This window comes from Scardinius erythrophthalmus, assembly GCF_964197995.2.
Source record: "Scardinius erythrophthalmus genome assembly, chromosome: 7".
NCBI lineage: Eukaryota > Metazoa > Chordata > Actinopteri > Cypriniformes > Leuciscidae > Scardinius > Scardinius erythrophthalmus.
In genome coordinates this window covers 16,331,498-16,403,586 of record NC_138227.1, presented here as the reverse complement: position 1 = coordinate 16,403,586, position 72,089 = coordinate 16,331,498, and the positions used below count along the sequence as shown (strand labels likewise).

The 72,089-nt window shown below is 37.2% G+C and overlaps 1 protein-coding gene across 3 annotated transcripts; it reads left to right on the top strand.

The window, feature by feature from the left end:
- The first annotated feature begins 35,106 nt into the window (after positions 1–35,106).
- tpst1 (tyrosylprotein sulfotransferase 1) lies at positions 35,107–71,434 on the top strand. 3 transcript variants are annotated; one of them, XM_081371022.1, is made up of 6 exons: positions 35,107–35,484; positions 45,581–46,607; positions 55,666–55,864; positions 67,384–67,434; positions 69,238–69,303; positions 70,694–71,434. In XM_081371022.1, exons 2-5 carry the CDS (start codon positions 45,775–45,777, stop codon positions 69,271–69,273), a joined length of 1,119 nt encoding a protein of 372 aa, XP_081227148.1. In that variant the 5' UTR covers positions 35,107–35,484; positions 45,581–45,774; the 3' UTR covers positions 69,274–69,303; positions 70,694–71,434. The 3 variants fall into 3 exon arrangements, with proteins under 3 accessions (XP_081227148.1, XP_081227150.1, XP_081227149.1); XM_081371024.1 differs by lacking the exon at positions 67,384–67,434; XM_081371023.1 differs by lacking the exons at positions 69,238–69,303; positions 70,694–71,434 and adding an exon at positions 67,525–67,643 and having other exon boundaries at positions 35,123–35,484.
- The last annotated feature ends 655 nt before the right edge of the window (positions 71,435–72,089 follow it).

Genomic DNA, 72,089 nt, shown 5'->3' with positions numbered 1-72,089 from the left:
CATTGTAATAAAGGTATAATAACACAATGTATTATACTACTGTAATAAAGGTATAATAACACAATGTATTATAATACTGTAATAAAGGTATAATAACACAATGTATTATAATACTGTAATAAAAGTATAATAACACAATGTATTATAATACTGTAATAAAGGTATAATAACACAATATATTATTACACTGTAATAAAGGTATAATAGCACAATGTATTATTACACTGTAATAAAGGTATAATAACACAATGTATTATTACACTGTAATAAATGTATAATAACACAATGTATTATACTACTGTAATAAAGGTATAATAACACAATGTATTATAATACTGTAATAAAGGTATAATAACACAATGTATTATAATACTGTAATAAAAGTATAATTACACAATGTAGTATTACACTGTAATAAAGGTATAATAACACAATGTATTATAATACTGTAATAAAAGTATAATTACACAATGTATTATTACACTGTAATAAAGGTATAATAACACAATGTATTATAATACTGTAATAAAAGTATAATTACACAATGTATTATTACACTGTAATAAAGGTATAATAACACAATGTATTATTACACTGTAATAAAGGTATAATAGCACAATGTATTATTACACTGTAATAAAGGTATAATAACACAATGTATTATTATACTGTAATAAAGGTATAGTAACACAATGTATTATTACACTGTAATAAATGTATAATAACACAATGTATTATACTACTGTAATAAAGGTATAATAACACAATGTATTATTATACTGTAATAAATGTGTAATAACACAATGTATTATTACATTGTAATAAAGGTATAATAACACAATGTATTATTATACTGTAATAAAGGTATAATAACAGAATGTAATATAATACTGTAATAAAGGTATAATAACACAATGTATTATACTACTGTAATAAAGGTATAATAACACAATGTATTATTATACTGTAATAAAGGTAAAAACAGAATGTATTATAATACTGTAATAAAGGTATAATAACACAATGTATTATACTACTGTAATAAAGGTATAATAACACAATGTATTATACTACTGTAATAAAGGTATAATAACGCAATGTATTATTATACTGTAATAAATGTGTAATAACACAATGTATTATTACATTGTAATAAAGGTATAATAACACAATGTATTATTACACTGTAATAAATGTATAATAACACAATGTATTATACTACTGTAATAAAGGTATAATAACACAATGTAGTATTACACTGTAATAAAGGTATAATAAAACAATGTATTATTACACTGTAATAAATATATAATAACACAATGTATTATTACACTGTAATAAAGGTATAGTAACGCAATGTATTATTACACTGTAATAAAGGTATAATAACACAATGTATTATTACACTGTAATAAAGGTATAATAACACAATGTATTATTACATTATAATAAAGCTATAATAACAAAATGTTTTATTATACTGTAATTAATGTGTAATAACACAATGTATTATTACATTGTAATAAAGGTATAATAACACAATGTATTATGACACTGTAATAAAGGTATAATAACACAATGTATTATTACACTGTAATAAAGGTATAATAACACAATGTATTATTACACTGTAATAAAGGTATAATAACACAATGTATTATTACATTATAATAAAGCTATAATAACAAAATGTTTTATTATACTGTAATAAATGTGTAATAACACAATGTATTATTACATTGTAATAAAGGTATAATAGCACAATGTATTATTACACTGTAATAAATGTATAATAACACAATGTATTATTATACTGTAATAAATGTATAATAACACAATGTATTATTATACTGCAATAAAGGTATAGTAACACAATGTATTATTACATTGTAATAAAGGTATAATAACACAATGTATTATTATACTGTAATAAAAGTATAATTACACAATGTATTATTACATTGTAATAAAGGTATGATAACACAATGTATTATTACACTGTAATAAAGGTATAATAGCACAATGTATTATTATACTGTAATAAATGTATAATAACACAATGTATTATTATACTGCAATAAAGGTATAGTAACACAATGTATTATTACATTGTAATAAAGGTATAATAACACAATGTATTATTATACTGTAATAAAAGTATAATTACACAATGTATTATTACACTGTAATAAAGGTATAATAACACAATGTATTATTACACTGTAATAAAGGTATAATAGCACAATGTATTATTTTACTGTAATAAAGGTATAGTAACACAATGTATTATTACATTGTAATAAAGGTATAATAAAACAATGTATTATAATACTGTAATAAAGGTATAATAACACAATGTATTATTACACTGTAATAAATGTATAATAACACAATGTATTATTATACTGTAATAAAGGTATAGTAACACAATGTATTATTACATTGTAATAAAGGTATAATAACACAATGTATTATAATACTGTAATAAAGGTATAATAACACAATGTATTATTATACTGTAATAAATGTATAATAACACAATGTATTATTATACTGTAATAAAGGTACAATAACACAATGTAACACAAGTTATACTTACACACAACTGTCACTACACATAATACAAAGTCACCTGAATAGTACTTGCTCACTCCTCCTTCATCCTGGAGCCTCACAACTCATCTCTGCAACTGGTACCTGGAAGCGATTTAAGAGTGAGATAGAGACACCACAATGAAGAACCATAGAACCATAGAACAATCACTGACATGGGGCTCTGGACAAAGCATCTGCAACAACATTATCTCTGCCCTTTATATGATGTATATCCAAATTGTATGACTGGAGAAAACGTATGGAGGTACTCCTGTATAACCTCCATTAATTATGTGAGCTGAAGCGCAGACAAGTGAGACAATACACTGTTTAAATCTGAAAGTACCTCAGAGTTTTTAAACCGACCAGTTAATGCAGAGTCATGATCTGGCAAACCAGCATCACAACCAGCTTCACTACCAGACAAAACTGTGTTACAAACACACACTGGATGAGCATCATCTGCCGGTGCACTCAATTCCTGAGATACCCGGGCATGATATGCTTTCAACAGATTGACCTGACAAAGTTGGTGTTTTTTCTGACGTTCTGGAGTGGCAACCAGGTAGTTTAGCTCTGACAACTTCTTCACTACCGTACAAGGGCCCAAAACTTTGCTAATTTTCCTATTTGGCTTACCAGTTAATTGACAAGTGTGGCACGTTTTGATGTAGCTTGCCACACTTTTCTTAACCCGCGGCCAAATAAAATGTCTAAGGACACAATCATACGTTTTACCAACCCCCATGTGTCCCGACTCATCATGAGCAATACGCAAAACTAAATCACGAAATTTGGAGGGCACGACAATCTGATACACAGGATCTCCATCAAAACCCTCATAATGTGGCACCCACTTCCGAACTAGTACCTCATTTTTTAGGAAGTAACCATGTGCCCGATCTTTAACCTCATCCACCCGCAGAACAGACTGAAACAACTCCTTCAGCGTTACATCGGCTCTTTGCTCACACGCCAATTCACTAAGGGAGACAGACCAGGGAATATTAGACAAAGTCATTACAAACAACTCAGATGCCTCACCGTCTACGTTTTCCACCTCTACCGAATTTGCATCTTCAGTGGCCCGGATGCTTTCATTCTCATCAGGGCCATTACTCCCCAGCGGTACTGGGACCACCACTGGATGTACTGAGCTACTTCCCCAAACACGTGCTCCTGCTATATCATTTCCCAGAATCACGGTAACACCTTCTATGGGCAAAGCAGGACGCACTCCCATTTTAACTTCTCCCTCAAATAACTGTGAATAGAGCACAAGTTTATGTACAGGAACATGAAAAATAGACATACCCATGCCCACAACAGGTACAAAAGATCCAGTATCCGTTTCGTCAGAAAACGGCAAAGCAGACCCTAAAATAAACTAATCAAATGCTCCCGTATCCCGTAAGATAGTCACTGGCACCCTCTCATTATTTCCCACCAAAGACACTTGTCCTTTTGAAATAAACGGCAAGTATGAGTTTAAGTCCGGCTTTGACACCACAGTCGGTAATTCAACACTCAACTGGTCTGAAAGCACCTTGGAAACCCGCGCCGCTAAAGCCACCGGTTTTATATCAGACACATCTTGCCTATTCCGCGACCTAAACGCCATGCATTCTCTCTTCCAGTGACCATATTTATGACAGAAATGACACTCAGAGTCAATGACTCCCTGTTCAACTCTCCGCTCCCGAGGAAAACTTCCACCTGACCCCCTAGAGAAAAACATCCCTCCAGTAGGCACAACATTCCCCCCAGCCACGCTACTTTTGTGGGTCAAAAAATAATCATCCGCAAGGGCAGCAGCCTCCCCCGCTGTCCTCACCTTTTGTTCACTTATGTACATGGCAATTCGCTTTGGGACTGAATTTTTAATAATAATAATAATAATAATAATAATATGTTTATTTTATATAGCGCCTTTCAAGAACCCAAGGTCGCTTCACAATGCAATACAAATAGCAGACAAACAGCAAGCAAACAGATACAAAGGCCATCTGCTTATTACAGACAAACAGATGGAAACAAGCATGAAACTAATTGACAAGAATCAAAGAAAAACACATTGTACTATTTACCCAAAGTATACAATTACGACAGAGTATGTAGCAAATAGAACTAAGAAAGTGGAGAACAAAAGAAAACGGTGTTGAGGATACTTATTTATTGGGCAAGCTTGAAAAAATGAGTTTTGAGTAGTTTTTTGAAGGTCCGGATGTTGTCGGTCGCACGAAGATTCAGGGGCAGCTTATTCCAAAGCTTAGGGCCAACAACACTAAAAGCCCTACCGCCCACCATAGAGAGTCTGACCCGGGGTACCACAAGTAGGTTTTCAGTGCTGGACCTAAGGGCCCGAGTTGGAACGTATGGCTGAACCAAATCAACAAGGTATTTGGGTGCCGGGCCATGTAAGGCTTTATACACTAGGATTAACAGTTTGAATTGGATGCGGTTTATTATGGAAAGCCAGTGCAGTTGGTGAAGGATAGGAGTGATGTGGGTAGATTTTTTATTATATGTGAGGGCTCGTGCAGCAGAGTTTTGTACCATTTGAAGGCGGTGTATTGCTTTGGTGGGTAGTCCGCTGTATAATGAGTTACAGAAGTCCAGTCTGGAAGTGATGAAAGCATGAATAACAATTTCCGCATCTATAAAGGTAAGAGAGGGGCGAATACGAACAATATTCCGCAGGTGAAAGAAGCAAGATTTGACAGTCTGACTAATGTGTGAGTGAAAGCTGAGCGTGGGGTCGAACAAAATTCCCAGATTCCGAACAGTTTTTGAAGGCCTAATCTCAATACCATCTATATCAATAAAAATGTCATGTCCGGGTGAACTCTGTGATCTAGGGTTAATCAACAGGATTTCCGTTTTACCAGCATTAAGCTGTAAAAAGTTAGAGGACATCCATGTTTTAAGTTCGTGGAGGCAGGAGGTAACTGAAGAGGGTGGAAAAGATGAGTTGGGATTGAACGTGAAGTAGATTTGAATATCATCAGCGTAGCTATGAAAGTTGAGACCATGCCGTCTGATGATCTGGCCTAACGGTAGCAAGTAGATCAGAAATAGAAGCGGACCAAGAACAGAGCCTTGGGGCACACCGTGAGAAACAGACACAGAGCGTGAGCGATTCTTACCTATCTTAACAAATTGCTGTCTATCACATAGATACGAGGTCAACCACTGAAGTGCCGCACCCGTGATGCCTATTTCAGACAATCGTGAGATAAGTGTAGGGTGGCACACAGTGTCAAATGCTGCACTGAGGTCAAGGAGAACCAGAATACTACATGCACCAGAATCAGAAGCCAGAAGGAGATCATTTAGTACTTTTAATAGAGCTGTTTCTGTGCTGTGGTATGTACGAAAACCAGATTGAAGGGGTTCAAAGAGATTATGTCTCTCTAAGTGTGATTGCAGTTGTGCCACAACTACCTTCTCAAGTAGCTTGCCAACGAATGCAAGGTTTGATATTGGTCTATAATTGCTATGAGTGGCGTTGTCGAGGCCGGGCTTCTTGAGGATGGGAGTAATGGCCGCTACTTTCAGATTAAGCGGAACAGTGGCAGTGGCAAGAGACCTGTTAATAAGGTGGGTAATAGGTTGAATGAGTAAAGACAAATGAGTTTTTAGAAGGTATGTAGGAATAGGATCAAGTGTACAGGAGGTAGAATTTGATTTGTTAATCATCTTTTCAACCACAGATGTAGTAGTGAGTGAAAAAGTGTCTAGCGGACAACCAATCAAATATGGAGTTGAAGGAGTAGTGGCAGTAGAAGAAAACGACTGATAAATGTTGTCAATTTTTTGTAGGAAAAAAGACTGAAAACTTTCACAAAGATCGGCAGAACCAGTAAGAGCTACGGTGGACGGTTTGACCAGTTTATTTATTTCTGTGAATAGAGCTTTAGGTTTGCATTTAGCTTTGTTAATAACAGTAGAGAGATAGTTAGAGCGTGCGATGTTTAGTGCTTCTTTGTATTTCACTACAGAGTCAGAATAGGCTATGGCGTGGACAAGAAGGGAGGATTTGTTGTGGAGTCTTTCAAGGCGCCTACATTGAGTTTTCAGAACTCTGAGCTCAGGGGTAAACCAAGGAGAGGAATGAGTAGACGGAACAGTTCTAGTTATTAGAGGAGCAAGCTTATCCAATACATCACCAATCGATTTATCATACGTAGAAACTATCTCATCAGGACACAGCAGATTGAGTGAGGAAGGAAGAGCAGAAACAGCAATGGCAGCAGAGAAATTTTCAACAGTTATATTTTTCAGATTTCGGTAGGATATAATTGTGTTAGTTATAGGTTTAACAATGGGAAGTGAAAAATCAAAGAGAATTAGTTTATGATCAGAGATGCCAAGATTATGACCCTGAACATGCACATTGTCAATACCAACAGTACAGAGCAGATCAAGAGTATGAGAGTGAGAATGTGTTGGGAAATCGATATGCTGAGATATTTCAAAATAATCCAGAACTGACAAAAAGTCTTTTGCAGCAGTACAATCAGAATCAACATGAATATTAAAGTCACCAAGCATCATTATTCTATCATGCCGGGCAAAAGCGAGAGTGAGAAGTTCAGTCAGATCAGAGCAGAAGTTTGGGTTGTTTCTAGGGGGTCTATAAATCAATAGAATCAGAAGCGGAGCGGGGCCAGCAAGTTGAAGTGAAAGGCATTCAAAACTTGGAACATCAAGAATGTCATACTTAGTCACTTTGTAATTGTTCTTAAAGATCACTGCCAGACCACCACCTCTACCACTAAGTCGAGGTTTTGTCAGATAACTATATCCAGCAGGGGTTAATAGGTTCAGCTCAATGAAATCGTCAGGTGTTTGCCAGGTTTCAGTCAGAAAGAGTAAATCCAGGTCTCTCTCAGATGTAACTTCATTCAGTAGTGTGCCCTTGCCAGTCAGGGAACGGGTGTTCAAGAGTGCGCAGTTGTGTCGATGGGGAGCATGCGACGAGTAGGTCACATCTTTGGTTAGCGGTATGAGAGTTCTGGCGCGGTGGATAGTCACATCGTTACTATGGTAACGCTCCGATCTCGGCGACAGGATCACAGGTATTGAGAGACAGGAGTCGTAGTTATAAGACCATCTACGTTTAGCAGACCAATGGATATAACGTGTGCGGCGTGCAATTCCGAGAGTAGTACACAAATTAAACGTGGATGATTCCAGACGGAGTGGACGATTTAGGTTATGCAGTTGTAATGAAGTGTAATTTAAATCCATACCGTGAATGAGAAGCAGAGCAAGGCCAGCAAAGCCCAGGGCCAGCAGTCTCAATGCCGGGGAGTAATTAATGGGAAAGTACATCTCTTTGCAGTTTAAGGCAGCACTCACAGAAAGCCGAATGGCCACACACTTAACTACAACACCACGTTAGCCAAACCCAGCTGATTTTAAGTGTAATCTACAAAACTAAACTAAACAGCTCGCTAAACAAGTTAAAACTTGCCTACCCGCTGCATCAGATGTAATGGGACTCACATATATGCAGCGGTAGAGGGCTCGCGGGGAGAGTAATGCGAGGCCGCCACGTTAGCCAGACCAAAGAGGGCAGAACCACAATAAAACACTATGCAATGAATAAGGGGAGACTTACCCACCGAGAGTGCAGAGTGGTAAAGCCGAAACAGTGGGCAGAGGGCTCGCAGGGATTTCACAAAGTGAGACGCTGAACAGAAGTTAGCAGAGATTGTCCAAATTGTCCAGGTAACATTAATGTCAGGGACTTCAGGAAATGTAACATCCATGCAACAGATGCCTAACTCAAACATCCAACACTGCCCAAAAAAGCACATCCAGAAACCAACAGCAGGTTTATTCCGATTATATATCCAGATTTCGTGTCCAGGGAAAAGAAAACATCCAGATTCTCCGTTCAGCAGTTCAGCAGTGCTGCCCAGAAGCAAACAGCGCGATGTTGAGGATGAAACGTAGCAAACAGAAAAAGTCCAGATTCTCCGTTCCAGCAGTGTGGCCCAGAGGCAAGCAACACAGTATTAGTGGGGAAACGTAGCAAACAGAGATTTACAAAACAAAACAAAACAACGATTTGCGATGAGAAGCGGCAGCCATTTCGCGCACAGCGTACTCTCACCGGAAGTCAAAAGCGTGATCTTCCTCCAGATTTGACGTTTTTTTTAAACTGTTCCAGGACCATCAAATTACACAAGTCATCAAAATCCTTCACTTCTGAAGCCGAGCACCACCGACTAAAGTGAATCCCCAAATCACGTGCAAATTCAAGATATGATTTATCTCCCTTTTTCCAACTCCTCAAACGCTGACGGTATGCTTCAGGGACTAACTCGTATGCTTTCAGTACAGCCGATTTAACCATGTCATAATCACCGCTGTCTTCCGAGGACAACGAGGAAAAAACCTCTTGAGCACGCCCCGTTAACACACACTGTAGCAAAACTATACGGTCTGAATCAACCCAGCCCCTCGCGTCTGCAATACGCTCAAACAAAGTGAAGAATACATCAACGTCCTTCTCACTAAATTTAGGCACCAAGCGCAAACTATTCAAAATATCACGTGAATTATCACTGCCCCGAGACAACTCTTCATTCCCTGAAAAGTCATATAATTTACCCTCTTTAACTAACTTCAGTCTTTCACTTTCTAAATCTAATTTTGCCATTTCTGTTTGCTGCCTCATTTTTTCTACTGCCAACACTTTATCAACTTCTGCTTGCTGCCGCATATGCTCCAACTCCTTCTCTAACTTCATACGCAATATCAACATTTCTTTTTGCTGTTCAAAATTTAAAGCTACACCCGGAGACATATCCTGAGAAAACCCATCTAAAGCGACACTAGTAGGACTATGTAATTTTTGTACAGGTGTCAAAACACCCATATCATACAAATGTGCCCTTATAATAGATCTAACATTTTCCTTTAACCTCCTGTCGCCCACGCTGATTTTATAATGATCAGCTATCTTTAACAACTGATCCCTAGTACACTGATCCAAAAATTCCTCCGAAGGAATAGCAATGAAATCATCTACTCCTGCCATGATTAACACCACCTGACCAATGCACAACAGCAACAACAATACAAAAAAAATAAAGTATTGACCTAACTAATGCGCAACATAAGACCACAATGTAATCTCATAAATTGAGCGTCCCCTCTAAACTGCCTAACCCGATCTACCTAACTCAACCCTAGTCTTCAGGAGTTACTTGCGGCGGGTATTTATGCACCAAAACCCAGTAGTTTGGTTAAGCTACCAGCAAGCTGGCAACTTCGCCACAACCATGGACGTGCTCCCGAGGCAACCGCTCTAACCACTTTCACCCCGCACTACATTTCAAATGCACACGAATCCTAAAGAGGAAAACGCGCTATGCCTGCAGGGGAATTAGCTCAATATATATTTGCGCAAAAAAAAGAAGTCAACACTTACCTTCCTTGTCCCGTGACTAGACAGAAATCAACTTGCACCTGGTTAAATCCTTTACGTAGGTTTCCACCAAAAACGACCTAAGGGAATCCCAGACTTGACGTCACCATCCGGAAAAACCCAATTCACAACGCTCTCACTCACAATTTCGACGGATCAACCATAAATCAACCTCTAGTAGCAGTATAATTTTCAAGTTTTTTGACGAGCCCCCAATTTGTTATGGCCCAGCTCAAAGGCCACAACAAATAGAGGAAACCATGCTCGAAAAGTAACCAGGAAAGAGTATTTATTCACAAAAATAAATTAATTCAATGAAAATACAGCAACTCATATCTTTTTAACACTTAACAAACGTAACTGACAAAACATAATGCCAGGTTAACTGAACACCAAACAAACAAAACACAGCAAAGGACAATGCCATCGTGCTGGGGACCAGGAGGAAGCAAACAGCCAAGCCCGACAACAATCAGAAAGGGGCGGGATTTATTCCATCTAGAGACAGTGGCCAGCTGCCTCTAATCTGTCTGATGGCCTCAACTCCACTCCACCCAGAAGTTCACCCTGTAACAAAACATAGACAGAGACACACACACAAATACCCTGTCCGAGGCCCTGGGGCCGTCACAACTGTAATAAAGGTATAATAACACAATGTATTATTACACTGTAATAAAGGTATAGTAACACAATGTATTATTACATTGTAATAAAGGTATAGTAACACAATGTATTATTACATTGTAATAAAGGTATAATAACACAATGTAGTATTACATTGTAATAAAGGTATAATAACACAATGTATTATAATACTGTAATAAATGTATAATAACACAATGTATTATACTACTGTAATAAAGGTATAATAACACAATGTATTATTACATTGTAATAAAGGTATAATAACACAATGTATTATTACACCGTATTAAATGTGTAATAACACAATGTATTATTATACTGTAATAAATGTGTAATAACACAATGTATTATTATACTGTAATAAAAGTATAATTGCACAATGTATTATACTACTGTAATAAAGGTATAATAACACAATGTATTATTACACCGTAATAAATGTGTAATAACACAATGTATTATTATACTGTAATAAATGTGTAATAACACAATATATTATTATACTGTAATAAATGTGTAATAACACAATGTATTACACTGTAATAAAGGTATAATAACACAATGTATTATTACATTGTAATAAAGGTATAATAACACAATGTATTATACTACTGTAATAAAGGTATAATAACACAATGTATTATTATACTGTAATAAAGTTATAATTACACAATGTATTATTACACTGTAATAAAGGTATAATAGCACAATGTATTATTATACTGTAATGAAGGTATAATTACACAATGTATTATTATACTGTAATAAATGTGTAATAACACAATGTATTATTATACTGTAATAAACGTATAATAACACAATGTATTATTACATTGTATTATCATTATGATGTCTGATAATTCCATGTAGCCTGCTTGTCTCTGTGTAGTCTTGCTAATTATGCAGTCTCATATGCCATGTATTTGCCAGGAGATGAAAAATAATTAAAGTGGAAAAACAATATTTGGTGCTGAAGGAGACGGAGCTGTGCTCGGGCAGGGTGTGTTGTGGACCTGACGAGAGGCGGAGCTGCGCTCCGGTGCGCTCCTGCCCAATTTAACCTCTGGACATGAGGTAATGAAAGCTGTATAATTTCGTGATGCTTTGATGCTATGTGTGTCGAATGTGTTTTGAAGGAGGCGTGGCTTAGGCTAACTCTTTCTCCGCCAGCATTTTTCTTTTTTGCCAGCCACTGCGAGCGTTTTTGATAATTTTCACAAAAATGTTATGGCCCCCAGAATATTTTGTTTTATGAATATCGTCATATCGTCTTCGCGTCGGGGTCCTGATCAGCCTGTCGGGGTTGTATTCGCTATAACAACCGTCTCACTCTACATTATCCCTCTTATTACATGTCTACCTACGAAATAAATCAATAATTTGACACAAAATATTGATTTAAAAAGGAGTTTTTTGATTTAAAAACGATTGTATTGCTTCCGCTAAAGAAAATAGTCCGTTCCGTCTCTACGGTTAGAATACTGCATCCATAGCAACGTTCTGCTTTGCATGGCAACGGTGTGCAACGGTGTGCAGAGGTCTGTTATCAAGAAATAACAGACCGCATTCTACATTGGAATTCAACCAAGCCATGTAATAAATCAAAAGAAAGAACAGACCCTCTTCTTTTAAACATAAAAACCCTGTTTTATTCTAGCTTCATGCATTCTTTTATTGTCAACACTTGAATGTGGGTAAGTTTAATAAAAAAGCAAGATTTTGAGCAAAAAGCTGAGGAAATCACATTTCTGTCAAAGGTTACACCCATATCGGGTTCAGAAAGATGATCAAAACATGGAGTAAATCGAGTCCATCGATCAACACGCCAATGCTTGCTCAGTCCTGTAGCTCATCCTGGGTCGATATTTAATTCAGTAACATTAGACAGTTTTGATTTATATGCAGTTTAATGTTGATGATTGCGTTATTTTACATATGCATATGATTAAATGAGATCGTTTGTGTCTGCATCTTCTTCGCATGTGCTTTGATCAGGAGTATCAGTACTCTCTCAGAAGATGTTTCATAGCACCCCCTAGCTTATAAAGTTCAAACCACACGCCAACAAACGAGTTGGGTGTTGGATTTAGAATTTTATGAAAAAAACTGTCACATTCACACTGCCCCAACAGACACAGACAGATGCTAATTGAACATGTTCAGTCCATAGACAGTAAAAGAAAGGTTTAGGCAGGTGGAAACCAACCAAGACTAACGCCAACAGACACTGAACAAACTGATCAGACAAAACCCAACAAACGTGTTTGTTGGCTTTTGTCTGAGGTGTGAATTGGCCTAGGTTGTGGAAACATGGAAAATTCTGTTTGGTGAGGAAGCTTTTTCTAACAAATAACGGAAAATTCTGTGTTTGGCGGGGAAAGGTTTAAAAGTGCGCTCTGAAGGAAGGGTGGGATCTAATGCTTTTAAAGCTAGCTTGCTATTGCTAGCCTGTCTGTTTTTGCCTTTAATGTTTGCAAAAATGTTACAAAAATTGTAACAAATAAGTTCATCCGTGGTATGGAGATTTTATTATAGGCCTACCTGTTTTTATTTACCAGAAAAAATGCCATAGCTTTACTCCAACAGTTCTTTGTAAAGCATCATCTATTGTGATGGGTCATATTTATCCGCAGTCACACAGAGCCGAAGCACAACCAAAATAACATTATTTCTGCAAAATGCATGCAGGTTTGTTTTTTAACCACTAGAGGACTGAAAGTTACATATAGTGTACATTTAAATTACCATTGACTAATAACAAAAAATTCTGAACCAGTTTTGTAGAACAAATGAAAAGTGTTACTCTATTTTTACTGTATTTTTGATCAAATAAATACAGCCTTGGTGAGCAAAAGAGACTTCTTTTAAAAACATTTAAAAATCTTAATAACCCCAACAGTAGTGAATCTACTTGAATAGGTAAAGAATCCTATACATCATAAGCCAAAATCCTCATCTAGGTTGCTATATTTTAGCCATTATGTCTCCTCTTCTGGATCTGGATCACTTTCTGTCATCTGTCCTCTCATCTCGTCTGAAAAAAAGAAAGAAAGAAATCGAAGGCAAATCTCTCCTCAGTCTCACGGCTCCAGTGTTTCAGTTTCCATGGTAACACATTAACCCCTAACCTTGGCATGTTAGGTGGCTATGAATGTGAACGCTAAGTGACTGTTCCTCCCACGCCATGGCCGCTTTTTTCCATTCACGACTCCGTTCAAACGCACTTTTACCCTTTGTGTTTGCTTTCTCGTCTCCGTCAACAGATTGCCGGGAGCCAAATGACTAATCGACTGACCCTAAATGTAAAATCTTGTAGGCTATGTGATGTTTTCATCACACAAGTTCAGCTGACCTTTGGTATCCCAGATATTCCAATGCAATTCCAACAGGTCGTTCTTCAGGTACTCAGATTTTACATTCGACATAGAGTATACACCTAACATAATCCAAACATGCAAAAGAGAAACACAATTAGAATTAAGGCATTGAAAAAATGCTATCCTCCTAACTATGCATTAACATTTTCCCAACTGTGATCTTCAGAGCAGACCTGCTCTCTTGTGTATGTACCAATACTGTTTCCCCCAATTAAAACACCTTAGCTGACAGACTGAAGAATTTCATCTTACTTTATTATTGTGAGGAATCACATGCTGCTTAGATGGCTGTGAAGGCCCAGCTGGTCCAGGTTACTTCTGCCTCATGTCCTCTTCCTGCTGCAAGCTGCTTTCTCATGCAGTCATGTTGTAATATGTAAGCAGAGCTTTATTTAAAAGAATTAAGGATTGAGTTTCCCTGTAAACAAGCAGGAATTTAATGTATTTGAGGAGTTGTGTCCAAACCAAAGGCATTCCCTCCCTAGCCCACTTTAAATCACTTTCATGAGGAATTAATGAAAAATCCAATGTATTTCTCTAACCTATAGTCTCTCAATCTCAATCTCTATCTTGTTCTCTCGATCTCTATTCACTGCTCTGTGGAGGCTTTACGCAAGGGATAGATGCTCCGTGTCAGGGTCCTGATGACCCTTTTAGGGTTTGTTTTGCCATAATGCCTGACTTAAAATTACCATGAAGTGATTTTTTTTAATTGAATATTAATTGCTATTATTATAAATGATTTATAAGTGCACATCATTATTGTTATTTTTATTCATGTGCCCTCATAATCTTTAATTAAAATAACGTCCCCAGCCTTTTTCAGCCACATCTCTTCTCAATTGATGTGCTTATTGGTGTTACAGGACCTGTCACTCACATGAGATCACAGCAATAGAGTGCAACGGTGTTTTTTATCAGCGGCACTGGTTCAGGAACTATTTTTTCCATGCGTTTTTCCCATAGAGATTTTAAAAAAAGTCTTCATTAAAGAGTTAAAAGCCAACCAGCACTCTCAGAAAAAAAGGTACGAAAGCTGTCACTGGGGCTGTACCTTTTTAAAAGGTACATTTGTGTACCTAAAGGGTGCATATTGGTACCTTAATGGTACATATTAGTACCTAAAAGGAACAAAAGTGTACAGCCCCAGTGACAGCTTTCGTACCTTTTTTTCTGAGAGTGAGCTATGAGGTCAATCACAACACTACAAACTTTGATTGTTCACACTTGGCAGGTTTGGTCTGATTAAATCGAACCCTGGTGCAATTGCTCTGTTAGTGCGGTTCATTTGAATAAGTGTGAACGCTACCATCCGAACCCCATAGTGCGCACCAAACAAGCGGACGGGTCTTGAATGGGTCTCGGTCCTCTTCCAAACGAACTATGGTGTGGTTCGATTAAAATATGAACGCAACACAGACCAAAGACATGTAAACTAACCAAAAACAGGAGATGATGTCACATGGTGCAACCCTAAAAAGGACAGAATGCTCAAGCATACCTGTTTTTTCTCATCAAAGTCGCGATGTTGCCCATTACAGTTCGGTACAGGCATCAGAATAAAAGATTAAACGCTGACCAATCAGTTTGTGAATGTATCCCCATGCCTTTAGGTTCGGTATCTTTAGGTTCTGTGTTAGCTAAGCGGACCAAGACTAAATGTTTTTATTTTGGTCCGGACCAAACGAACAACCGAACCGAACTGCAAGTGTGAACACACCCTTACTAATGATTACTGTTTTGACACACATTTTTGCATATGAAAAGAAAGGGAATGAGTAACACCAGAATGTTGAACAACAGTAAAATTGAGTAGTAAAACAGTAAAGTACTCCAGAAAGCCATGTAGTTCACAAAATAAGTTATCCCTATAAAAATCAGAGGAAAGTGAAAGGTGAATAACACTGATATAGAAGCACCTAACTCTGGTTGTAAGCCTAAACTTGACATGAACTGTAAACTTATCCCTCAAATCATTTTTCCACCTCAAGAAGGTCAAAAAGTAAGAAAACCTCTCTCATGCTTGTCTGCATTTCACCCCTCGCTCTACAACAGACCTTTAGCTTCATGATGCAGCGACTGAAGTATCTATATGGCAAGAGCTCTCAGGGCTGCTGACAAAGGCTAGCGAGGCATAAGAGCACCCCTTGTCCTTCGCATGAATTATAAGGATTTCTGCACAAATTTGCTGCCTCTCAAGCCTTCAAATCATTGTTGAGGGACGGCTTTGTTTTGACGGATGTAGCCGCAGCAGTTGTTTTGCACTGGTTAGATCTAACCAGTGCTGAGCAGGTTTTCAGCGGGAGAGGGATTTTTTTTGTCAGGCTGAAAATAAGTTGCTGTGTGGATGATCAGTAGGAGGCCTCTACCAGGCCAAGTCATGTGCAGTTCGCTCCTCAGATAGCTTTTGATACTGAGGCTTTAGACAATGAACAGTGCTTTAATGTAAGATGTCAGACAGAGAATATGGGTTTAGTACAGTCATTTGCACACTGATTAGAGAGAAAAACAAGTGGCAGAATTTAGATATAGTCGCCATTGTGATACATCAAGCTTTATTTAGACTCAAGAATAAATGTTATTCTTCAGATATTTAAAAGAACGTTCCTCAGAATTAGTAGGATAAGAAAGATCACTAATCTACAAATTGTGAAACTTCAAGTCTCAAAATTGCTATAGTTTAAAACGGAAGACTCGCCTCTTAGCAAAAATCTATTTAAATTTAAATGTAAATGAGTTTCATATTAACAGTTTTGGGGATTTTTAGTAGATAAGACCTAACTAAATACCCTTTGCTAATCTCCACCCCCATGGTTACTGTTGCCAATTCAAAACAGGACATTTCCGTTAACAGTAAGGTTTTCAGTATAATGCACTTAGATGAATGAACTGTGATATTGCAAAGCATTTTTATCTGCTACTTTTCTTTAAAGAAATCATTGAATTACACATTAACATGATTAAAAACTAGAGATACTGTGAATCAAAATCAGGCAAAAACTCAAAGAACTATTCATTTCTATAACATAACACCACGTCCCTATCCACATACTTTCCACCCAAAATATTATTCAAGATTTCTAATCTCAAATACTATTTAGGGTGTATACTACGCAAATTGGGTATTTACGAGTTGGCTATTGCGCATTAAGTTGAATGTGCATGAACGGCATCATAAAGTCATTGATTTTCCTCAAGCCCTTAGTTTTCGAGTTGGGGGCATGTGATGTCCATGAGAAAACATTGCGGATACAATGGATGCAGCATTTGAAGTTGATAATAGACCCTCAGTTCATTCTTCATTCATCTTTTTGTAGAAGTAGTGAAAAATCTTGCTGTAAATCTTGCATTGTCGTCTTGCTCCGACCAAACTGACTTTAACGCACCAGACCAGTTGTGATTACATCTTCCTTGAAAAATCCAACTTCAGGAGGACTTGAACACACCATTAGCCAAGGGTCAGTTACTTCAAACACACTCAATAGAACGTTATATTATAAACGCTTGAGTAACTCTCATCCTGTTGCTAAAATATATTTTTGATTAAAATGACTGCTTTTACTTAAGCTTTCAATTAAATCGCAGTGCTATGGGGCTCAGCTGTGTCTTTAAAAAGGTTGTTAAAGCCAGTGTGTGTGCATGCTATCTTCTTCTTCCCACTGGGTATGTTGTGCTCCCTATTCTGCAGCTGTCAGTTAGGAGCAGTGTTCTGCCACTGTTACAGTGATGTTGTATAGTCTCACTGCTGTGCTCTGCTTCTCAAAACACTCTTGACCTCATACAGAAGGACCAGAAACTGCTCAGGGGCCACCAGAGAAAAAAAACAGTTACCAGTTTCAACACTCACATTGAAACAATTCTTCTTTGCATATTTTGCTGAGTCAAAACTGAACACAGATGCTCATTGACACATTCGGGTCAGATGTACATATTTATTCGCTTGTTTATGAGTTCAACGGGTCCTGGTGGTGTCTATAGTAGTGTCTCCAGCGCTACTTAAACCTTAAAAGGGATCATTCACCCAAAAATGTAAATTCTGTCATTATTTACTCATGACGTCATTCAAACTCTGTGTGACTTTATTTTTTCTGTCAAACATAAAAGAAGACACTTTGAGAAATGTCTCAGAAATGTCTCTTTTTATTAACAAAGTTGGGTATGAGCCCTAATAATAGCACTATATAATCTATTATTAAAAATTGCTATTAAAAAACGGCCAAAATCTGACAGTAAAACACTGTTTTCCATTAAAAGAGTAATGCACTGTAGAAAACATTGCATTCTGGGCAGTACCGATTTTTAACAGTACTCTATTTGAGTAATATGTTTTTTTACTGTTTGCAATGCATTATGGGCTGTGTTAAATTACAGTACAATGTAGTATTTTTAAATTTGGTGTTGGAGTGCGATTACAAGTTTGGTCAAAGTGCGTTACTGTTTTGTCAGTTAGGTTAATTTTCAATTTTCGAGCATCCAAAATAATTTTCAGTTGGGTACTTGTGATGACAATTTTTCACAAATGTCATTTGTAAAGCACTTTACATGCACTTTACTTATACACGCATTTGCAGTCGCCAGGTTTTATCAGCTTGTTTTAGATCATGGTAGTGGTTGTTGCTATAACTACCCAATGGTCAAGACTGCCCTGCCTTTTGTAAATAGCTTTTTAACACATTGATAAAAAAGTGTGCTAAAACGAACAAAAGCAATAGAACTTTTAAAAAATGTTTCAGTAGTCTAAAAGAATGAAAATCTAAAATCTTAAACCAATTAGACCAACCACAGTTTTTTCACATTGTAGCTGAATATCTGTAGGTGTTAGTTAGTTATTCAGTTTCATTACCATCTATACAAAAGGTAACATCTTAGGAATAATGTTGAGATGTATTGTAAAAATTCTGCAGTGAATCTGAACAGTAGAAACGTGTGAAAAAAAACTTTGCTAGTGTAATGGAAAAATAAGTTGACTTGACATGCAGGAAGTGTTTTGTTAGTCAACAAAATTATTAATCTTGTTATCTGGGTCATTTCTAGAGTTATTTTGTTAAAATATTTAGTTTGCTGCTGTTTTACAGTGGTACCCTGAAATACATCAGGGGACAATGCAGCCAGGTGATGTTCATCATGGTTGGTTTCCATTCACCTAGGACTCTCTTAGAAGGCACACATGCCTTCTCACTACATTTTTTTAAAAAGTGGGAAAAAACCCTAAACAAATGTTTTTTTGTTTCACTAAAATGTTACATGTTCTTAGTAGTGCAATTTATTTTTTAAAACATTGCTGAGTTTGGTCTCAGGTTGTCATGTTGTAAGGGGATATACTTTGTTATTTATTTATTTTTATTGCCATTATTTTTATTTTTAAGTTTTTATTTGTTAGCCAAAATCTGTCTTCTTTTCTGTTTTTTTTTTTTTTTTACCTGGGTCATCTATGTTTGGTTTAGAATCCTTGTTGAATGTTGACTGCTCTTTTAAATTAAACTTTGTTTTGATTGATATCCTTTCTAAAGTGTTTGCTTGTTTTATATATCATTCAATATAATGTATTTTAAGTCGATGTGTGTAGCACACAGAACAATAATGTTCTTCTGTTAATTGGATTAAAGATTCATTACTTATTTAATTTATATTTTTTTAGATTTATTTTAAATGTCATAAAAAAAGACTTTAAATAAAATAAATAAAGAATCTTCAATCTAATTATTTCAACCATTATTTTATGCTTTTGTACAAAAAGAGTGAATTTAAAGTAACCATAATGATGTTGTAAATTAAAATAAGAAATGTAGGCCTACTGCATTTAATTTTTACAGAAAAAAGCTGTTAAATAATTCACAGTTTGAATACTGTAGAATTACAGTAGATTACTGGAGACTCTGCTGCCAGTATTTTACTGTAAATTTGGAAAAATACAGAATTATACTACATTTCATGTTTACAGTAAAAAAAAAACGTAAAATATTTTCACAGTATGAATACTGTAAAATTACAGTATACTGTACTCTGGGTTTGGTTCAAATTCCAAGCTCGGAGCCCTCCCCTCGGACAGCATGCCAAATATGCATATTATACTATATCTGATTAAGTGCGACCATGGTCACCAAAATGGTTTTGTTATCACCATTCTTTAAGATATATTTTCTTTTCTGCAGATGAGACATCATACAGGTTTAGAAAGACATGAGGGTGTGTAATGGAATTAAAATTTTTTGGTGAAATTTCCCTTAAACCATGCTGAAAATCCAGCTTTCACTAGACATCATGATTTAGATCGGGATACAGAGGTCAATGCAAAGATTTAATGAGATAAGTGTTACATCTAAATTAGGCTTATGAATGAAAATTGGCTAGTAAATCGACTTTAAAACTGGTAGCTTTGTTTTGGAACATGGTAGCTGGTTTCTGGTCTAAGCAGGTCTAACAGCTACAATATTCCAAAGCATCTTTAGCTGGATATTCTTGCAGGGAACATAAACCTGATTCTGATAGGTGAAGACTAAAATAGAAATATTGTATTTTTAAGGTCAACCTTGCGTCAACCTTGCTTGAACGCAATGAATAAATTCTTGAGAAATCCCAAAATGGCTGTGCTAAATTAGAAGCAGATATGATCACCTCAGGGAATAACCTCGAACATTTGGTCATTTCCAGCCGACATCTGGCTTCAGTTTGATCTGGCACAGAAGTTCAAATATTTAGATATATTGCTGCAGCCTCACTTTCCACTTTGGTTTCTGTTGTCATTTGTTTTCATTGAGCATTTCCTTTTTCTGGTGCCATCTCAGGCTTAATGTCAATGTTAAGATGGAAATATGGATTTTAGATAATTAAGCACCTTTCACCACAGCAATTATGCCCAAACTCACATGTTGATATTTCCAGACAGTATTGATCTAGTTTCCAGCTGGGAGTGTCCATTTACGTAATATTATCAATGTGAGAAGGTGCCATTTGTGCTTTCTGTTTATCTAAGTGCTTAATTATCTTTCCTATAGGCTGTAAACAATGCTGTTTCCATTACATTTAACTACTTGCAACCCTTGTTTAAACAGAAATGAGCCTTGAGGGATGATATCAATGGGTAAACTGTGAGATTCTCAGAATGAAATAAAAGCATTTAAACAGAGCAGCTGTCTAAATACATAGTGGTTTTACTGATATGACAATATGAAAATTAACCTCTCATGTTCTTTCATAGTTTTTTAGTAGCACTAAGACCAAAAGCAATAAAGGGACACATTCAAAGAACAGTAATACTGTGGAGACGCCTGTATATTTCAGCGTCTTTCAACCTTTGAGTCTCAGTCATATGTGCTGCTGCAGTAAAAATAATGAGGTGCATTTATCCTTTATTGTCAACCTGTCATCATAAATGACTGCTGTACTGTAAGTCTCTGAATCCTCAGACATCCTCCTTTGTGTCTCTTTTTTATCTCTGCATGTCTGTTTGGCCCTCAAAATCCCCCTGTAGTCAATTTTATCCCTTATAGGCTAACTCATCTTTGATCACCAAAACTACATTTAAAAAGAAAAATTCCTGTGAATTTTTCCCAAAGTAAAAAAAAACCCAGAGTTGGACGTATAAAGGAGTATTTCTTTGTCAAATACAGAATTTTATTGGTCGTGAGGGAAAGATAACCTTGTTCAGCTTCCCAAAGAACCCAGAGTTAAGGGAACAGTGGATGCAGTTTGTTATTCCCGGGCAGCAACAGAGTTCTGCAAGTGTGTTTGTTTGTTCCCAGAATTTCGGTGATGAATGTTTTATAAACAAGGCCCAGTTCGACACTGGATTTTCAGATCGTTTGAAACTGAAAGATTGAAACTTAAAAGATCCCTGTCATGAGTCGGAACCACAACGAAAAGTAAAACTGCATCAAATGTCTGTTTTGTTGGCAATTGGCGTTCAAGTGCTTATAATGCAAACCTAATCATAACACAAATCATAGCTGGGTGGGTGTATTTTTCAAGAGCTGATACTATATGGTCAAGACTAGATTAGCATGGTGTCATAGACTACATTTCCCATAATCTTCCCTGCCTAACCAAGCACACCTGGAACTCATCTAGCCCTCATCACCAGCACTTTATATCATTATAGAGCACACACACTCCCTCAGTCATTGGCTGCATCCGAAATCGCATACTTCCCTGCTATATATAGTATGTCTGAATTCACAGTACTCAGAGTAGGCAAAAAGTACCTGGATCAACTATACTTCCGGCGAGATTTTCAGAAAAAAAGGTACGAAAGCTGTCACTGTGGCGGTACCTTTTCAAAAGGTACACCTTTGTACCTAAAGAGTGCATATTAGTCCCTCAAAGGTACATATTGGTACCAAAAGTGTACAAATTAGTACCTAAATGGTACATATTGGAACTCTTTTGAAGGGTACTGTCCCATTTATGAATGGCAGTGAAGCGACGTAACGGACGCTGGTCACGTGATAATGACAGCATGGTGAATGCAGTACGTTCGGATTACATTCATACTACATTCATATAGCCTACTTTTTAGCAATCGTGAATTAATTACTTATTCAAAATAAGTACCTACTCAAGAGAGTTTGTCTGACCTCATCTTATGCTACAGACTACACCTTGTAACTTTCCTGATTAATTTTCCTGAGTTCCTTGCTAACCACTGCTGTTACATCATCCAAGTCATCTTCCAGTCATCCCTTGTGTGTGTGTGTGTGTGTGTGTGTGTGTGTGTTTGTGCGCTCCAAGTGTGTGTGTTTGTGCGCTCCAACAGTTCTCTGAGCCAAAGACTCTCAGTTACCATTCAAAGTCTATTTCATCTGCTAACTATCTCCAGTATCAACACTTACCTGTTTATGCGTTGTGTTCCTGCCATATCTGCAAATAAACCTACCTGTTTGAGTTTTACTTCAGTTTGGTCATTGCATCCAAACCAGAGCATGGCACATGGCAGTTCCAGATTTAGTAAGTTGTACATTAACGCTCAGGCTCTGTTAAAAATATGGGAAAACGTCCATGCGCTGGCATTGATTTTATGTCCTCATTGAGTTGGTGTTCAAAAATGCAGACTCAGGCAGACACAGATGAGTGTTCATGCATTACTGAGGCGTGTATGGACAGAAGCGGTGTGGGTTGCAGTCATCCTCATTAAAACCATGACAACTTTCATCAAAGATCCCTTAGGCAGCATGAAGCAGAAAGGAGAACATTTCTTTCACTGAGGTCAGATTCCAGGCCTGCAGTTATTTCCTCTTGAGAATCTTGTGGATGGTCCTGTAGATCCCCTGTGGATAAAAGTTTTTGGGCCAGTTCCATTTTAAACTAATGGACTGAAGAAAATAGGCCCTTGATTTGTATTGAGAATTTTCAGTTAATGAACAAAAGAGGTTGTACTGAATTTGAATAAGACGAAACTCGAAAAAACTTGTAGATTCCAAATTACAGTTGACTTGTTCAGTAGTTAAACAGTGGGGTGTTAATTCATGTTTCGTTCATTATATATTAACTTAAAGTCCCCCCATTTTATCCCTTAAAACTCATCTTTGATCACCAAAATTACAATATTTAAGCATTATTTAAGATTTCATATCTTAAAATAGCTTGGATGTAACTTTACACCCTTGCCTCATTTAGTATACGCGGTTCTATGAATATTAGCCCCGCCCCCACGATGTGATTGGTTACTTACAAGGTAGTTTGTGACATCAGAAACACCAGCGATTTCCAACCTCGTTTTTGAGACTGTCTTTGGTTCACTGCAGTTAATACTCAGCAGCAATGGTGTTGCCTTATGAATTTACACATGGTTTGTCTTTAAGTATATTAAAAACACCACATAAACATATTAACTATATTAAAACTGTAATTTTTCACCACAGGGGGACTAAAATGTGTTAGTATATATGGAAATTTCCATTAAGCTTGATTAAATGCTCTATATTGTTGTTCATTGTTAGTTCATTACCTAATGCATTAACCAAACTAATGTTAACTCATTCATACTTGTGCCATATCTCAGCAGCCGGACGACCCCACTGGCTTTGTGCAGATGGTGTTGAGACAGTGTAACCAGAGCCCACTGGAGAAGAGCAATGATGGGCTTTTGTACTAAGTGACAAATCCCCTTTCCCTGGGTGGCAGAGCCTGGGACTGCAGCACCCCGCACAGCAGGGGATTGTGGATACGGCAGACACTGAGACTGCAGATACTATAGCACATACCAGACGAGAGAGTGCTATTGTCCTCGATACAGACCAGAAGAATGCCTGACCTTGCACATTTACGAAGTCTCCAGAACCGTCTCAGCCCTTGATTGGTCTCATATTTCGCCACACAGGCATCGGCCGAAGCAATGAATCCTTCGGTCGTTCATAAATTGAGGAAGAAAGACATTTAAGTGTCAAATCTTATTAAAGAACAGATATGTTGCTTTTCATTAACCAAATGCAGAGTGTGTTTGCAGAATGTGATTTCAGATAAATTCCCATTTGCACTCCATTTTATTTGCTTAGGCAAAGAGTTGTGGGAGTACAAATCTTGAGTGTGTATGTGCTGTTTGCTACTTCGCACTCCTCTTCTGTGTCCGGATAATAGACACCATAACCATATTTGATAACAATCTTTGAGCCATAATGTAGTTGCACAAGGCTTGTAAAAAGCGTTTGGCTTTTGTTTGATTCTACAAAAGCAATGACTGTTTAATTCAAGCTGCGTGTGATGTGAGGATGTTTGCGTGGGATTTGTAAAGGAATTTTCCAACTTCAATAATTCCAGTTAAGCTCATTTGACAGCATTTGTGGCACAATTTAGGTCACAGTCAGGATATAATAATAAAAGTGAGCCGATTTTAAGAAAAAGCATGTCTTCTGTTAAAACGTTATTTGAGCTGTAAAGCTGTTCAAATTATCTTATTTTATTATATTTTTATTTTTGAACTTTACACAAAAAAAAGGTTGGAAAGCAAATTTTTCAGACATGATAACAGTATCACGGATTGGTCCCATTTACTTCCATTTGGTCTTAACTACAACCATTTCCTCACTGCATCAGAGCATTTTTTGTTGTCGATTGAGCTTAACTTGTACTGAACCCAGACCTCTTAAAATGTCAGATTAGCAGGCTTTGTCCTGACTATGACCCAATTGGTAAAGGAAGGATATAAACAAATTCACAAGTAGGTTGCTTATGAGATTAGTTTTTTTTTTTTTTTTTTTACAATAGTTTTTGGACAATAAAACAGCGTCAAATAACACACCACCATACCGGATTTCATCATTGCAGCAACTTACAAGGGATGTTTAAACAAGTGCTGGATGGTGGGTGGATGACGAGGTTGCTGTTTGAGATGCATTGTTTGTGTGTTGCACAGCTAGAAGAAAGGAGATGAAGAATATCTCTGAGGCTCTGACAGCCGCTCTCTTGCCAGCTGCGGTATTAGCTTTGAATTACTGTAGCTCTGCTCACTTTAATGAATCAGACTTGGCGTTTATTTGCTCTATAACAAGTAAGGCTTTATTTGACTATGCAGAGAGTCTATTCTGCCAGACCTAAGGTCACCAAATCTTTTTATGAACTGCGAGCCGCAGAGAATATCCGTTGTTGGTTTCTCTGTCAGCCTCACTGCTTTACTATTTCTACACTGGCATCCTTCACAGGTTTGAGCTGCTTTTTGAATGGAAATAATGTATAGTTTAATTAAATGTGCCGACTATTGTGTTTTCAAGAAAATAAAATCAAACCATTTTTGATGTTCAAACCAAGGGGTTAGGATTTGGCTGGTTAACGTTGCCTTTTAGTCCCTGTTGGTAGATATCATAAGTAAACCATTTGGCTGCAACAATCATCTTTCTCCACTGACGACTATTGAAAATCTTCTGTTAATATACAATTATTTGGTAACAACATTAAGCTATACAACAGTCCTCAAATTTGATTGGCCAAATTCTGAGGATTTGTGAAAGGCAGTTAAGTGACACAACTGACGCTGGTAGGTTGTGAAGTACTGATTTATTCAAAATAAGTACCTACTCAACAGAGTATGTGATTTTGGACGCAGCCATTGACTTATGAGTGAGTCAATGAATCATTCCATTAACCCTCTGGGGTCTGAGGGGTTTTTGGGGTCCTTGAGATGTTCTGACATGCCCTGACATTTGTGCTTTTTTCAGTTGCTTATAAACATATTTATGGCAAAGGTGTAAATTCACTCTATTTAGCACAAACAGGGCTACCATAATATGTGAACAACTTGCATGTACATGTTTGTATTTTTGATAGAATAATGTTTATGCATGTTTTTTTCAAAATCGCGAGCAAAAGTGCTGTTACGTTGTCAAAAGTCAACGTATATTATAGGATATGGTGTTATTTTGTTTATTTTTAACAGAATAACTTCCAAGCGAACAAATTGTTTTGACTTTTGATAACGTAACAGCACTTTTGCTCGTGTGATATTGCTTGAATATATAATATTTTTATTATATTATAGTTGATGTTGTACCAGTGCCAGATTTCTTTTCAGAAGCTCTTAAAAGTGTGAAACAGACACACTTTTTTTTTCTCCCAATCTACAGGCTTTCATGCCAAAATTCAGGTTAGTTGTTTTGGGGATTGTGCATTTTTCTATGGCGCAGGGGCGCTCAGGTAACTGGTGCGTCTTGCCCTAGATATGTTAGCGGTTAGCGCTAAGATAATTGGCTCAAAAAGTTATGTGGTACTACTGTCCATTTCAAAGAAATTACATGAAGAATTGCTGTTTACCAAATGAGGTATGATGACATGAAGATAGAAAATAAAAAAAAAAACAAGAGGAACCATGTAGAAATATCAAGGGAATGTCTGTTTGCTGGGTAATAGCTATAGCAACTAATGAACATACACTCACTGTATACCTTGTAACTGAAAACAATTAGCCTGTGACTCAGAAGCATAGTTTCGCAGAGAGGGGTTTCAGAGAACAGTTAGGAAGTTGTGGTATGATGCAAATATTCCTCCTTTTTGGAAACATGAAACCTTCCTCTTAAATCTTTGGTCTGTTGCCTTAAAAGTGCTCTCTACTCTACTCTCTAACCCTGCAGAAGAATAAAGCTGGTAAGTCCCGCCCATCCGTCAAACCCTAACTGGACCTCTAGGTTGAAAAGTCGTCAATGAAAGTGAATGGGAGAAAATAATTATTTTCTGGTCCCGTTTGAATTGTGCCATGAATGTGAACATATGTTGTCTGTGAATTTTTTATATAATTTTTCATGTTACGAGTTTGACAGTATATGGTATGATTCTTCGGCTAGCAGTTTTGGAAAGGCATTACAAGAAAGACTACATGTCGCCTATGTGACGTCACCCCATAAAGTTGACTTACCCGTGGTTTTCACCAACCTCAACGATTTTGTCCTCTCCCTGAAAGAAGGCGGTAAAGTGCACCAAAGACACAGCCATGTTTAGCGGGATCCGTGAGCTAGTGCCCGTGTGCGAATGGTGGTGACGTTTCAAACGCATCGAAAGCAGCGAAGAGTTGTAGTCCACAAAGTGCTCTCACACAAAGTCTAACCGTATCAAACTTCTACCCGCTAAATTGTAGCATTCTTCACACGAAAAATTATATTCAAAATTCACAGACAACATATGTTCACATTCATGGCACAATTCAAACGGGACCAGAAAATAATTATTTTCTCCCATTCACTTGCATTGACGATTTTTCAACCTAGAGGTCCAGTGGGGTTAGCGGAAGGGGCGGGACTTACCAGCTCTATAAGGAGGTCAGAGGTCCCGTATCTGGATGTCTCTTGAAAGGAAGCCCTCTCGGTTTCAGAAGGACCCAGTGGAATGCACAATGCAGTAGTAAGGCCACGGGTCTCCTGACCCTCAGATATGTTCCACCGCCCACTGGTTAAGATATATGGTCATGCAGTGAGGTAGTGTTACCACACAAGCTGAATAATGCAACATTCTTCGACGTCTTCCGATCCTGCATGCTGTGATCTCATTATCTGTGTTGCTGAAGACTCAATGTGAAAAGGAACAATGTAGTTACCACCTAAAATGTCATTTTTCATGGTCATAAATTTTGTCAGACAACTTATTTCAGCCCAATTAACTCCTGCTAAACATTAACATATCAGCAGACGCCGTACAGTGTGTGCTTAGTGGCAGTGACCTCGGCGGGGCTATTTGTTCACTTTTCTGCCTGACTGAATGTTAAACAAATGAAGGACCAATTTCTTCTCCTTTGCGCACATAGTTGGCTGTATGGGCCGGATACAGCCGTTTCCTGCAGCCGTGTCCGGCATGCGCTCTCCCACTAACCCCCCACTTAGAGCCCAGTCTCTGCTGCTACTCCCAGTAAAGGCTAAATCCCTTAAAGGCAAAACTAAATGCTTTAGAGCGATAAATTAGGAAGGACAATCTGCCAGTTCATAGGACTTTTTTACACACTAAAAAAAGCAATTCCATTTGATCAATATTACATTCATTATTACTTTGAATCTACATTAAAGACATGTTAGACTAACAATATTTCCCTGAATGTTGTTCCAACTAGCTTAACAGTTATACGAATAAACAACTTTTTTTTTTTGTCAGATTTGTGAGCTACAGCATACATTGCAGAACATAGATTATAGGTTAGGCTTTTGTATTTTGATGATCTATGCTGTTATTTGGCTGTTTTGGTCGCCAATCACATTATTTATTTGTTGTGTAGTGATGTTAAGAGCTCATCTTTTTGCTCAGTGTGTTTATACTGGTCAACGTAATAGGCGTTTGTGGTTAAGCTTCATTTGTGTCTGTGTTGAACTATTGCTTAAATCTTTGCGGTTGCTTGTTAGTGGGACAAGTCAATAATGAGAGTCCAGTCTGTTGAGGATCGTCTCACACAATGTAAATTGTAATTTGGCACCACAAGCACAGATATCTAAACATCAACTCTCTAACTAACGTCTGTCTGCTAACACTACTGTTCAAAAGTTTGTGTTTGGTAAGATTTTTTAAATGTTTTTAAAGTCTTTATGCTCACCAAGACTGCATTTTATGTTGCATTAATACAGTAAAACAGATATATTGGGAAATATAATTGCAATTTAAATGAACTATTTTCTATTTGAATATATTTTCAAATGTAATTTATTCCTGAGATGGCAAAGCTGAATTTTCACTGCAGTCTTCAGTGTCACATGCATGAGCCTTCAGAAATCATTTGCTCAAGAAGCATTTGTTGAAAAGAGTTGTGATATTAACCATGATATACAGTGCTGGTCAGAATTATTTGTCCCCCTTGGTAAATATGATCAAAGATGGCTGTAAAAAATAAATCTGCATTGTTTATCCTTTTGATATTTTATTTTTTTTTAAATGCAAAAATCTAACCTTTTATTGAAGTAAAATAACTGAAATTGAGGGGAAAATCACGTTATGAAATAAATGTTTTTCTCAAAATCGCCCCACATCATCACATAGCCTTCACCATACCTAGAGATTGGCATGGAGTACTTTCCATAAGATCTTCTCTCAATGCAAATCAAACCAGCTATTAGGCTAACTGAAATAAAACCATGCCAATCTCTAGGTATGGTGAAGGCTATGTGATGATGTGGGGCTATTTTAATCCAAAGGCCAAGGGAACTTTATCAGGATGCATAGTATCCTGGATCCATGAAGTAACTGGCCTTTAAAAATAAAAATCTGCCTGCCTCTATGGGAATTTAACATAGGGGTGTCCAAACTTATGCACCCTGTATTTTAAGGAAGAACATTTATTTATTTACGATACATTATTCATTCACAAAGAAAATTGGTGTCCTTAAAGGTTGGATTTTTCCAAATTTTTTAAATTAAGGCATTAAGTTCAATTTCCAAAAGAAGATTTTTTATTCCTCTTTTTAGTCAACTTTAGCATGGGTGTCTAAACTTATGCATAGCACTGTATTTGCCCCCTGACAAGAGATCAGAGACCATTCCTCCATACAGAATCTGCTACAGGAATGCAAAAATGTCAAGTTGCCTTGTTTCTTTAACCAACTTTTATCAGTGCAATCCCACCTATTGACCCTGACTAAATCATTCCAGCTGTGAATGCATGTAAGTAAGCCCTGATGACACAACATCCATGTAAGCGGTATCTTTTACTTAAGAAACACCTCTCCTTCTAACAGCTCTCACTCAGGGCATGCAGTATGCAACATAGGCCTGTTTGTATGTAACTGTCTATGGCAATGTAGCTTTACCTCTAAATCCCACTAGATGTACAGTACCATCTGCCTCAGGATCATAACCCTAAACAGTGGCCAATGAAAATCAGCTTAGCTAAAAATCAGACCAGGCTCCCTGCCAAGCCCGGTTCACCTCAATTAAACTGCGGTGACAAGTCTGCTAATTCAGTGCATATAACATTCACAACTGAGCTATACACAAACTAAAGACTAGCTTACGGTCAGGCCAGCTGGACACCACTGCTAAATTGTGTTAGAGCACTAGATGCAGCCGTTTTTTTAATACGGTATAAGTGCTTTAAAAACAGTTATGGAACCACATCTAGCAAGGCAGCACATTATTCTTTCTTTGGCTTCTACACTATATTACCAAAAGAGTGTGGACAGCCCTTTCAGTTACATGCTGTATGAGTGTTGCAAATTAAGCCTGGTCTAAGAGTTTAGTATCTTTACAATACTGTTCTAAAGTTTGGGGTCAATAAGTTAAAAAAAAAGAAAGAAATTAATATATTTTTTTTCAGTCACAAAGGATTTTTATGTCAAATAAATGCTGTTCTTTTTAACTTTCTACTCGTCAAAAAATCCTGAAAAAATGTATCATAGTTTTCACAAAAATATTAAACATTGATAATAATAAGAAATATTTCTTGAGCAGCAAATCAGCATATTAGAATGATTTCTGAAGGATCATGTGACACTGAAGGATGCAGAAACTTCAGTTTTACCGGAAATAAATTAAAATGTTAAAATAGAAAATAGAAACCACTTCTTGAAATTCACTCACTAATTACAGTATTACAGACTTCTTTCAAAAACATTAAAAAACCTTACCGACCCCAAACTTTTGAACAGTAGTGTTTTTTTTCCATTTATGCTTACTGTGCTTATACATTAAAACAATCAATGTTGATGTATATTGTAATATACATTACATTTTACATTTGCAGTCATTTGTGGGAGGGATAATGAAACATTAGGTTTAACGCTTAACTTTATCTTTGGTTGAAATTAACAGATTCAAAAAAACATGTGAGATCAAAAAAAAAAAAAAAATGTGCAGAATCTGGAGGAAAAACTTGACAGCCTTCCCAAAACGCCAACCTGAACCCTATTAGGCCCTTCTGGGATGAATTGAAATGCAGACTGCGAGCCAGACCCTGTCGCTCAACATCAGAGCTTGACCTCACTGATATTTTTGTGTCTGAATGGGAGCAAATCCCAGCATCCTTGTTCCAGCGTCTACTGGAACGCCTTCCCAGAAAAGTGGAAGCAGTTATAGCAGAATTTGGAGCAACTATTAATGCTCACGGATTTTGCAAATAAATGTTCAAAGACAAATTGGCGTACATTTGGCCATGTATTTGTACGAACTTCTACGGCTGTTAGCGGTGCTCTCTCACAAACTGAGACAGTTTAATCAAATAATTGGTGTAAAACAGAGAACAGTTTTTTTTTTTATTCTTGTGCGTACCCTTGAGTATGAACAGCCGCATTATCTGGGCCAAGCACTTCATCACCCTCCCCTTTGTCCCCCAATCTTCTGTTTTTGGCAGAGCTTGAAGGCTTTCACCTAATCAAGCCAGACACTGTGTGACTGATTAAGAATTTGATTGCAGGAGAGGAGGACAAGGACAGAAAGCTCACGCATGCACATTCATCCACATCCAATCTTTTGTTTCAGAAATTACAGGGCACATCACAAATAATCAAAAAATTTTACACAATGTACTTCTGTGTAAAATCTGTGGTTTCTTGTAACCATGTGTTTCCAATAAAGTATTGCTACTAACCTAAAGCTAACGGTCTGCAGACAAATGGTCCTTTTCTTTCAATGCGTCTTGGTAAACGAGAGCCTACCAGTTTTGTTATTGCATCAAACCTCTTTTGGAGACCTCAATGGGTAACGTAATGGTTTTAATTAAGAATGAGGTTGTGTGCTTGTGCTTTTAAACTTGATCACTGGTATGACTGTCTGAATGGGACTGTGGATCAGACCTGGCAGAAAAGCTGTGCGGCGATGTGATTTATCTTCTTAAGCCTCAGTCAGTGTTTTTGTTTCTCTGACAACAGCTAGCACAGTAATTTTGATTTTATGGTGAAGTCGGAAACTTTCAATGGAGCTCAAAAACTTATTTTTAAGTAAGGATTGTTTTGAGGTTCTGGAAATTAAAGGGACAGTTCACATAAAAATAAAAATTCTGTCATCATTTATTGATCTTTATGTTGTTCCAAACCTGCATGACTTCAGTTTTTCTGTGGAACATAAAAGAAGATATATTGTAGAATAGAAGGTTACAACTGTTTTACCCATACAATGGTAGTCAATGGGGCCCAAAATGACATCGCCCACATTGACTTTTATTTTATGGACAAAAAAAACTTAATTTGTGTTTCACCAAAGAAAGAAAGTCATGCAGGTTTGAAACGACATGAGGGTGAGTAACTAATGACAGAATTTTCCTTTTTAAGTGAACTTTAAACCAGTGGTTCTCAACCAGGGGGGCCACAAGATGATTTAAAGGTTTTTACATTAATAAATTATTTTTAAAGGGATAGTACACCCCAAAAATAAAAATTCAGTCATCAGTTACTCACCCTCATTCCGTTCCAAACCTGTTTGACAATCTTTCTTCTGTAGAACACAAAAGAAGATATTTTGAAGAATTTAACTTAACAGTGTTTTTTTTTTTATGCCATTGATTTTCATTGTATGGTCGAAAAATATCATGGAATTGAAACTATGTTACCACAAATGAGAACCACTGCTTTAAACTGTACTGGCCACATTGGTTGCATGTCAATAACCACAAAAAGTAGTTTAAAATGTACATACAATTAACTTAATTAATTAAAACGTATCCCTCAATTTAAATTAGTCAATTCGTTTCTGTGGTAAATGACAGCAAGCCATATATTTATTTTTTATTTATTCAATCCTCGTAATGTTTTTTTTTTTTTTTTCAGAGTGGGTTTATTCAGGAAATGCTTTTAAATTCAAGGCAGCTTTCAGTTTTCAGTTTATGTGTAAATTACAGAGTACATCACATTTGAACATCCAGGGGTTCAGTGTCTTTCTCTAGTGCAAAGATTCATTCCACCAAAGCTGTATGTGTTTAGAAGCAGCGAGTGTTTATGCAAGCAACCACATGAAGCAAAATGCACAGATGAGTTCACACTCGGGGGTGGCCCTTTTTTTTCTGCCCCGGAGCCTGTCCCACTGCAGATTTGAACAGGCCCATACGGTGACACACTATGTTGCACCACACAGGCTGTGATTTCCTGCCATTCTCTCAGGACCCATCTGTTCCCACACTTTGGTGTGCTTTCTCAGCACCATCCATTCCACTCTCCGGGGACATATTGTTAAAGATGCCATTTCTGACCCACCTGCTTGTTAGTCATTATATAGCGGCCATATTTTTGTCATCTTTCACAGATGATATTTGAATAGCCGGAGCTACAGACCAGGAAAAATGGCCCCCAGAGGGAATGTGACTTTTGTTTGATTGTCATCTCACTGAAAAGGATGTTGAGAATGATTTTTCACAAAACCCCGAACTGTTGAGAGCTTCCTACTGAAGTGAACATAAGGAAAAATCATAATTAAGCTTGTAAATTGCAAGTTGTGGGATCTAATGATCATCTGTGCTTTTTGGATACCGGTTTACGAGTCCTTTGAAGTGACCAAGATCTGACTGGGTCTATAGTTTATAACCAATACAAGATATAATTTACGCTCACAGGTACACATCTCCCTTTGAAGAGCCTCTGTTCAAAGAGATCTGACCGTGATGTATCGATTTTAAAGGGACAAGAGGAAAAAGACTATGATCCATCTAGAAGTGCTGTCCATAATAATATAATATAATATAATATTTCAAATTAAAGAGTTGTCTGTTGTAGCATAAACATATCCTATGTATTTTTCTGTATACAAGACTAGTGGCACAAATGGCTGTGCTGAATATGATAAAAAACAAAACGTCCCTCTTTTGAAGAATGTCAGCTTCACATCTAGTGCATTTGACCACCGCATTAGTAAGAAACATGAAACATGGGCTGAGAAACTATGGTGATGGGAGCTTTTATGGGCTCAAAATATCTTGGCTCTGGAGAAGCTGAGTGCTCTGTTTTCATGTTATGGTCTATTAGTGCAGTAATGGCTGTCAAATTCAACTTATTCTGCATGAAGCTTATTTTGCCAGTAATGCTTGCATGCATTTCAACCAGGTTTCAACTCTTGAAGTCGAGTTTCCAAATTTCTACAAGGAACAGTTGAATAAAATGTCACTTGGAAAAGGGCTCAGAAATAGGAAATTTGATTCCATGCAAATATGGCGGTGCTCAGGGAGTAGCACTATTTAGCTAATAATGAACACTAACTTTTAAGCAACTTTTAAACTTTTATTTCAGTTTGAAATTTGTTTATTCGGAAAAAAATGCGTCATGAATATAGGCTAATTCTAAAATAAAAGAGATGCATGTTTTTTTTTTTGTAAATTATGTTTTAGTTTCTAAAACTACAAATTATTTAAAGTGTTAAAAATATTTTACTCTGTTAATGTCAGCGATATTTACTGGAATACCGACTTTCCGGGGGGAATGAAGTAGGCTAAGCCGCAGTCCTTAGGTCATCAGCACAAGATCCCTTTTCATATGCGCTTTCCCTTTAAGAACCCCGTAGCACCACGGTGCTCCCTTGCAAAACACAACCGAAGAGGGCGGGGTTAAAGCAAACTGAGAGCATTAACCTATAGCAGACGTCGAAACACTTACGTCAACTCGACGTTGGGCCAATCAGAGTGTTGCTATTATTATTTTTTTCTTCATACAGTGAACCAGTAATCGTGTTGCCTGTGAGATAAAAGCTCCTCACGAAGGACAGCGATATGCGGAGAGGAGATTTACTCTCAGTAATTTCATAAATAAAATAATACATTCCAAATAATTGTATAATTTTTCAGGTTGTGCGTGTTTGAGATGGTGAACTAATAAATACGTCTGTGTGAAGTTAAAGCGATAAACTGGACATCTGGCAACCCAGTGAAGGTGACGAGCTCTCGATGTGATACAGTTGTGGTGAGTGCAGCGTCGAGACGAGACGTCCAGAGTGTCGCATTTTAAAGCGGTGAATGGAGCAGCTTAAGCGAATGGCTCGTCTATGCGTTGGTCCCCGACTACAAAGAGTTATTGTGTAACCCATTAATCGTCTATTGCGACGGATCTACCAAACCAGGTACGCCTCTTTAAATATAACCCCAAAGTGTTGCAGCGTTACAATGTATTTACAACAACACCCGTACTAACCGCATATCAATCTACTTTCCTTCGGCGAGAACAAAAACACATCTTTTTCTTATTGTAGACCGCCTTAAGTTTTTGAGTCTTCAAAAAACTGGTCTTGCCTCTCGTATGTTTTGAACTGGGGGAAAATGATGCGGACTTGGCACGTGCCAGCGTATGTATTGAACTGTGTAGGACGACAGTCGAGCTGTCATTCATCTTCTTAGTCTGTATCAAACCCTGATGATGATGATGATGATGATGATGATGTGCATGTCAACGGAAATAAAAACAAAATATATATAATGCGCCTATAGTTAGACACGAGATTTATAGTGGTTTGTTTTATAAGCTTATTATCTTGAACAGGAAGAACATGTTATTAAGTGTGACACAATTAAATGATTCCTTGCAGACGTTTATTTGTTTATTGGCAGTATGTTCACTTTGGGTTTTATTGAATAGAGCTGTCTGTAGTCTCATGGCCTGGCAGTCACTTCAGCCAAATTCATAATTTATGGCCAGACAGCCCCCTTGAGATTAAAAAGATTATTTTGGACAATAGAAATACCTTTCATTGAAATGAGGTTGTGCAATCAATGACCACTGACTGAGTGATTTCTTGTCAGACCTGAGAGAGAACCTGATGTAGGCTACTGACTGTTAGATGTGATGCATGACACAGGAATTCAGATCTCTCTCTCTCTATCTCTCTCTCTCTCATATATATATATATATATATATATATATATATATATATATATATATATATATATATATATATATATATATATATATATATATATATATATATGTGTGTGTGTGTGTATGTGTGTGTGTGTGTGTGTGTGTGTGTGTGTGTGTGTGTGTGTGTGTCTATGTATGTATAGGCTATATATATATCGGTGAGATCCCTGAAGTCTCAGAGGTTCTCAAAAGTTTTTTAAATGTATTTTTGTTTGTTTAATATATTTATTTCATTTTTATAGGCTGAAAAAGCATAACATTTAAGTACTTTTTTTTTTTTGCTTATTAAGAATTCAGCATTGGATTAGGATTGTACTAGTGTTCCCTGTCTGCTTAAACAACTGATATCTGTTTGATGGACAGTCTTTTTCTGATAACACTTCTGCTGTAACACTAACTTCTCTTGTGGTTTCCTTTAACAAGCACAACTGTATTGATCTGTCCTTGCTTTTTGCGCAATCATGATTATGTACAGAGACCTGAAATATGGACTTTCAACATGCATGGAAGCAGAAAGGTGACTTCTGTAGTGTTGTGTCCCTTTTTTAGAGGCTAAAACCTACATTCACGACCACATTGACGGATCATATTTTTTATCCTGATTCATTTTGTGTTTCTTTTGTAGTTCTGACCCAGCTACTAGAAGGCAGTGGGGATTGAGATGTTTTTACTCCGAGATTGTCAGCCAATTCTGAACAACGGAGAAATTACTCCGGTTTTGTGCTTGTGAGTTGATTGAATTGCCACTTCAGATCAGTTTTAGCACTGCAACACCACACTTTGGGCACTCTAGTTGGTACATCTGAATATTAGATTAGGCCCCTTGGTTCTCAAGTCGACATTGTCATAGATCATTTTAAATGTGCTGCAAAATGTGTTCGGTATCGCACGATTTATTCAAGCTCATTCAAGAACCTAAAAGCTTCTCTCGAAATGTAGAATATTGCTGTCAACATGTGGATGAAGTAATGTGATCTTAAAAGGCTTTCTACAGAATGCCTTGGGGTCGGAGGTCGTAAGAAATAAGACCATCAGAGATTAGCAAGTGGCATAATGCCACTCTGTGTCCCATCCTTGACTAAAGAATCAGGTTTAACCAATGGCCAACATGTTTCAGTGAAACAGCTTTGGATTTCCTATATTTTAGGGATGTGCAGATATTACAATTCTGATACCAATAAGTGGATAATTGGATGCTACAGCTGTTATTACAAAATTATTACTATTTTGTTTATACAAAAATAATTATTAGTGTTTTTAAAGATTAGCTTTAAGTGAGGGTTAAATGAAGAGCCTAACTACTATTAGTGGTAACAAAAATAATAATACCAATACCAACTGATATAACAAAAACTAATATTAACTGGTTATCGAGATGGTACAGATAAATTGTGCATTTCTACTATACCTAAAACTGTAATTTCAAAGTGCTTTTTGTGGAAACTGAAATGGTTGCATATTTGCATTGAATAGGTGAAACAGTAGGTAGAAAGGGGTTGCATGTGCTTGATTGTTAAGGAATGGTTGACACGTGACCGGAGCACTCCTTTTGTGTCTTTTGTAATCGCTCAGAAATGCCATCAACACACGGCTGTCAAATTCGAGAATGATAGCGTGGTTCTGCTCATGCAGCACTTTTTTCATCAATGTTCCCATTCTCTCCTCGCTCTTCGAACAGAAAGCCTTCATATCTAAAATGAAAAGTATCCTGCTCACTTTGTCTGATGCTCATTCACTGGTGCTGAATTTCATTTCCAGAGGTTTCTTTTCTGAAGGGTTTTGTTCAAGTGGTCCAGACTCAACCTCCTTAGGAAGGATCAGTGTTGTATGAAAGGGAAGATTACTGAGTTTGATCTTTTCTCATGTCTGAATTGTTAGACTTTCTTTAGTCTAAGAAACCCCTTTTCTCAGGCTTTCTAAACATCCAATCTTGGTTTTTAAAAGAAAAAACTAAATAATTATTTTCATGTTATGGCCGATAAGCAATAAACATCAAAATTATATACTATTTTGTGTAGAAAAAATAAAATACAAAAAAATTATAATTAATAATAATAAACATAAAAAAACAATTGCATTTAAGTTAATCTCTACTATGGTTTATGGCTGATACATTTACTGTTGATAAGATTTTTATTTTTTATTTTATAGAAAGTCTCATACTCAATAAGGTGCCATTTATTTGAAAAAAAAACCCTGTAAAAATATAAAATATTATTAAGTGTAATATTAAAAAAAAACTATGTTGATATATTTTAAAATGTAATTTATTCCTTTGGTGGCAAAGCTGAATTTTTAGCATCATTTCTTCAGTCTTCAGTGTCACATGATCCTTCAGAAATCATTCTCATATGCTGATTTGCTGCTCAAGAAACATAAAACTCAAACCATTATCAATGTTGAAAACAGTTATTCTACCACATATTCTTTTGTGGAAACAGCAATATATTTTTCAGTATTCTTTTTATGAGTAGAAAATGTATTAGAAAGTAGAGCATTTATTTGAAATAGATACCTTTTGTAACATTATAAGTGTCCTTACAGTCATTTTCGACCTATTTAATGCATCCTTGATAAATAAAAGTATTAAAGGTTTTTACCTTGTTCACCCCAAAATGAACCCATAATTTACTCACCCCAAGCCAGTATACTTTCTTTTTTCAGCCAAAGAGTTATTTAAAAATATCCTGGCTCTTCCCAGCTTTAAAATGGGAGTGAATGGTACATTTAGATTTTGAAGCCAAAAAAAGTGCATCCATCCATCCATCCATCATAAAAGTAATCCATATGGCTCCAGGGGGTTAATAAAGGTCTTCTGAAGTGAAGCAATGTGTTTTTGTCAGAAAGATATCTATATTTCTAACTTAATGAACCATTATCACTTTCTTCCGGGAATGGTCGTACGTGAGTCTAGTTCCGGTGGAAGAGTAACCTCTGACCCTGACGCATGACCTATTAGCGAACAGAGGTTAGAGCAAAACAAAACTACGGTCACAAATTAGAAGTACAAAACGAGAATTTTTAAAGAGAAATGTTGGAGGATTTCGATATAAGAGAAGAGGAGTTTGAATTTGTTGCCCAGCCCTATTAGTTTGAACCGCAGGAGACCACCCTACTCTGGCCTAAACTTACGCTGCTTCTACATCCTACGCTTCGGGCCAGAGGTCACTTGACTCACGTACGGCTGTTTCCGGAAGACAGTGATTATAGTTTATAAAGTTATAAATATGGATATTTTTCTTAAGAAACCCATCGCTTCGCTTCAGAAGGCCTTTATTAACCCCCTGGAGCCGTATGGATTACTTTTATGAAAGTAAAAGTAATCCACTCCCATTGTAAAGCTTGGAAGAACCATGTTATTTTTTTAATATAACTTCGATTGTGTTTGGCTGAAAGAAGAAAGTCATATACACCTAGGATGGCTTGAGGGTGAGTAAATGATGGGGTAATTTTCAATTTTGGGTGAACTAACCCTTTAATTTCATTCAAAAAAACTCATCATTAAGGAAAGGTGTAACCAAGACAAGAAGGACACTTCATTCCAGAAGCTAAAATGCAACCCCCCCACCATTGTTTTGTTAAAGAAGAATGAGACACCCTTCATGTCTTGTTAAAGAAATGTTTCTCAGACTCTTTGTCTTATTAAGTGGTGCTGTGGTCTGGTTTCAGCGCAGGCCTGTGGAGGATTCCCAAACAGATCAATGTCAAATCCAGTTGAGGATATCCATAACAGACGTGTGGAAGCTCTATTAATTTAATACCAACACCTTCTTGATTTCTTTTTCACAAATGTGAAACTCGAGACCAAACAGTGCTTCACCACAATAGTAAATCAGCTAAGAGGTTGCTCCTTGGTGGTGTGGACTGTGGAGTGATTTACATCCATATGATGCTGCCTTTAAAATGTCTGTAAATGACTAGGCATCCATGCCTTCCATTTGTTCAATGATTTCTTTATGATCAGTAATGTATCCGTCTTATACTCTTTACTAGTCTGAACTCTGCAACATCCCAGTCAGCTTGTGTCTTAGCCAAAAATTGAGATCCGTTTCTTCTCTGTGGAATGAACTTGAGTGGGTTTCTAACATATGAACATTTTATAAGTGAGCTTGAACCTAAAACAAACAGGGAAGAGGATGAAACCGTGACTCATCCTGTGACACATTTCAGGGAAGATGTTCCTGAACAACATCGCCTCTTCCTGTGGAGAGTCTCATCCATTACAGTGAGGATTCTGGGTGTGGAATTCCTGTTTACCATCTGTCAGCACTAACAGCCTGTGGCCAAGAAATCCATCACGAGCAAGGCCCTCTCCATCAAAGTAAATCTGCACAGACCTTGAAAGAGAGCTTTAAGGTCCTAGCACTTATCAGAGGCGGCTGGTGTTCATAAGATGTCGCGGTTCTGACGTTTATCTAATCGTATGATTAACGGCGTAAGATAGACGTCAAGAACAACATCGACATGGAATTCAGTGTTTGTTTTTCAGAGCAGTTTTATTTCTGTCAGGAATACAGAAAGAAAGTGACTAACCGTATATAGATGACGAATTAGGATCAGAATTTGAAATATATGAAATAATGGTTAATTTAGTATGTTTGATGACTACCAAAGAGAAACACAATATTAGTGAAGAGATTGAGGTCAAACATGAGACATGTTATGTGGAAAAAATAAATAAAGGTAAATATCTTACCATGCCATAAACTTGTGAGCAGTATGTTATTGTGCGTTGTTTCAAAGAGGTATATTTAGAACACATAAAATGCTAACCTAATGTAATTAAAATGTTATTTACCTCATTGTTATTTCCACCTCGCTGTTAAACATAATGCGTTATTTGTGAGGCGGTGTAAATGATACTGTTGTGGGAATGTTGTTGAGTTACTTTCAGTTAAAATTACATTATGCGTGTACGCATTCACACAGAACACATTTTTTCATTCCACTGCCCTGCGTCTCAGATTTTTAAGCCCAAAAACGTGTTTTGTGTGAATGGCCTCTTAGTGAACAAATTCAATCTTTTTATCAATCAATTTATTTTCTTAATTCAGCTTGCTTATGCTGCATCGTACTTGAGTTGGTATGAACTCCTCCCAGCTGTCAACTGCCAGTGAACAATAATCACTCACTCTCTATTTCTCTCTGTCCCTCTTTTTTATTGTAGAACCACAAGAACAATCATTAAAATGTTAAACCAATTTATTATATTAAACCAATATATTATTAAACCAATTTTATTGCCACCCAATTAACATGCCATCATTTCCTGACATAATTGATCTCTTGTATAGTGTGTTTAAGCACAGTAGACTGAATTGTCCAATCAGCATCCAGGATCGGAACTATCCACTTTATAAGGGAAACCGCAGCCTTGGTGATCAATATTTGTTCCCTGCAGCTTCAATAGATTCCCTAATGGCATCTGAATCTGTCTGTGTGCACAAGTACCTGTGTGGGGCTATAAGGGAATCTCATCATATGATGTAAGATAATGCAATATTGGTTATTTAAGAATTTCTTGGCTATAATGAATAATGGTGATCACAGATAATCTCCTTTGTGTGGACAGAGATGAAGAGCTGTGTCAATTAAGGGTCACTTTACCATCACTAGCATCCTGGAATAGATTCCCAGAGGTTCCAGGCTCAGGTGTCTCACTAAACTCAATTGGCTGGGTTCCCGGGTGGGTCATTGTGGGTAACCTCCTTCGGATGTCTTAAGAGGGTCTCACAGGACCGCTTTGAGCGAAGTGGCTTAATGCCTTCACACACCTTTTGTTCCCTTGATGAGACCTGTAAGTAATGTAATGAACATTACGACTGATCTAGTTTCAAATGGTTGTCTTTGAAATATGGAAATTAGTAGCCTAGAAATCTAGACGCACCCTAGCGGCAGCAAATTTTATTTTGCAGCCAGTGTCGTCTAGCAACTCTCCGTTGGCTTGCGAGCTGGAAAAACCAAACTCTAGTCAGACCAATCACTTTGTGTATAGAGTCGGTGGGCGGGCTTAACATAATGACGGCAGAGTTGCGACGGTTTCGCGTGAATTCCCTGCTACTCGAAAACAAAGAAGATGGCTGCTGCTGCTGGCTAAGAGAGGTCTTTCGAATCGGCTTTGGCCGCGACTCTGGAAGACTTGGAGTTAAGCTTTTCTTTGAGAAAAGACACTGGCACTGAAGTCATTCTTAATAAAGATGTGTTCGGAGTTTTGCCGACCGGATACGGCAAAAATTTAATCTATCAACTAGCTCCGCTGGTGGGAAAATGCTCTGGTTGCTTGTAGCGCTAACCTATTGCGTGCAGAGGGAATTTGAAAGACAACCGTTTATCCCGCCCCTCGGATTGAGCCCTGCCAATGGTGTGTTCCCAGACCCAGCATCTTGATGTGGGTCTGGCTTGTCAGGCTAGGAAATCAGCCTATTGGAGCACATTTTTGTACTGTGTTTGACAGTCATAATAGTATTTAGGTTTGCAGTAAAAGAGGTAGAATAAACTAAAAACAACAACAATTACAGCTCATTGATTTATTTTGTTTTAAAATAGGCCAAGGCAAATGTTGTACTTGCACTTGGAAGTTATCAAAACAGTGCCAAGACATTATTGGAGCTTGTTAAGGCCTGCATAATCTTGGCCAAATAAAATCACAGTATGATTATTTTGACAAATAACATGATTTCCGTTTAGACGACAGTATACTGCGAACATTTAAGGTTATTGTAGCAGCTAAGGTATCAAGAGTCGGGATGTGCCGATAACCAATAAATTGATTAATCAATTATCATGTATCCCTATCATTATCCACAAGGATTCTCCCTTGCCATTAACCCTTCGCCAGCATGTTTATGCAGTGCAGTGCTGACACGGGCCAACTTGTGCTACACTTTGGTCAGAGAATAGCAAAACCTTGCAACAAACCCAACGTGCCTGAGCCAGAAGAGTGTGGTCAAGTTTTATGTGCACTGTTTGTTGTGCTGAGTGGGACACCCACTCCTTAAGGTTGTGTAGCGCACTGTGCAAATTAAAGACTGCAAGGTCATACATCTTGTTGCTGGTGGAGATGTGTTGGAGAGTGGGTGGAAACATGAGTCAATCTTAAGATATCCGACCAGATCTGTCTCTTATTTCAGACCACTATATCTTGCTATTGTCGCTTTCCAAAATCCAATTGTGCTTATCGTCCAATACTTTGAAGTCTGATATATTTTTGTACTCACTAGCATTTTTTGTTCAGTTCATTTGCTTTGTTAAAGCTTCTTTCTTTTCAGTTTATTTTGAGGCCATTTTTTGGTTGAACAGGGCAACTAGTGGTATTCATTTAGTTTTTTCAAGTATGATTACAAATGCAGTATTTGTCTTTGATCCATAATTAATAGGTCCTTTTACTCACCTGTTCATAATCACATCGTTATCTATAGGGCACAGCTGGTTTGGTTCCTGCTGCCGTACCTGTAGCCAATGAGCTCGCTGCTCAACCTTCAAATACTTAGCATTTGCCTTAGCAGTGCAGTGCGCTTTCAGAAATCCTCTGAAATTCAACATCAAAGATCAGTGCATGGGATTTTTCTCTATATCTCTGTGTTTTGCGTAGTCTGTTTAATCAATTCCTTATGAACTAACCACTTCATGAGGTTTAAATTAGGGCTCTGAAACGATTAATCGCGATTAATCGCATCCAAAATAAAAGTTTGTGTTCACATAATATATGTGTGTGTACTGTGCAAAATTATTTTGTATATATAAATACACACACATCCATGTATATATTTAAGAAAAATTTGTTATTTATATATAAAATATTTATATATATATAAAAAAAAAAATATATATATATATATATATATATATATATACGCGATAGACGCGAATCTGACGCTCAATTCGTGTTTGGTGTGAACGCAGCATAATGAACAGGCTGTGATGTCAAGATTGCAATGCTGGAATGTGTGTGTGTGTGTGTGTGTCAGAGAGAGAGGCACGGGCGCGATCGAACAGTGGAAGTATAAAAACATACTCCGTCATTTTGTTCATACAGGATATCATTAAAACTGCAAAGTGCTTAGCCTACTTATATTTGTGTAAAACACAACATTGTGCTTTTGTCAAACTGTAACCTACAACCAAAATCACACACACACACACACACACACACACACACACACACACACACACACACACACACACACACACACACACACACACACACACACACACACACACACACACACACACACACACACACACACACACACACACACACACACACGCTGTTTAAAAGCAAAAAATATCTCATCTTTTGGACATTCATCATATTGCATTGGTTTTCTTTTCTTGTCCTAAAACAAGCACTTAATCTGTTTATTTTTAAGTTACACATTCTACATTGATTAAAAAAGAAAATCAAATGTGTTTCTAATAGCAGTAGTATTTTATGCAGAAATAAATTATTTATAATTCAGATGAGAATAAAGTTAAAGTTAATTAATTAAAATTTTAAGGAAACAAATATATCGATCTGAAATATAGCAAATTAATTGTTAAATTCATTCAGGTACAGTTACCAAACATATCTCAAGGTCTTTTGAATAAAGGGTGGCAGTCTTTCATTATCAACTGTTGTTGTGGACTATATACTGGAGAAGTATTTGTTCTCAATTTGAGTGAGATGTTTTTATGTGGCTAATTGAGCAAAGTGCTTCCATATATTTTATTATTATTAGTATTAGTTCAAGAATAAAATAAAAATATCGGATTGATATCGGTTTCGGCAAATAGCCAAAGCTGCGGCATCGGTATCGGAAGTGAAAAAGTGGTATCGGGACATCCCTAATCGCGTCTAGTTCGACGCTTGAACATTTTGAATCCATTCGCGCATCCAAAGCGAATAGGACGCACGTATAAAAGCGGGCGTTTGAAGCGAAATAGACGCGCGTTCAGAGCTAAGGCAGGGCTACAGATTAGGTGTCCCTAAAGAACCCGCATATGTCTATGCGCGTATCTAACAGTAGTTCCGCATTACATTAATTAATGTGCACGCGATTTTTATTTATTTTTATACTGTGTATTCTCTGTAAATCCATGCACCGAACCGTGACGCGCGTACCGTTTCGGTTCAATACATGTCCCGTTCCACCCCTAATAGGTATCGGATCGGGACATCCCTAATGACATCCCTACATGGCACATGTTTAAACTAGAGTTTCCTAAGACTGTTACCTTTACCATGGTCATGCATAATAGTCATTGACAAACAAATGCTGCTATTATATGAGGAGGTTAATCTGTTCTATTGTGTGTTTCAGGCCTGATGGATTCAGGTACTCAACGAGAGCTGCGTACAGCAGATCCCAGCCTCCACTTGCTCCGTCACGGCCAGTCCTGAGTATCGGGCGTTCACATCAACACACTTTGCCAGACCTCATCATCCCTTTATCTGCTTCTTCCCCATCCCACTTCTCCACTGGATCCTCTTCCGGCCCTCCCACTCGTCCCCGAGATGATCGGCAAGCTGAAGCAGAACTTACTAGTGGCCTGCCTGGTCATCAGCTCCATCACAGTCTTCTACTTGGGTAGGCATGCCATGGAGTGCCACCACCGGATAGAGGAGCGCAGCCAGCCACTGGTGAGCAGCCTGCGTACCACTCTGCGTACGGGCCAGAATCTCAGCAACCCCTTCATCTACAATAAAGACATGCCTCTTATATTTATCGGCGGCGTCCCTCGCAGCGGCACCACTCTTATGAGGGCCATGTTGGACGCTCACCCCGATGTACGCTGTGGGGAAGAGACTCGCGTTATCCCACGCATCCTGGCCATGAAGCAGATGTGGAGCCGCTCTGGGCGGGAGAAAATGCGTCTAGATGAAGCTGGAGTGACGGATGAGGTCTTGGATTCAGCCATGCAAGCTTTCCTACTGGAGATTATCGTAAAACACGGAGAACCTGCCAACTTCCTATGTAATAAAGATCCCTTTGCTCTTAAATCACTCACTTATCTGGCTAAGATCTTCCCTCATGCTAAGTTCATCCTCATGGTCCGCGACGGCAGGGCCTCCGTCCACTCTATGATCTCCCGTAAGGTCACCATTGCTGGCTTTGACTTGAGCAGCTACCGGGACTGCCTAACAAAGTGGAACCGGGCCATTGAGACAATGTACACACAGTGCCTGGAGGCAGCGGACAAGTGCCTTCCTATGCACTACGAACAGCTCGTTCTGCACCCAGAAAAGTGGATGAGGACGCTTCTGAAATTCCTGAACATTCCTTGGAATGATGCAGTTCTGCACCACGAGGATCTCATTGGAAAAGTAGGGGGTGTTTCGCTCTCCAAGTAAGTGCCATATTATGACAGTTTCAAACAGGAATACACTGCATTGCTTTTACATGACTTCCTTGTTTCATTAATACAGAAACTGGGCAACAGTGTGTGATGAACATTGCTGTCACATTGCATTGTTCTGCAAGTCATAGTATTGTTATTTTAGCATTATTTATAGCAGGGTTTCTCAAACCCGGTCCTGGAGGGCCACTGTCCTGCACAGTTTAGCTCCAACCCTGATCAAACACACCTAGCTGTGAGTGTCTAGTGATCCTGAAGACATTGATTAGCTTGCTCAGGTGTGTTTGATCAGGGTTGGAGCTAAACTGTGCAGGACAGTGGCCCTCCAGGACCGGGTTTGAGAAACCCTGATTTATAGTATGTATTAATATTTTGAAATAGCTTTTATTTTTATATTCCTTTTTTTTATTTCTATTTTATTGCAATTAGTTGCCAATGAAACATTTCTTATATTCATTTGTTTGTTTGTTTTTATTTTAAGCTTTTCATTTAATGTTTATTTTATTTCAGCTTTTTAAGTTACAAAGACAATTTGACAATTTCTTGACTAATCACAAAAACAAGTGATTAGTCAAGAAATAGCTATAAAATACCATGATTGGTAATTACTTCTGTTTATTCGCCACCATGGAAATGGATGGTAAAGTCAAGTGCGAGGCATTAGATCACCTTGGGTATGCATGCAGAAATTTCATATACTGTGCATAGTATGCATACTATATGCTCCATAAATAGTCAGACTAGTATGGTGGTGTGCTATTCCAAACATAAACAACACTTTGTGTATGCGCTAACTGTGATCATTTATTTGCAGATGTGTGTGGGCGTTTTTCTCTCTGTCAGACTCAGACTATAACTGTACATGTGTTGAATTTCTCACTGACTAGGGATGCGTTATTCTCAGATAACAACTTGATAATCCCTAGGGTGCAATTGTGTACAGGATCAGTTTGACCACAATATGTTGTGTTGCAGCTTTTAGGGTATGTTCATGAGTTCTCTGCACAGTTCATGCCCTGAATAGACCAAACGAATGGATGACGTTCACCGGCAACATTCCTGCTGCAATAAAACACATAGTTGCATGTTGGAACATGAGTTCCAAAAAAAAATTTCAATAGGAAAAATTGATGTATTATGTAAAGACTGCCGTCCGATGTCATAGTTTGTTAAAAAAAAGTTTTTGTAAATGCAACCTGGTTTTGTCAAATGCTTTTCAGATGTAATTTATATCTGCACTTTAGGGAGCTACATATTCAAGAACAGAACAAGGTTAGTCGCTTTTTCAGTAATCACTCTGAGAAGAAAAATCCCAACTACAAAGTGCTGGTCACATGGTGTGGCTGTGGTTTAAGGCATATTAGATATACACATGGCCTGCAGAAGTTATCGAAATCTTTAAAGCACAAAGGGTCACTGCCATTGATACATGAATCAACTGAGCCCTTTTATGTCCCATGAAGAAATTTGGCTTCTGTCTAGTGTCTATTTTTAGAAATGAAAAGCTTATGGTCAGAGAGAGCCCACACATCTTTATTTGGAATTTGGATGCTGTAGCGTATCTCTTCTTTCCCCTCTTTGTTCTCAAAGCATCTCAGGTCTGTCTTTCATGTTCAGCTGAATGAACCGCAAACTTGTTCTGACCTTGTTCTATCCTCTCTCCTCTTCAGTTCTTTTCACTTCCTTTAGATTAGAGCTAGGCACTATTATGACGACAACAACAACACAACTTGTTTTTTTGCACTATTTCACATAGAATGTTTATGTACAGTACTCTTATTTATTTTAAAAGGATGATTTCAGAATTAGATTTTTCATGCAATTAAAATAGTCATATTTACCTGCAAATCTATTTACTAAAAAGGTTTAGATGCAAATGTTTAAAAATTAGATACGAAAATAATGCAATGAACTTAAAAATAGATATATAAACATTTTTTATTCGTATACAGAGATAAACCAGATATACAGGTAAAAAGATATACAGTGATGGTTACCTCACATATATTTTCACTATTTTTAAAGCAAATAAATTGAAACCTATGTGAAATTGAGTGATGGTAAAAAAAAAAAAACACTGATTTTGTTCAACTGTGTGAATCAATGCACAGATTTTTCTAAAATTTATATTAGAGACGTTAATTCTCAGGAGTCATGACACAAGTAGGGGGTGTGAAACTTGGTTACTGGCAGGGTTTTAGAAAACTTAATGGCAACATGAAAACGTGTTAAATTGCGTCTCAAGATTAATTTTACATTGCCAACAAAATAACACTAAAGTTTAATTAATAATTTATAATATTAATACTGAAGTCTTACAAAAAGCAGACTAAATCTAAAGCTATATGAAGTCAGAATCTCTGTATATTAAGCTGGGATTGAGATTTGAGCATTCAGCATGTTATTGGTGGCTGCTGTTTTTACACTTGTGTGTCCACTCCTCTGAACATTTGGAGGGAAGCTGAAGGGCACACAGTTAAAAGACAGTGTTTGTAGAATGGAGTGCGGTCAGTAAAAGCAGTGCTTCTGGTCTGTTGTGGAATGGAAAGGGATGAGTTGAGAACACCTCAGCTGCTGAACACTCAGTTATTCTTCCAAAACCACATAATGAAGGGATCAGTGACAACACAGCCATTGCCATTAGCCATTGAATGGACAAGTGGATTTTTGTGCCATGACACTGATGGATTCAACCTTTGTTGAATAAGTGATTTATTTTCTGTTTTCAAATTTGTTCTATTTGTCAAATTTTGCAAAAGTAATTAAATTTGACTGCCTAGTTTCCTAGAAAAGCTTCTGATATTTAAGGTCATTATCAAAAAAAAAAAAAACTGACACAGTTTTTTTTACACCATTATGGAACTCTTTTTTTTTTTTGACATTTTCCAAATCCCAAACCTAAGTTATTGTACTTAAGCGTAAATTAAACAATGTGGTTTGTTAAGGTTAGGTGTGCTATTACATTTCTAAATGACTAGGCGTGTCTGAAACCATATAGGTGCTACGTTTAATGAGGAACGAACTTTTTAACAAGGAGTGTTAACGTTTAAAGTATGTTCTGAATAGCATGAATGTACGGTGTTTAGTATGAATGCAATCGTACCACACCTGGGATGGTAAAGTGTCCTTTGGATGTGCACTTCAGAATCTTGGTGAAAGTAGTAGGTCATCTTGGTACTTTCGGCATATTTGTTATTAGTATGAATTCAGAAATGCTAGTAATTTTTTGTACTGTTTTTCACCCATTATGTAGTAGTGATAGTAGGCATATTAGGGAAATGAGGACGACGATTTGGACTATAAAACAAGAAAAAAATCTCCATAGGCTTACACTGAAGGAAACATGTGTCATAAATGGTCCAAAACACTAGCATCATGATGGCGAGGTTTGCCTGGGCAAGCACCAAAAATTTGTTTTCTTTTTTTCAGAAAATAGAGTATATAATCAGATTATTTTCTTTGCACATTGTTGCAGCTTCCCAGCTTTCCTTTCTGGCAGTTTTTATACCAATACCAGTGCAAAACTCATAATTCATCTTACTGTTGCTTGATCAGGCTTCCCAGGCTTAATGGGGATTTCTGGAGATTTATGTGGTGCTGTAGGAAGAATCTCAAAGGAGGATCTGTGCTGACTTCAACAGGTATTTTACTGTTGTTGTTATTCTGCACCCATATCCCATGTGTCCTGAGGCAAGACTTGAGTGCTATTGGTGTCTGCTTCAGTGAGCCCAACCCACGCTCTGTTAAATTAACTAGAGTCCTTCTACTGACAAGATCCCTATTCCTGTACTTTCGTGAGCTCTTTGAAGGGTTGTCTGGCTGCTTTGGATATCCATAAAAATCCTTAATGAATGCTAAGTGGCTGGTACTGCTGTTTGTCACGTCTCAGTGACAGTAGGCTTGAGAGACTAGGGTCCTAACCTATTCCTCAGGAGAGAGATGGAGAAAGGATGGGTGTAACTTGATTTCCTATGTCCAAATAATAGCATATGCATTCTTCAGAACACCGTCTACATTTAAAAGGGGGACATTTATATGTAGCTTGTTTGCAGATGCATAATGGACATATTTTGTCCTAGACACTTTTCAGCCAGTGAGTTGAACTGGATCAACCTGATTTTAGCCATCCTCAAAGAATAGTTGCGCGAGGCCAAAAAACATGGTGTGAACTTCAAACGCCGACACCATCGTTACCATAGATATAATAATGTTTACAGCTGCAGATAAAGCCTTGGGAGCTGCACCCCAATTATGGTAAGAGGCATTACATTTCCAACACACACACTCTATTGCATTTGACCAATCACAACAGACTGAGATTTGGAAGGGGGGCTTTAAAGAGACAAGAATTTAAACAGAGCGTTTCAGGCAGAGGGTTAAAAAGAGGTGCTGCAGCAATGTACAATATGAGAATTTTTTTCAACTTTAAATTATGTAAATGTATTATAGCAGACCCTAAAAATAAAATAATAAACTTAAGCATAATATGGGCACTTTAAAATAGGCAAAAATATCTTCTCTGAAACACCAATACAGCAAGTAGGTATAACGATTTCATGTCAGGGGTTTCATGTCTGTTGTGTAACATTTGATCTAAAGGTCTCTGATAAATTAGCATTGTGCACACATTCATGAATATTTCATCAGTCAGAACACCTCTCAAACATGATGTTGCAGCCCATCAGAGGAGCTCTGCTATAGGACTCGGCCAAAGAGGCGTCTCTGCTCTCCTTGGAGGCATCAGAAAAAAGCATGCCAGCTCAAGCCTTCATGGTTCTGCAGTCCTTGAGGGGAATGAAACCACCATAGCTCATTTCAGAGAAGGCACTGATATGATTTTAGGCAGAGGGGAGCCTTTAGGGATCTAATGGTTGGCGATAAAGCACTGAACCTCGCCCTTCATCCCAGAGGGGACGTACAAATACAAGTCCATTAAATTTGGCCCACAACACCTGCTAGGGGAGCGGCTCTCTGCACTTAGGTTTGTTAGAGGCTGGTCTCTATCTGTTTGTTTTTCTGCTATTGATCAGTGGCTCACCACCTCTGACTAACGTATGGGCCACCAGACATGAGCCTGCCAATTAACATCAATTCTGAGTGCATGATTTAAATGACTGGTAGCAGAGACCTGGCCATTAGCACGAGTGGCCCATGTAGCTCAGGGATCTGTTATTTGGATTTAGTGCTACACCGCCATGCAAAAAGCTCTAGCGCCCTCCATGAATAATTGACAAACAGCCAGAGACCATTAAGCCACTCTTCCAGAAGGTAACTCCGCGTGACCTTACAAATGCGAATGCGTGTGTTTGTGTACTCGCAATAAGGCGAGAAAGGGCAGCGTATTTGTTTGAGAGCTGCAAAAATCAAGTGGATTGTCACCATCAGTATCATGATATATTCAGCGTCTGCTGTCATATAGCTCCTGCTGAGGAGTAATGGATGTAGCAGTAGCGAAGTTGAATCATCTCTTTCATCTCTCTAACTCTGGCGCTTATAGACAGCATAGTGATTTGTGTTGCTATTGGAGCAGTTACTGTACTGTACATATGCACTGTGGGTGGTGAACACGCGCTGAAGATACTCACCTTTTCTGGGAAATATGGGAATATAAGAACATTTTTCATGGCTAAATGTGTCGTTGAAGGGGAACGTGGTCTAGCGGCTGGCACTGGTGCTCCTACACATGTGGGTGACATGAGTTTGGATCTGACTTCCATCCTGTTCCTTTTCTCTTTCCATCATCTATTCTCCTTTTTACACTTTTCTCTGTTAAATGGAGTGGCCAAAAATAAAGACAAGAAAATCAAATAGTCACATTTAAAATAAATTCAATGTTTTTAATTGAACTTTTTAACTATTTTTTTGAAAGTGTTAAATCACTGTTTTTAAATCCAGTCCCATGACCTGTATGTCAAAGCTAATCTAAAAAAATAATACAATTTTAAATGTTTTGTATTGGTTGATATTGGATATTTAATTGTTCATTCTCATGATTTCGTATCAAACATTGTGTAAATTAAATGCCACGTCATTATACTATTTATTTATGTATTAAATTAAATAAACATGTTTGGTTAGTTAACTTATGCTCTCGTTTGCCTCATTTATGTGTTGAGCGCCACCTCGAGGAGCCATGAAGTAGTGACGTTGGGAGCAGGGAAATCTATTTAGAGCGCCTTATTTTATTAATTAAAATATTGATATTTGGCGCCAGCATATTGATTCTCGTATCGCACAGAGAAGTACAACGATATATCGATATTTTGTCCCACCCCTAGTCCAAAATGGCCTTGAAAATGATCATGTCAGTCATCTTATATTTGTGCTTTTACAAAGCTTACAGATGCAAATCTCACCTCAGAGGGTGTCAGCTCTGTATCATAAAGAGATTCATACCAATGAGCGTCAGTGCAGGCTGACTGCGTGTTTGGCATGTGTTGGCCATAGCAACTGCGGAACAGAGGATGTTATTTTCTAGAGAATAGCATGACACATCCACTGCCAGGCTGTCAGAAATGGCTTTTCCTCCTGTCCACGCTTACTCGTGCTTGCTTTTTCTGTTTTTAATTAATGATTTGAAGTTTTCCACTGAGGAAAATAACTGCAGCAAAGAAAGAAAACAGTCTTTTCTGTCCTGGGAAAGAGTAAATCTATTAATCATGTTACAGCCGAAGTGCAATTCCAATGTAAATGGATTAGAGAAGTGAAGGACTGCGTCGGCCAGGGACTTGAACAATGAAATGTACAGCGGAGCGGCTTGCCAGTATAAATGGACTTTGTGGTGCCTGGGGAGAGAGGCAGGTCTCTAACGCTGAGGCTGAGGTCGGGGAGGGTGTGATGGGAAGGTGAATTCAATAATTCGCAGACCGCTGTGTTCTTGCATTCCAGGAATAAGAGGAGACGAGGACTAGATTTTTTTTTCTCTTGATTGCCATATACACGCCTCAGAATACTGGACATTACGATTGTATTTCTGAAAAGTATGCCAGCTCATGACTGTCCCCAGTCACGGCCCTGTGAGGGATGTTTGAGGAGGCATGACGAGGCAGGTTGTCACAGTGACTTCTGGGTCATTTGCTTGGTTGCACACATGCACACACAAAGCATGCCAGCATGAGTCTTGCTGCTGGTTTTGTGTCATTGTTTGCTGTATTGAGGGATTATAGGCTCAGGGTGTTCACGGGCTGTTTTGCACTGGATCCACACAGCACTCTAATGTGGAGCTGACGATCCCCCTTGTCTTGGCTGCAGATGGGGATTGAGTATAATAATCTGTTTCCCATCTGGAGCCAGTGTTTTCTATGAGGGAAGAAATAATAAAACGGGGAATATGGCCTCAATGACTCTATCCGACTCCAACTGCAGTCATCTCAGCCCAAAAAAGAGGCAGCATTGAAAGTTGGGAAAACAGTGAGCATTTGTGAGTCATATCCAGGTCATATTTCACTTTCACTTTCATATACTGTTTAATTTTTTCTTTTTTTTTTCTTTTCTTTTTTTTTTTACAAAATATGATTTTATATATATTGTTTTGTATTTTGTGTAAATAATTTTATTTTTTATTCTACTTCACTTCAATTCAATTCACACAAATTTCACTTTAATTCACTTCACTTAACTTAACTTCTTCCACCAAAAAGCCTGATTATTGTAATGTAAAAAATATCATTATTGTAATACACTTTACTTTTACAATAAAAATTAGCAAATAAAAAATAGCATACAGATTATGTAAAATTATGTATAATTACTTATTTGTATATATTATAATAATGAGATGGAGGGAATAATGTTCTTAATTGTCAAGAAAAGATTATTATAATTTTATTTTCAAGGGTAATATGACCCAAACTTGTTCTCGACAGGCTTTGTGAGATTGACCCAATATTTGCTGTTCCCATCTGCTGTTATATAAGATGGGTGTTCAGTAGTTTGGTCCAGTTTTCCTTGGAATTTTTTTTAATTTAATCTTTGTCTGTGCAAATATTAGTGATATCTATCTATATCCTCCTAGGCAAGGCAAGGCAATTTTATTTATATCTTTGTCACTTATCCAATTCTCAGTGCCACTTGAGTTCATTTTAGAATCAAAAGGAGGATGCAGAAATAAAATACTGTGCAATCAGTCGGACGTTCAGTGGATACAGTTATAAAAAGAATTAAGGTTATGTTGATTGTTCTGGGTCTATGGTGCTCATTCGGCACACCTAAAAAAATTTATACTAATGAGTAAGCCACTCCTATTTCTCTCTAAACAAAAATCTGACATCTTCTGGTTTATCCATGGGTGTGTAAATATTTAATTCCAGGCATATGAATAATTTACCCAGGGTGTGACATGAATGCCTGATTCATTTTTAATATCTCTGCAAATTTGAATCCACATATTTTATGGTGCAGTGATGGAAGCGGTGTTAGATGCTAGAAGCGGTGCTGTTAGAAAGTAGGATGTACTCTACCGTAAGCAGTAAAAACTAGACTATAGTTATTTATCAGAAAGAATATACTATTTATAAGCTATTTTACTTCAGCATAAAGCCATTGAAACTCTGCCAGGTTGTGCTGAAACTTACACATCTAGACTAGCAAATCAAGAAACATTCATCAATGTCATTGTACCTTAATCAAATACAAGGATAGTGTGGAATATGAATTGGATACATTTGGGAGATGGTCTTGGAGAATGAAAGGCCATTCATGTGAAGCATTACACACAGCCTAGTGCTTTCTTTAATTGTATTGCTTGATCTAATCAGACCCATTACTGTGGGAAGATTCAATTCACATTTATTTGTATAGCGCGTTTCACAACACACATCATCCATTTTACAATTTAGAGTGATCTGTTAACAGAGGTAACTGTCTAAGTTATAAATGTACATGTACAAAATCACAGTTGGCTAAAAATGTATTAATATAAACAATTTAATGCAGAAACAATGAGCTCTTTGAAGTAATGAATTCTTGTTTAAGTAAGACATACACAGGTGCTTTACAGTCTTACTGTATAGTGTTCCTGCTCCAATGACACACTCCTTTTCTTGTACAGGGTAGAGAGATCTACAGACCAGGTGATCAAGCCTGTCAACGTGGAGGCCTTATCCAAGTGGGTGGGTAAGATCCCCCCTGATGTGCTGCGGGACATGCCTGTCATCGCCCCAATGCTGGCCAGGCTCGGCTATGATCCCCACGCCAACCCTCCCAACTACGGCCGGCCCGACCCCCTTGTCCTGGACAACACTAGAAGGGTGAGCATCGCTACATTCTATCGTCTTTGGTGACTTTTTTCAATTGTACCTTAAAGCACCTCGACCTCATTTTCCTCCATCCGCTACTAAATCATCTCGCTGCTATTATTAGATCAGACTTGTACGTATTTGACACATTGCCAAGTATGTGGGTTAAAAGCTGGGCTATATGTTATGAGACTGGGATCAGAGGATTTGGTATCACTTAGCTTTTGTGCTCAGTATTTGTTTTTTACTTTCTAATCCAAGTATTAAAAGCCATTTACATTCCACACATCCTGCAGGCGCGAGCTTCTCCATGTGTGAAACGGGTACTTAGGTGTGAGTTGCACGTCTGAGATTAGTGTAGATCGGTTATGCAGATCGCGTGTGTGTGTGTGTGTGTGTGTGTGTGTATAAAATATATATATATTTTTTTAGCTATATTACCTAGAAAGCTAGAGGCTAGCAATCACCTATCTCAAAAAAGACAAGTCTTTAAGAAATTAAGGATAAATACGGTTAAACATTGGCCATTTTTTTTATGTTGATAGAGTTGTGTTTGAGAGTGGTGTGGGTGTTCTTTATAAAGAACCAAACATTGATTGACACTATTGAATCCAAAGTCGTCATCATTTCTCTGAGGTTATTGATTGCTAATGATTCATGGTTCACTGGTGGATGTAGACCCAGCTTACTGCCTGCTATTTATTAAACCTTAATAAATGTACATTCTATTACGAGCCAAGCTTGTCGATTGACATTCCGTCATTAGCATTATTTTCTATTAATTTCACTTCATTATGTAATTTCTTTTTAATGTGAAGCTTACAGAATATGGATGTATTGCAAAACTGTCTCAATCTTCTTTACAGCGCTAAAGATTAGACCAATTTGGAGGCTAATTTAGTCTATGACAGTTCAAGAACAGTTGTAGTTGCTAGCATTACTTTATCATAAATAGCTCAGAATCATCACACACATGACGGAAATATTACCCCGGAGTGTCCCTCTCTTCTCGCTCTGACTGGAAGTCTCGTTTTTGTAAAGAGAACTTGGGCTCAGTTCTTACATCAGCAGTATTACACCACACTCCCTCACAGCTGCTATCCATTTGCAGCGGTTAATGATGAAATCAAATGCTAAACTATGAAAAAAAAAAAGAAAAAAAAAAAAAAAAGGAATATACTATGAAAAAAAAGAATATAAAATGTGTTTAATACTCCGTAAGAGCCTTCAAGGTTTTGAGGTGCTGTGATTTACAGTTGTGCCTGGTTGTTGCACTGTCCACATGCCATACTAAATAATGGATACCATGCCACTCAAGGTGGGCTAGGTGGTCTTGTCATTCACTATGACTGAGCCAAGATAAATCTTCACTATATTAGTCTTTTTCCATGTTGAATCAACACAAAACTTAGGAAAATTGCATGACTTGATGGAGTGCTGACTGTGGTGGAAAGCATTTTTATGCTACTTGAGCAGTGAACCACAGTCACGGTGAAGAGTGCGTTGTTGTTTTTGTCCGCTTCAAGGTCTGGAAGAGGCCCCTTTCGAGCTCTATCAGTGTGTCAGAGGGTTTGATGGGAAAGCTGTGTCAGATTCCTATCCTTGGGAAATTAGCAGTGGCATTGAAATGGCTGGGCAATGTTTTCTGGCCACATCTTCATCCCGGTTGCCCCTTTTCTTTGCTGTAGGAACGTGATTGTGATCGGACCGTCTCGAAATCCAGTGTGAATGTTTTTAAAGGGATAGCTCACCCAAAAATGAAATTGTAACAAGTTACTCACCTTCATATCATGTAGAAAAATATCTGTGTTTTTGTCAATACAATTAAACAACATTGGACCCCATTGAATTTAGGCTAATTATATTGGCAAAAAAACATTCTTCAAAATATCTTCTTTTGTGTTCACAGAAAAAAATTACGTTTTGGAACAACTTGAGGATGAGTTTTTGGTGAACTGTCCCTTTAATACTCCAACTCTGCGATGGCGATCTGAAGCGGTTGTCAACCTTGAACTATTCTGCAGTCGCGCTCTGCTTTGTCATGACAGTTGTTCCCTTTTTCTCACACCGAGAAGATTCCTTTTAGTTGAGCAATTGCTTTTTTTTTTCTTTTTTTTATGGACATTTCATTCTCAGCGATTCATTTGGCGCCAATCCGTCAGTTCCATATGTTTCTTATGTTGAGTAAAACTCATTATGTTCTTCTCACCGAAACACTGTGATCTTTAAAGCCCTGTTTTCTTTGAAAAGGAGGATTATTCGACTAACAAATTCTGTGAAGCTATTAAAGTTTTCTACGCACATGGGCAAAATCGTGAATGTTTATTGTTTCGCTCTGAAATTGAGGGGTGGGGGTTAAAACTGGGCACAGGAATGTGCTGTTTGTTTGTAATTTTGTATTTCATCCTTTATTTGTTTGTTTGTGTTTTTACGCACGGATTGGTTGGTTTTGTGCATGCTTGTGCCCCACAAAGCCGTCCAGATTTCATTCAGCGTTCTTTTGAAAAGCTTTTGTAGTCCCTCTCCTTCAACAGCCAGATCCATCTTTCTGACTCAAGGCTGTGTGTGTGAGTGAGAGAGAGAGAGAGACATTGGGAGAAGCACATCTGCACCGCATTAATGTGTATTTCCCCTGGATCAAACACAGCTGCATGGATCAGTCGTTAAGCCTCCCCCTTCCCTCCTCCGACATGGAGTACGACACACACACAACAGCGAAGATCTAAGATCTGCTCACGAGGTGTGCAATGCAGACAGACCGTAACACAGAGCGAGTGCAGTAAAATTTGTGCGAACTGGGGTGCGAGTATTTTTGAAGTCTAAGAAGCAAGCTGAGCTTCAGAGGGCAAAGAATATCAGCCGTTTTATTTCGACTCGTTTTAACATCCATTAAATTCAGAGTTTCTCTGTGCTTGAAGTATTGCAGTGCTTTCAGTATAGGTCAGTAGGCCTCTCATTTGCTCGTACTGTATTCTCTGGCCTTGGTGTGCTGATATCAATGCTAACTAAGCATGTAGGTCAGTGACCAATATGTGCCTTGTGCCTTTAAATGTACTCTTTGTGTACATACATGTTGGTTTAATACGATTTGGAAAAACGTTTCGATTTTCTAGAACATTTTTAGTTAAGTGGCTAAAAATGTCATGTAGTGTAACATCAACTAAAAGTAATAACATATTTGTTATATGATAAAATTTTTGTTGTAATCATTAAAAAATATTTTAAATATATACCATTCAAAAGTTTGGAGTTGGTCAGATATTTGAATGTTTTTAAAATAAGTCTCTCATTCTCACCAGGGCTTCATGGATTTGATTTAAAATATAAATGAAATATTATTACAATTTAAAATATTTTAATATACTTTAAAATATAATTTCATTTCTGTGATGGCAAAGCTGATTTTTCAGCATCATTACAACACTCTTTAGAGTCACGTGATGCTTCAGAAATCCTTCTAATATGCTCATTTGCTGCCCAAGAAGCATTGTTGAAACAAGTGCTTAATAATTGTGTAAACTATGATTCCAAGATTATTTGATCAATAGTAAAGTTCAAAAGAACAGCATTTATTTGGAAATCTTTTGTAACATTATAAATGTCTTTACAATCACTTTTGATCAATTTAACACGTCCTTATGGAATAAAAGTGTTACATTTTTAAAATCATACTGACCCCAAACTTTTGAACATTAGTGTATATTACAAGTTAAGTTTTACATATGTCATCAAATAATTCATACATATTAAGATTTTGGGAAGTCACACCACATGACATTTTACTACCAAACCTACACCTTGTCATAAAATAAATGAAATTTGATACTTGAATAAATGAATAGATCCAGACAAAACATGAGTGTCGTATCATTGCTAGTTGACTGACAAAACACCACTCGAATTCCTTGCAACAATGAAATGTACTTTGACGTTGAATTTCTCACCCATTCTCATCAGTACAGCAGAATGCAGTTGGTGACATTGTGGATACAGTATTGAAGTGATGAGAGGTGATGGTTTGTACCCAAATGAGCATCCAAGTGTGGCAGTATTTTGATTCGTATTGGTATATTTAGTTCTCGTTAGAGTCCCACCGGATGAGGATCTGCTTATATTGTGGAAAGAAACAGAAGTGCGCGAGAAACTGTCGCTTGTCAGACCGGTATAAGCAATCATACGCAAAAGGCTCTGACTTTCACCATGCATCACCTCTTTTTCTGAATAAGCATGTGAAATGCTAAAAATGTGATGTCTTTAAATGTAAAAGAAGTTAGATGCATGTAAGTTTTTATTTCCAATAAATTGCTCATTCTAAGTGTCAAGCACTCGACTATAAAATCACTCAAAATGTGTCCTATTGCAAACATTCGCATATAAAACAATTGCCTGGAATGTTTCTAAATGAAAACCTTCAGTGTAAGAGGCTTGTATGTACATTGCTTGAATGCTTGGTTTTCTCACAGCGACCATCTGTGTTTTTGATTGATTCGGCCGTCTCCTTCACATGATGTCTTTGCTGTAAGCTCTGAATGCAAGTCTTTTTGCCGTTTCTGTACAGTATCTGGATAGCTGTAGAAATTGCTTTGAAGTCGCAAGCCTCTAAATAACGAGGTTTCCTTGGTAACAGGGGCTAACTGCAAGACTCCAGCTCATCAGAGAAAAAAAGCTGCAATGTTGCACAGTCATGGTGCTGGCCTGTGGAAGAGACCTTGACTCGAGCACAGGGCCACAGCTGAGGTCTGGTGAGAGCTGATGGCTTTTGCAGCTGCGCTTCCTTAACATGTCATGGTTTTGTCTGCCTTGTTTTTGAGGAGGATTCGAGGCGAACCAGCTATTTGTGTTGCATTTCACTTAAACGATTTCTCAGTGTTGCATCAATTACATTACCAAATTCCTTTCTTTGCATTTTCACTAACACTTTCATGAAGTCTCTTAAGACCTGATGAAAACAAATTGAGAGTTTTGTGGCTTTTAGTCCATGTCTGTTAGCTTTGAGGGCATCTAAATGCTAGTGTACCCACAAAGAAAATGAACATTTATTATGTAATATAAAAAAAAACTCCAAACTTCCAATTTGTGAAGTGACAGAGGCTTTAATGAGATTGCATTTTTAAATTTTAATTAAATTTTATGAATTAAACAGCGAATAAACATACATTATCAGTACAAACATTTTAATAACCAATTAAACACGAAATAATGAATAATTTAAGACATTTCTGCTCAAAATTAAATAAAAAAAATTATGAATTTTAATTTTAGGGTGAACTATCATAAAGGGTTCTTTAAAACTGAATCAAGAACCCTACAGTTCTACATTGAACCCTACTGAACTTTTATTTTTCTTAGGGTGTATGACTTTACTACTTCTTTTGTGGAACATAAAAGAAGATATTTAGAATTTTTTTCTATTTCTGTCTATACAATGAAAGTAGATTGGGTCCAAAATGACAACGCACCACATTGTGAAAAATCTTCACAAAAAATCTTCTAAAATATCTTCTTTTGCGATTCATTCTGCAAAATAAATAACTTATGGGTTTGGAATGACATGAGGGTGAGTATATTTTTTGTACATAAGGAAAATACAAAATACATTTTGTGTGAACTATCCCTTTAAGAACCCTTTTTCTTCTATAAAACATCAGTAACAGGTTGTTGAAACTGTAGCGTTTTTACAGCCCGAAAGCTATTGACATCCGTTCTGAATATCATTGCACTTTTACAATGCTTGTGTCCTGTGGTAATTAAACTTGGACCTAATTTCTTGTGGCAGTAATGCACCATTTCTGCAATTAAGTATTGTGGCTTTAGTTGGTAATATTGATCTGAGCACTCCAGACTAAATGGGCATAATGAAGGTAGCACTATCACATGTCCAGTTGCTTACCATTTAGTGAAAAATAAGCAGATTAGCGTAATTCAATGCTTTCAAGGTAAAAGGAACACTTTTGAGTGTTCAAATGGTCAAACTGTGTCTACTGAAGTTGTGAATTTAGGTCCTGTGGACATTTTTACCAGGTCACAGCAATCTTGACCTGTGCAGTCATGCCATGAGTAAGCAAGAAATGAGGAAAAACAGCTGTGAAAGACACTATACATACACTTAATGGTAATAGACATGGACTAAATGCAATAAAACGCTATTTTCATGGGATCCCTGTCAACTGTTTCTATAGCTGTCTCATGTATCGTGCTTAGCTGGTGTCTTTTGCTTATCTTACTTTCATCTGGTTTGTTTATGCAGATTCAGCACGATCCACCCAAACTATGTAGGACACCGGTAACATGAGGACGGATGTATATAGTTGCCCAGGTTTCAGTGACATTATCTTATCAAGACATCTGTTAGTTTCTTTCTTTTTTTTTTTTTTTTTGACAACAGATTGACTCTTCCTGGTCCATATTGTTGCACTTCACAAAGGCTTCTATATAATGCAGAATGCAGAGAATAATTGACAGTCATTTGCTTACCACCCTTTAATTGTCTGTCATCGGTCTCCTGTGAATTAGTACATTTTGAATCCTGTCCAAAGCCACAATCGATACCTATTAAATGACTTCGTCATGATTCGTGTTGGGAAATTGATATTATGGTCAATAAGTCGGTCTCAACTGCGCTGCTAGTGGCATCATGTGGAAATGGTAGTGTTAAGCTGTACTGGAGGCTTGGCAGCAACATGCCAAATATGGCAGTTTGTTGACCAGAAAAGGAGGTCATGTGGATTAGAAGTTCGATTCAGTTTTGTGTAATACTTTATATAACTTGTATAACAAGGACTAGATTTTCTGGAAAAACAAACAAAAATCAAAAAACACATGTCCATTTAATCAAAAATGTTAAATGAATAGTTTTAGCTAACGATAACCAGTGTGGATTATGGTTAGTGAGTTACAATCTGAAGCTTAATACTTAAGCTCTAACTTTTTACCCATAGTTGTAAAAGTGTGTAATAATGTTAAATGTCCCTTTCCTGCATGTCTAGTGCTGCCCAAGGTAAGAAGAGGTGTGAAAGAGTCATGGCACCGGGGTAAAACCCTCTGCGTCTGCTGTGTGTTAACACATTGAGTCAGCAGTGTCGTCTTGCATTAGAAGAGCTGTTGGTGTATGACTGTCCTACCACAGTTTAATTCATTTTTGATGAATTGCTTTTGCCATATTTCTGTGATATGGAACAGTGAGCACCAGCTTTCTGCTACGCTCCACTGCGTCTGTCGTCAGAGGCTACAGCACGTGATTCTGGGAGATCAGGGCCGACGGTTCCTCTACCCGAGGCTGAGACACAGTCAGCTGCACACATCTGTCAACATTCCTGTCTGCTCACCACCTCGCATTTGAAGCCCATTAGGGATTAACCAGACCACCCTAATGTGTCCAAGCCATTACACTATAAGATCAGATCTTTACGCATGTGTGTACATAAGGGGAAAGGAAAGACAATTTCCTTTGCTGATACCTTTTAGCTCTTTTGATGCAAATCTTCAAGTTAAGATCTAGTTTAAAGTAATTTGGTGTTTGTTTACTTAAGGGCTGTTAACTTAGTGTGTTTTTTTAAGGATACAGCGATATCAAGCCGATAATTATTTTCAAGTCCAGACGACAATAATAATAAAATTCTGTGCTATTTTGTCTAAATATCTTTAAAAATCACTTGAAACTAAAATTGATCATTTTAAATGCTACAAATGAAATCAAGTGAAACATTTATTATTAACAATGTTGAAAACTGTTGCGCTGCTTAATATTTTTGTGGAAACTGATCTATTTTTTCAGAATTATTTGATGAATCGAAAGTTTAAAAAGAACAGCATTTATTTGAAATGGATATTAGGGCTGTCAAGCGATATTTAAATAAAAAAAAATCGAAATAATTACATGATGTGCCAATTAGTTAATCTAATTAATTACTAATTAATCACACATCAAATTTGGCTGAAAAATGACCCCCAAAAGATAAAGTCATTATTGTGTTAAATGAGAAAAGCATCAAATTGACATAACAAAAATAGCAATAGAAATAAATATTTTATTTGATTCAATATAGAATTTATTACACTAACTTTAAGGCTACAACGGCCTTGATGTTTTTTCTTCTTTTTTCTTCAGAAGCTGCATTTGCATTGGTATTTAGATGCCAAAACAGTTTGGTTGCCAGCATTCTTCAAAATATTTTCTTTTATGTTCCACAAAAGATAGAAATGACATGATGGCGAGCAAATGTAAATAAACAAAATAAAAAAAATTGGGCAAACTGTCCCCAAAATGTGAATTTGTTTTATGAAGTGATGTGCTAAATAAGAGACTAAAACTGCCAGTAGATGGCAGCAAATGAGTAAGTCATTGAGTCATTTGATTTATTCAAACAGCGAGATGGTCCTCACTGCAGAACACGAAATCCAGATCCAACTCCTCCCACCTTACATACACCTAAACCTACCCATCTCCACCCCCTGATCCCTAAACCCACCCCTAAACCTACCAATCTCCACCCCTTAGATCTGGATCCAACTCCGCCCCCTGGATCTCGTGTACTGCAGTGAGCTGCTACTGCAAACAGCTGATTTCTTCAGGAATTAAATAAATGACTCTCGATATGAATGGGCCATTGAATCAGTGGTTCACCTGATTGAAACACCGCTGTGTGTTTCTCGGAGACTCACAACAGTTCTGCTCTGGCTTTATAGGTAATAAAAGCATTGATTTCTACAAAACAAAATCGTTCTGATCCCTAACTTTTAAACGGTAGTGTACATTGGACTTGATCGGTTTCTGTGGAATGCAAAATGTTGTTAAAGATGTTAGGCATAACGCGTCCTGTTATGCAGTCTGTTCCTAACATAAAGCTATCAAAAGGCTTCAGCTAGGTTGTAATATAGCGAACAAATCAATTGGACTGCTTTTATGGCTTTTGTTTTTGTTTTAAATTTTCTTGCTCCATGTATTTATAGAAGTTAAACCTACTGTTCAGTAAGCAGTCCATGCTGAAAGCTACAGGAGGGCTGAATGTAAACATTCCAGTGGAGAATATTCCCCTGCTGGGCCGCTCGGTCAGTTTTTCCACCGCCGCCTCCCTGGAGCTCAGAAACTTTGAGGATCTGAAGAATTTGCCCGTCTCAATCGCACGCGCCCTCAGTTACTCACAGGTTTCGTCACGTTATTCTCTATACTAACAGCTTAAGCTTGAAGAATAAGTGTGTCCTGTTACATCAGCGACGAAAAATGTACTTTACCGTGGTAGCGAACCAAACAAATGTCATACGAGGTCCTGGTTGTCTCATTTTGCGTGTTACTTCTCTTATATCCAACATAGAGAACCAGATACGTCATTTGCAGCCAACACAGACGCTTCTTATCAGACGCTTGCTGTTGTGCAAATGTGAAGGAGTGTTTGGGGATTGGATAAGATAATATTTACTTTTTTGGGACTTCTACAAATCCTACTCGTTCATTTCTTATCCACACTAACAAAATGAATGACTCAGAGCCAGTCACAGCCAAGACGTGAGCTGGACTTTCTTTTTAACCGTCAATTGTCCTCCAGCCATGGGGATATGTCTGACGAATCGCCACCTCTAACGTAACATTAACAGGATTTAGTGCGGGTAACAGTCTTGGATGAGCAATGGGTCATTACAAAATGTAACCCAGGGAATTGGGAAACATGCATGCCTTTCTCATTGCAAATGAATTCCACTCGGGCTCTAAACCGCAAGTTTGGCTAGACAACTTGACTCAAACGAACCCCAACCGAACTCGTTTACTTCTACACCCACCGGCTAACCCCCGCCTCTTGACCCACCAGTGATTCCAGCTCTCTTTAACCAGCAGTCCGGAAACTCCTCTCTGTAATTGGGTCTGAAGTCTTGCGTAACCGCCATATCCCACAGTTCAGCTGACTGTAAAAATTCACTCAGTTCTCCTCTACCAAAAACCCAAACACTCTCAGAAAAAGGGATGTGCTAATATTTAGTCTCTCTAAACCCCTCCTTCCTGCAAGCATACTCTGCTCTGATTGGTCAGACGGCCCAGTCTATTGGTCTGCTGCTTATGGCATTGGTTTTTCTGTGTAAATTCCAGCGCGAGTCCTCATCCTTTTTAAGTGCATGCAAAGTGGATTCACAGCGCTGAAAACAGCATCTCTCAACATGTCGACAACACAAACTAAACTCTTCTAGGCAGTGTTTGAGCGCGGGTCAAGCAGATGTTTGCTGGCGGCCATTGAAGACCATATACTGCCTTTATGCAAATTTGTTACATTGTTACTTAGGTATGTTACGTGACTTGTTTCAATAGTTCAGAATCGATTCTTTCTTTTATGAGACGATAACTTTATTTGGCGTGCACTTTGTAAAAAAAATCTCTCTCTCTCTCTCTCTCTCTCTCTCTCTCTCTATATATATATATATATATATATATATATATATAATAGTTTGTTTGTTCCTTCTATGTAACTTTTGTTCTATCGTTCGGTCCTTCTATCTATCTTTCATTCGGTCCTTCTATCTGTCTTTCTTTCTATCCTTCGGTCCTTCTGTCTATCGTTCTATCTATGATTTGGTCCTTCTATCTATCTTTCGTTCTATCGTTTGGTCCTATGTTTCTGTCTTTCATCCTTCTAACTATCATTCTATTGTTTGGTCCTTCAATCTATTGTTTTATGTATCATCCTATCTATGTATCGTTCTATCTATCATTCTATTGTTCTATCTATCTTTTGTTCTATCTCTATCTTTCTTTCTATCTATCTATTGTTCTATCTTTTTATGTATGAGGAAAAGCAAGACAGGACTTGATCACTTTTTAGGATCTTTGCCTCTCATGCATATAGTTTTCGTGTCCTGCACAAACGAAATGGGTTGTTTATAAGAAAAACCCCTTCATAGAGCTGCAATAACTGACCCGCAGCGGAAAGTGTTTTCAGATCGCGGCTCCATCGCCAAGTTGTCCAGCTTCCTGTCAGGTCAGCGCTTCTTTCCTGTGGCACCCCAAACACTTGCACGATTCTCTGTGCTCCTCATTCCCAATTTCCTCAGCTTAGAAACTAAAGCCAGGAAATGAGATCAGCTGGACGTGTCTTAATTGGAGATTGTCGTCCTCTCTGGAGCAGACACACTGGCTGCTTCTCACACCAGCATTCAGTCTGGCTCTCTTTCATTCTCTCACAGTCTTTCACTCTTTCTTTCATCCCTGGATAGAGCTTGTGAATTTTGTGAAGTTAGACACCCTGGGAATTGACACCCAATATCCTCCTAGCGGCGCGAGAGAGTGTTTCACATAAGAGGACTCTGTTATCCGTTCAGCGCCAGACTTTTCATTTGGCCATTACTGCTTTCTGGAGGCATGTAAAACCGTTTGTATTGATGCTGTTCAGAAGGATGTTTTTAGAGATTAAAATAACTTCAGGTAGAGAAATAAAAACAGAAAAAAGTTTGAACTGTGTAATGAATGAGCAGTTCTCTTTGTGGAAAGACTGTAGATCCTGTGTTTGCACAGTGTGACAGCCTCTAAAATCAGCTCTCTGTTTTTCCAGGTCTTTAAGGGTGAATTTCAGCTACCTGATTTTCTTAAAGAACAGACACAGGTATGGTAGATTCGGCCCGTCCTTAAGCTCTTCATAAATGGCTTCTTTTTTTATTTATTGATTTTCTTCTTCCTTTTTTGTTTGTTACAGTATGCCCACCACTAGTAAATAAAATGGTGGTCATTAGAGATCTTCACTTCCCATCTGCTTCCACTCACTCTGATTCTTTTCTCTTCACGTAATTTCTGATCATAATGGTGGATAATAAGGTGTCTTGATCTCCTCCAGCTTGCGCTCCTCTGATCTCATGGTTTCATTTTTTTTTTATCTGATCACATTAGCTGCTAGAAATGTGTGTGGCCTCATTTTGTGTGCATAGTTCTGCTTTCTAGATAGAAGGCTTATACCGCCCCCTCTTGGACAGATGATGGGAACAATTTTGCATTTAGCAATATTTTTTAGCTCAAAATATAAGCAAAAATTTTATAGAAAAACAAACAAATCCTGTTAGATTTGCAGTGCCATTAAGGTAGTACTCTGAGGTTTTCAAGCCAAAAGTGGGTGGGAATACAATATATATATATATATATATAATACTTTTTTTTTCAGTTAAAGGCACAATATGTAAGTTTTTTTTTTTTTTTATAAAATATCCAAAAAACACTAAAACAGTGTGATTTATTTTGTTGCCTTGTGTACTTGCATTATCCCAAAAGTTTAACAATGTTTAAATCCAGAGAAATCAGCCATTTTAACGGCCCATGCCATTGCGTCGCCTACCATGGAAACACCAAAGACACTTTAATATAATATGCGTTTTATTAGACTGGTGAGCAACTGTTTTCGACCTTTATCGACAGAAAACTAATCGGTGTTATAAAGTTCAACACGGTTAGTCTTATTGTTTGAATCTCTTGTTTTCTTGATTTACCGCGAGTACCATGTTTGTGCCATGCCTCGGAGACAACACTAATTTGTCAAGTAGCTAACGTAGCATAACGAGAAACAGCTTTATTTGTAGTAACAGTAATACAGCATTTTCTCCACCATACAATATATTTTAAAATTAACTGCATGCCATATAGCAACACAAGTCATGCAGCTTTTATTCATATGATATTCTAATATCGATCTAGATAGTGCAATGAGCAACAATTGTCTCTTAGCAGCCACCGAGCGAACGCACATAGTAATAACAACTTTCAGCACACTCAAATATATTTAGTATGATTGTTTTGACTTGACTTTGGAGATGAAGACGGCAACTCCCATGATTCCACGCTCATTCACAGCGTCATCAAGCGACGCCTTTGTTCTAAAAAAAATGACCTTTGGCGGCGAAACTTACATACTGTGCCTTCAATATTTAAATTTTTTATTTTGGATTTAGTTTAGTGATAATATAAAAACCACTGATTTTATTTAGCAAACAAAATGCTGTCTCTATGTATTATGTATCATTAATATTTATAGTTAATATTTAGCTGCCTTTTATAGTTTGGGCTCCCTTGCAAGAAGATCATCATATTTTGGGGTCCTTGGCATCAAAAAAGAAGAAAAAAAGAAAATAAAACCCCTGGATTAAATGTTGTTGAGAAGTTCAAGAGGGACGGAGGTTGTTGTAATTCAAAATTTTGGTTAATGAATATGAATCATTCACAAATGAATATCATATCACATACACTCTCATCAGATCTGCTCCTCCTGTATATAAAATGATCTAAATAGGAAATGAAAACTATATTTTGAAGTGCACTAACATGATTGCTCAGAACAGTACAATACACTGAAACTGTTCATTCACACATTATACTGTACAGCATTGTGTCCACACATGTGTAACAGATGTTTGTCTTATAACAGCTTCAGAAGTCTCCAGAAAAGCCAAACCCAAGTTAGGAGGAGAAGACAAGAGCTTTTTCAATAGAAGTGAGTTATTTTCTACTCTGAAAACTTGTATTCCTCTTTGGATCAGATAGTGTTTTGCATTATTAACATGCCTTTTGAGATTTACTGTATGTGTGTTAAAACTGCCATTTCTGCTAGAAGGATGAATACCTTTGCTTTGTTGCTGTTACTATTATTATATAAATATATTGTATGCTATTAAATAAATATAATAAAATGTATTATTTTTATTATTCAAACAAATAAATGGATAATTTATTGCTATTATTTGTACTATTATAATCCATTTAATGATTTATAATAATAATAATATTTATTTATAATAATAAATGTATTATTAATAATAAAATTTTATATTATTATTATGCATTTAATTTGTCATAAATAGATGCAAAACAATAATTATTTTTAAATTATTATTATATTAATATATTAATATAGGCTACACTATTAAATATATAACAAAATGTATGATTATTATTATTATTATTATAAACAATTGAATAAATAGTTTATTATTATTATTATAAACAATTTAATAGATAGGTTGTTGTTATTGAAAACAATAGTAATAATAATAATAAAATAATAATAATTATTATATTATTTAATATTTTATTAATAATTTGATACAAAACAATCATTTTTGCATTATTGCTATTACTATTATATTATTATACTTTTAAATATAAAAAGTTGTTATTATTATTATTATTATTATAAAAATAAATAGATAGTTTATTATAATTATTGAAAACAAATAAATAACGTAATAATAAATTATCCATTTATTTGTTTTAATAATAATACATTTGATCTATTTAATTGTTTATAATAAGAATCTATTAATAACAGTTTTTTATTATTATTATCTATTTAATTGTTTTTATAAACAATTAGATACAAAACAACAATAAATAATATTGTTATTATTTTACAACGTGACATTATTTAGTATCAGTATTCTTGTGCTTTGTGCCAAGCACAATATTTTTTCTGTAAAAAAAGTATCACTGATTTATTTCCCCGTAGAATGAACCTCTGTCTCTCTTTTAAATATGGCAGAAATATCAAATAATTTCACAGCATAATTATGTTGAACAGTTTTAATTAACAAAAAAAAATTGCTTTGAATTTCCCATTACCATTTAAGTTTTATGGTAATGAATAGACATGTAAATATTCTGATTAACAAAAGCCAAACATTTATTTGGCTTGTGGTAATTGATTTGTGGAATAAAAGAATAATGTGACAGTATTCTGTTAATTTGATCAGTTGTGTAGTAAATCATGGCGGCTCAGGCCTCTGATGTCAGCAGTGACCGGTGATGACGCTGACGTAGTGACGTAGCGCGCTGTGCTAAACACAGTTGGCCTTTTACTCCGCTGACGGGCTCTTGCTGTGTTTCAGGGCTGAGTAGAAGCAGATGCCGTGGGACCATGATGGACTTGCGTCACCCCCGCTATGCTGGGACCTCCATGCATGGAAACACTTCCACACACACACACACACCAAACACACATATATACACACACACACACACACACACACACACAGGCCTCTGGACTCAGAACACTCTTTGTAGGACAGTTTTGGCCTTTGATGTTGTACTGTAACAATTGTGGCCTAAGAATGTCATTGCTGTTCTGAATTTTGTGTTTTCTTCTTTTCTGTTTTTCCACACTACTCTTTTAATTTCCGTTCATTTTCCTGGCTTTATAAACCTGTGATTCTGTTATAAGAAAATACAGTGGATTTAATTAGCAGCAAGGAAATATTTATGGAGGGGCTTTGGCTTTAGAAGACGCAATTTTAATGTCGGTTTTTATTTTCATGCCTTCGTAATGTGCAATTCCTTGGGTACTGAATGATGTGCAAGAATTCAATCTTGTGTAGAGATAGACACGCATTTTGTTCTCTGCATTTGCGTTGGAGTGACCTTATGTACTTAGAGAAGAGCTGTAATAAATGAGCTGCCAGTGTTGAACGGAAGAGGCTCATTGACATTTTCTCCATTGGCAGAGAAACGCACATCGGTGATGTTGTTTTTACGATTGTTATTTTTGTACTTGTGTAAATCATAATTATGTACTCTTTTATTTCTTTCAATGAAATAAATCCCTAAGCGCTGTTGGCAGCCAATTTGCTGACAATATTCAGATTCTTGTATTAGCAGCAGGAAACAAGGTTTTCACTTACAGTCTCTGTGGAAGTATAATGTGGTAGAAGTCATATGTATGGCTCCCTCTAGTGGTTACTTTGATACACTGCACACATGCTCTTCCCTTCTTTCATTTACACAATACTGTACTGTACAATACTGTTTAAAATGTTTGTGAAGTCTCTAATGCTCAACCAGGCAGGCGCGCAGATGGCACTGGGGACGGGGGGGACATGACCCCCCCAGATTCATAGTGACCCGATCCGTCCCCCGCCCTCACTATCCCTACGAAACGCGACAAAAATCGGTAAAACAGGGGATTAATCAGTGTTTTCGCTATACATTATGTGTATACACTATAGCCTACATAAACGTGTTTTTGCCAAACGGATTTAAATCCGATCTTCAATTCCCGCGCTTGGTCCCGCGTCTGTGACTTACTTTCACTTTGATTTGCGATAGTTTGCTTGATGAATATGTTCAGCTTCTCGTCTGCGGCGATGCTGTTCCAGTAGCGTCGCCATATCCGGCTATAACATTACATATAGCCTATAACACGCTCTCACACGTTAATTTTTTAGCATTTTTGGAAGGAGTAAAATTTACATATATGGTTTCAACAACCAGATGCATATACACTTGTTC

What these genes read in the sequence shown, in the direction of transcription:
- tpst1 (XM_081371022.1), top strand. Translation starts at nt 45,775, where the DNA reads ATGATCGGCAAGCTGAAGCAGAACTTACTAGTGGCCTGCCTGGTCATC. An exon ending in TCCTGGACAACACTAGAAGG is followed by an intron (nt 55,865 to 67,383) that starts GTGAGCATCGCT and finishes CTGTTTTTCCAG; the next exon opens with GTCTTTAAGGGTGAATTTCA. An exon ending in TTCTTAAAGAACAGACACAG is followed by an intron (nt 67,435 to 69,237) that starts GTATGGTAGATT and finishes GTCTTATAACAG; the next exon opens with CTTCAGAAGTCTCCAGAAAA.